At 36.3% G+C, this 72,089-nt stretch overlaps 1 protein-coding gene across 1 annotated transcript; it reads right to left on the bottom strand.

The window, feature by feature from the left end:
- Positions 1 to 24,439: 24,439 nt before the first annotated feature.
- LOC131155877 (3-dehydroquinate synthase, chloroplastic) lies at positions 24,440 to 46,909 on the bottom strand. The gene is made up of 8 exons (XM_058109329.1): positions 46,369 to 46,909; positions 45,855 to 46,005; positions 45,586 to 45,753; positions 45,224 to 45,450; positions 44,588 to 44,711; positions 25,678 to 25,740; positions 25,381 to 25,524; positions 24,440 to 24,791 (listed from the first exon to the last, which is right to left on the bottom strand). The coding sequence occupies exons 1-8, from the start codon at positions 46,719 to 46,721 to the stop codon at positions 24,660 to 24,662; spliced, it is 1,362 nt and encodes a 453-aa protein (XP_057965312.1). The 5' UTR covers positions 46,722 to 46,909; the 3' UTR covers positions 24,440 to 24,659.
- Positions 46,910 to 72,089: the final 25,180 nt, after the last annotated feature.

The raw sequence follows: 72,089 nt of genomic DNA, 5'->3' as shown, positions 1-72,089 counted from the left end.
GGCGTAGACATTGACAGACCGATATCTAACAACTAAGTTAGAATCCCACAAAATTTAACAAATTCTTGGGCGATAAAAGAATGAGTCGCCCTTGAATCAAACAAGGCAGCAGTTTTATATCACAGAATTGAAATAGTACCTGTCACAACATCTCCTACTCCTCAGCATCTCCCGGTGTTAGCGCATAGACTCATATTGGAGCGGTATTCCTCTGCTGCCTGCCTCGGGGTGCCTGATCTCCTCTATACAGTCTAGGAGCAGGCGCAAAAACTGGTGGTACTTAACAATCTCTCGCCATATGGCCAAGTTTTCGACATTGATAACATACCATCTCTCTTACCTGACACTCTCCCAGGTGTCTCTTGTAGCACATGGAACAAAGAGGGGCATTGTTCTGTCCTATACCGCTCGACCTCCCATCCCCTGTCTCTGACCTCCTTTGCTATTCTGCCTTCTCCACGGCTCTCGACTGGACCCTACCTAAAAATATGGAGGCACGGGCCTCTTCCTCTAGCTCTATGCCGCAGCACCTCTCTATAGACCACTCTCAATCACTGTGACTCTATCAACTATCTCCGAAAATTCTAGGCCCAGAAGCCTACAACCTGCTCATAAAATCCGTTCAGGCCCTCCCCAAACTTCCTAGCCTTCTTTCCTCATTTGGAACTACGTGTGGGGCAAATCGGAATAGCTCGATAAATCTAGTTGTGTACAGTTGTACCGTCATATGCCCCTACGTCAAATGCAAAACTCTGCCACCTTCGCATCTCTAAAAATAACGAGGAGGTATCACTCAAAGAACAACTCCCTGAAGTAACTCCAGGTCACCGCTACAAGCTCAGGTCTATGCTCCTATACCAATCTTGTTGATCTTCACCAACATCTTGCTTCTTTAGTCAACTTGAATGCAGCAAAGGACACTTTCTACTCCTCACTAATGGGTTGGCCCCTACGAAAAATAACGGGGCTTCATACGCGCGAACTGCTCAATCGTGCAGCTTCGTTCCCCTAAACCCCTAGCCATTTCTGTCATCGCCTACTAGGTGATGCTACATAATACCACTAATAAACTTAACGCCCTAGGATCGAAAAATAATCTTCTATGGCCATTCATTTTATCATCCTCAATCCCAATTGAGGATTCAGTCCTACCATTCAGAAACAAAACCCAACGATAGTTTACTATGGTTTTCCTGAAGTCGTCACCCCACGAAAATCACTAAAACAATCACAGAATTTGTAGCCTCCAAGCTGCAAGATAGAACCCTAAATTCCAATCTCATCCTCTTACAACAACTGACTCATATCTCAATCTACCCATCTCCTATTCTCTTCTCAATCTATTCCTATACTCTGGTATTGTATTCTGATGTTTACTAAAGTCTACAGAACCTAACAACCTAGGCTCTAATACCAAACTGTGATGCCCCGATTTTCATACCATTTAAAAAAAAATCATCAATAATAATTAAATCATACACATCAAACATCACATCGGCCACGTCAATAACTCAATTACCACTCTCGCGACCTAACCCGCATTGGGTATCGGGTAATTGACATTTTATTTATATTAACGTAACAGCGGAAGACATAATATACATACCATCCAGAATACAATTACCAAGAGTACTAAATCATCCATATCTACATATATGTTTAACACATTCCCCAAAAACAAAACATCCTAGGGAAACACACACATCCCTGGTTCAAAGCACTCACCCTATATATCAGGGTACCAGCTCCCCACTATCCCGAAGCTCTATCATCTGCTCTATCACAGCTTCTTGAAATATTTAGATATTTGAGTGAGGCACATTTCAGTAAGACAGAATAAATTATTTACAGTGTGTGGCAATATGAGTTTCATTATATCATAATATACTCTATTAAATTATCATATTATCTGGGAAAATAACTAATATACACTCATAATCATATAGATATAAAACACAATCTTTCATAAGTTTTTAATTCCATTTTCAAAATCATTCACACGCAACCCAAGTTTACTAGTGAAGTTTCCAAGGATAGGGAAGATTACCCACCCATACATGTAGTTTCCCTCTGCCTTAATATGTTATGCAGCTCGGTATGGCTACATCTGATACCTATAAGGCACTCGCCTTACTCAGTAAGCCCTCAGGCGGAGAGTTTTATTTCGCTTCAATTATTTATGTTATTAACTCACACATATCCATTTATCAATTTCACTATCCAGCACATCAGTATCCTTGGTATTTAGTACCAACATCGCGTCTATAACTCATGGCTACCCTGAGGATCTCTTTTCCACGCCATGCTTCCCCCCATGGTCAGGGTTGTGCGGCCTGAAGGCTGGATCTAACCGCGATTGGCCTACCCAGTTAGATCAAAATGGAAATCCATCCATGCGTCTGTAGTACGACTTGTCGGCCTATAGGCCTGATCCGGACTCAGGGGGCACAACAACTCTACTAAACTGCTCAGTCGACTGCCCACACCACACTCTCCACAAGACCAAGTGGTTGCACTAACACCTCTAGTAACAGTACCATGCTCAATATCACAACCCATCATTAGGGTTTCCATAACTATCTCTCAGGGTTATCATTACCACATACCCGCAATCATTATGCGGTATTGGCATTTCATCAATCATATTTCAATGATCCCATTGCAGCTTTCGCACTTTGCAATATTCACATTTCCCAGTATTTAATGATCCCATTACAACTTTCGCACTTTGCAATGTTCATATTTCAATTTCCACATTTCAATATTTATATTACTGAATTTACATTGCAATATTCCCATTTTTAATATTCACATTTCAAAATTCATTTCATAATAATACATATATATCTCATTTCAGATTATTCAACATTTCCTAGTAAAACATTTCTATACAACATATTTCATTATTTTTCAGAAAATACTCTTCAATAAAACAAATCTTCATTTCATTCACATACTAGCATATATCATTATTCACGTGTTTCAATATTTCTCAAAATACCCATATCAGTAGTTCACACATTCTCATTTTCATAGAAATCATTTCTTTTCACATATAAATTCCAAATTTCATCATTTTCCATTAACACATCAATAATTCTCATTTCATTATTTTCTTAGAAATTACACATCACTATATTTCACATTTTCAATATACATCATATGCCACACAACTTTTGTCTAATACTCACAATATACTAATTTTTCAGGTAACTCATCATATTCCATGTTCACAAAATAATTCATTAAGTATTCCAAAATAACTAGTATAAGTTATTCCCTTTAACTGGTTTCCTAAATTACACCTGCGGGGATCCTGAAATCATACCCGTGGCGCTCACTCGAAGCCTGTATTCCAAAAAACCCTACTTACTTAGTTCAACCCCAGAATGCCCAATATTTTAACATTTCCAAATCTACATTAATTAAATAACAACTAATTTCTAAATAACCCTCTTATCCTAATTTTGGGGCTATGCCTACGACAACCCCACAAGAAATCCGCTTCACTAGACTTATAGAAAATCATCCCTAAATTCTCGTGGTGGTGTCCGATCGTCAATTTGGCTTATAATTTAAGAAAAATTGGGATAAGAATGAGAATTTACCTTACCCCAAGAGATATGCCTACGTCGCACCTACGACAAATCCGCTCTGGTAGAAATGTCAGTGGCGAAGAATGGAGCCTAGCGGTATTTTTCGATTTTCAATTGACGCTCATTAGGCCGATGAAATCGAAGAGAGAGAGAGAGAGAGAGAGAGAGAGAGAGAGAGAGAGAGAGAGAGAGAGAGAGAGAGCGAGGAGAGACGAGGAGAGAGAGCGTGAAAGGAGAGAGGGGGGCGTTTTGCTTTCTTCTTCCTGAAGGAATAAATTTCCTTCAGGTTTCCCCTTTTAATATATATAAATATATACTTTAACTATTATAATAGCACATACTTATATATATATATATATATATATATATATATATGTGTGTGTGTGTGTGTGTGTGTGTGTGTGTGTGTGTGTGTGTGTGTGTGTGTGTATCATTTTAATTATTTAATAAATTCAATTTAATAATATTTAATTAATTAATCCAGTTTAATAATTTTTAATTAATTAATTAATTAATAATTTATATTATTATCATTATTATTATTATTTTTTTTTTTTTTACATTTCCAAGCGTACAATTTTTGGGGTTAGGGAAGCTTGGTTTTATCTTCTAAACCGAATATACTATGTTTTCTTGGTTGCCTACGAACTATGTTTAAAGTACTGGAAATTGTGTGATAGGTGAATGATATGTAGGTACTATTTTATAACTGAAATTGGGAATGTTTGTGAAATACTAGAACTGTTTATGAAAACACAGGGATTTGATATGACGGCCGCAAGGGCCGAGATTTGATATAGCGGCTATGAGCCGAGTTTTATATGACAGCCACAAGGGTTACGATTATGTTTAAAGCCGCGAGGGCTAGAATTATGTTTAACGGCTGTGAGCTGAGTTTTATATGATGGCCGAGAGGGCCGGAATTATGTTTTAACGAGAGTTATTAAATGACAGGCTTTATATGAAATGAGTTTGAAATACATTTTTTATTACTTAAATTGCATGATATGCTTTAGGAACCCTGAGGACTAGTATGTTATGAGCTCGTCTGTTGCTAGAGTTTCATTTTGTGGCCATGTGCGCCCACACTGTTCTAGATAGTAGTGTAGGGTGGTTTCAGCCGATTAGCCTCGGTAGAGGGTGTACCTTCCCTGGAAGCCCAGACTTTTAGGATGTGGTAGGGCAATCGGAACCCCGCAAGCAAGTTGTGGATGCCTGGATAGTTAGAGTTAGATGCAGATGTATGTTTGACTTTGTCCGGGTTGATAACCTCATGCTTAGTCCAGCCTTCGGGCTGCACAACCCATACCATGGGGAAAGTAAATGGTGTTAGTCATAGGGAATGTCTTTTATGCATATCTGTAGATTTATGTAAATGATGTTACTCATTTACTGAACTGTTTATATTATGGAAACGAGACGAGTATTTTCAACTGTATAAAGTGAGTACAATGTAAAGTAACTATTTTTAGTTAAATGGATAATGGATGTTTTCTGTAAACACCAAATGCATGCTGACCACACACTGATATTAACTTAATCTTCCTTACTGAGGGTGTCTCACCCTAGTATACAAATTATCTTTTTATGACCATCTTGAGGTCAAGTTTAGAGAACTCTAGGGCAAGTTGTTTGCGAGTTAGATTTTTGTGAGTGTCAGTAAGAACTCCGCTGGATATACGTTGGGTTTGAAGCCCTGATTATGTAATATGGTTGTATAGAATAAGATGAGTTTTGTTTTGTATTATGGATTGTAGTATGGATGTTTGGAAACCTTTATGTATAAAGGAAATTTAAAACTCTGGTAATGAATGTTTGGAGATTGTTTCATTATTTCTGCTACATTTATTATGATGATTATGGTATCAGGTACTTAGACGTCACTAAAGTAGCACCGCGGCCCCACGTGGTGGGTCGGGGCATTACAGGTGGTATTAGAGCCCAGGTTTGCTAAGCTTTGCAGACTTTGATAGTAGATAATTACCAGAGTATATGTTGAGACAATTTAGAGATGAGAGTGGGTAGGTTAAGCGAGCCTTAGTCTGGAAGCTTAGAGACGGTAATATTTCGACAATCTTCTGTGTTTTTCTTGGAATGACGATTTTAGGAAAACAACGATAAATCCATCAATAGTTTCATTTATGGATTGAGAGACTGAAACATGGAAGCTTAAGTGGGAATGTTAGGATTGGGTGAGTAGATGTTAGTCCCGGAGTTGTGGTTGGGAACCGATATGTTTATTTGACTAAGTGTATACGAGCAACAGAGGGTAGTATGGTTTACAGGAGGTAAACCGTCGACAGTTTCCTAAGGGAAATATAAAATTGTTGACGGTTTTCTTCAAAGGAGGTTCTCTGTAATTTAGGTTTTCCATCAACAGTTTTGGAACCCTTTACAAAATCGACGATTTTGTGGCAAGAATGTGTGAATGCTTCTTTCTAACTACGAACTCATATGTTATATTATTCGTTGTTCCATACTTGCATCAACTATGATAAATGTGGAATTTCTAAGTCGATTTCTATCCTATCTTCAGGATGGATCCCAGAGGAAAGGAGATTATGGATGGAGGGGATAATCATGTGAATACCTCCAGCGAAGATGATGTTGAGGCCTCGGTAGTGTTGCGTAGTATAGCACGGCAGGCTAGGAAGGAAACTCGGAGGAATTCTTGAGAGTAGGAATAGCTAGCAGCTAATAGAGGCTACACGTTCCAGTAGTTTACTCAGACGAATCCGCCGGCATTTTCTAGAGGACCGAACCCGATTGCGGCTAAAGAGTGGGTTCAAGAGATGGAGGAGTTATTGGGTGTGCTGGAGTGCACAGAGGAACAGAAGGTGCAGTTTGCCACCTTTAAATTGGTGGGGGAGGTGAAGATATTGTGGAGATAAGCTAAGCTGGTGGAGGAATAGTGATTAGGGTATGCATCTATTACCTAGAGCCATTTTAGGGAGGTTTTCTTTGGCAGATACTTCCCTGTTGCCACCCGAGAGGTGAAGGCAGAGGAGTTCCTGCATCTGACACAGGGGTCCACGACTATGCAGCAATATGCGGCTAGGTTTGTGGAGTTGTCTCGTTTCACTTCGCATATGGTCCTGGATGAGCCGAAGAAGGCTTGGATGTTTGAGAGAGGTCTGAGGCAATGTGTACGATTGTAGGTGGTGGGGTTACTAATGTAGAGTTTCACTAAGCTAGTGGGCAGGGCCATGGCAGTCGAGACCATCATTCGAGAGGGGGAAAGAGTAGAAAACCAGAAGAAAAGGCCCTTGTCTCAAGGATTTCAGTCTAGCTCCAGCCAGAGTTCATGAAAGCAGCCTTGTAATGTTACAGGTCAGCAACAGAAGACGGGATCTCAAGCCCCTCAGAAGAATTCTCAGTATACTACCTGTCCTAGATGCCATAAGAAGCATTAGGGTGAGTGTAGGGCTAGATCAGCTGTCTGTTACCAGTGCGGTGGAGCAGGGCATCAGGTGCGGGCCTGTCACACGATAGTGAATTACATACCTCCACAACATCAGTATGGGAGAGGAAACCAGGCACCCCAAGGTGGTCACTAGGGGAGCACCGCCTAGGCACAAGTGTATTCTATGACTCTAGGTGACGTCGAGCACGCAGGAGATGTAGTTATGCGTAACATTTATGTGCTTTCCAATAAAGTTGTTGTGCTCTTTGATTCAAGTGCGACCCACTCGTTTGTATCTCGGGGGTTTCTTAAACTGTGCGAGGTAGAAACACAGCCATTAGATGCTGAGTTAGCAGTAGTTACACCAATTGGGTTGATTAGTATATGCAGTAAGGTGATTAGAGATTACCTAGTGGATATACAGGGGAGAAGGCTTCCAACTAGTCTAATCATCTTCGATATGCATGGATTCGACATTATTATGAGGATGGATTGGCTAGCATCTAGCTACGTGAGTATAGACTGCCACCGGAAGGGGGTAGTATTCAGACTTCCAAGAGAGCAGATTAAATTCGTAGGATCGTGTGTGCATATGCACCATGGATCCTTTCGGTGATTCAAGTAAGGATATTACTTCTGGAGGGTTGTTAGGGGTACCTAGTGCATGTGAAAGAAATACCAAAGGAAGGACTGAAGCTGGAGGATATCCTAGTGATAAAGGAGTTCTCAGATGTGTTTCCAGAGGAATTACCGAGGTTACCTCTTGATCATGAGGCAGAGTTCACCATTGAGTTGACTCCAGGGACGGCTCTAGTTTCCAAGGCTTCTTACCGAATGGCTCCAACTGAACTAAAGGAGCTAAAGGAGCAGCTATAGGAACTTCTTGACAAAGGGTTCATCAGACCGAGCATATCACCTTGAGGAGTGCCGATGTTGTTCGTGAATAAGAAGGATGGGTCAATGAGGATGTGCATCGACTACAGGAGGATTAATAAGGTGACAGTGAAGAATAAATCCTCGTTACCTCGTATTGACGACCTGTTTGACCAGTTGAAGGGCACTCGGGTTTTCTCTAAGAACGATCTGCAATCCGGGTATCATCAGTTGAAGGTGAAATCATAAGATGTATCGAAGACAACTTTCCTAACCTTGTATGCCCATTACGAATTTCTTTTTATGTCGTTCGGTTTGACAAATGTGCCTGCAGCATTCATGGATATGATGAACAGGGTGTTCCACAAGTACTTAGAACAGTTCGTGGTGGTGTTCATCGATGACATCCTGGTTTATTCTAGGAGTCCTGCAGAGCACGAATCTTATTTGAGGCTAGTACTTCAAGTACTCAGAGAGAAGAGATTATTTGCTAAATTCAATAGATGCGAATTCTGGTTGGAACAGGTTGCATTTTTGGGACAAGTAGTGTCCAAGGAAGAAATTTCAGTAGACCCAAGCAAAGTAAAGGCGGTAGTTGATTGGGTGAAACCGAAGAACGTGCATGGGATTAGAAGTTTCTTGCGTCTGGCTGGATACTATCATTGATTCGTCGAGGGCTTTTCTAAATTTTCAAGTCCTATGACTTAGCTTACGAAGAAGAACAATAAGTTTGAGTGGATTGGGGAATGCAAGCAGAGCTTCCAAGAACTGAAGCAATGGTTAGTCATGGCTCCAATGTTGATCATTCCATCACAGGATGGTGGTTACGTGATCTATAGTGACGCATCCCAGAAAAGGGCTCATGTTTGTTTTGATGCAGCAGGGAAAAGTTATTGCGTATGCTTCTCGCCAACTTAAGGATTATGAGAAGAACTACCCTACGTATGACTTAGAGCTGGCGGAAGTAGTGTTTGCACTAAAGATCTGGCGGCACTACCTATACGGTGAAAAGTGTGAGATCTTTATAGATCATAAGAGTCTCAAATACTTCTTCACCCAAAAGGAGTTGAATATGAGGCAACGCAGGTAGCTTGAATTGATAAAGGACTACGATTGTACCATTAGTTACCACCCAGGAAAAGCTAATGTGGTAGCTGATGCTTTGAGTTTGAAGTTAGTGTCTGCATCAGTTTTAGCAATTGGGGTTTAGCACTAGATCAGGATGGACCTAGAGAGATTGGGTGTAGAGTTAGTAGAAGGAAATCACCAGGCATTCATTGCTGGCCTGGTAGTGCAACCGACCTTATGGGAGAGGATTAGATCCGTTCAGATGAAAGATGTAGAGCTGGTAGAGATTGTGAGTGGAATACAGGATGGGTTGAATGCAGATTTCAATGTCTCTGATGATGGGGTGTTGAGATTTCACACCAGAATCTACATACCGAATGATGCTGAGATTAAATAAACCATCCTGGAAGAGGCACATCACTATTTATATACAATGCATCTAGGGAACACAAAAATGTATAGGGATCTACGGGAATCTTTTTGGTGGTCTAACATGAAAAGAGAGATCACTCATTTTGTGGAGTAGTGTTTGATATGTCAGTAGGTAAAAGCAAAACATCAGAGGTCAGAAGGACCACTTTGGCCACTTGACATCCCAAAGTGGAAGTGGGAGCATATCTCGATGAACTTTGTGTCAAGATTTCCATCGGTGATGCATGGGTAGAATGCTATCTAAGTTATTGTGGATCGGCTGATAAAGACTACGCACTTCATTCCGATAATAACTCCATGGAAAGGCTATCAAAGCTTTATGTACAAGAGATAGTACGACTTCATGGTGTCCCAGTTTCTATAGTTTCAAATTAAGATCCATAGTTCACCTCTCGATTATGGAAGAGTTTGCAGGACACCTTGGGATCTCAACTCACCTTCAGTACCGCGTTTCACCCGCAAATGGATGGGCAGTCCGAGAGGACCATTCATATTCTGGAGAATATGTTGCAGGCATGTGTGCTCAATTTTGGTGGTAGTTGGATTACATATCTGCCGTTAGTTGAGTTCACATATAACAATAATTATCAAGCCAGTATTGAGATGGCACCATATGAGGCTTTGTATAGTCGCCGGTGCCGATCTCCGTTGTACTAGGATGAGGTGGGTGAGCGGTAGGTTTTGGGGCTGAAATTAGTTCAGTAGACCTCTACAAAGGTCGAGTGTAAAAACCCCAAAAAGGGATGTAAAAGATTAGTGAATTGATTTCCAAAAAAATAAAAAATAAAAAAATTAATTAATTAGTTAATTAATCGGATTTAAAATAATAATAATAATAATAATTATTAAAAATTTTTTTATTAATAAAATATATTATTATTAATATTAATTAAATATATTATTATTATTATTATTATTATTATTATTATTATTATTATTATTATTATTATTATTATTATTATTATTACATCCTGAAGCTTCCAACTTCAGGATTACTTCTTCTTCTTCTTCTTCTTCTTTACTTTTTCTTTTCTTTATTTTATTCTCTGCAACTCTCTGAACTCTCTCTCTCTCCTCACGTTCTCTCTCCCTTTCTCCTCGATTTCGTGACGGATTTTCACCCGATCAAAAATTCGAAGATACCACTGGACTCCATTCGCCACTGCCGTCATTTCTACCGGAGCGGATCGGTGGTAGGAGCGGCGTAAGCGTATTCCTTGGGGTAAGCCATTTTTCCTTTTTTCTTTAATTTCTTGCAAAATATAAGTCCAATTGACGAACAGACACCACCACGAGAATCTAGGGATGATTCTCTACAAGTCTAGTGGGACGGAATTCTCGTGGGAGTGTCAGGCCGAAACCCCAAATTTGGGGTGCAGGGGTTATTAAGGGACTTATTTTTAATTAATTAGCATTAATTTAGAAATACGAAAAATATTAAACATCTGGGACTGAAGTAGGATATCTAGAATTTGGGACCCGCAAGCAAAATTTGAAAAATTAAGTGGAGATGTTAAATAATAGTTTAAATATTAATTTGAGGTATATGGAGCCTAGGGAAGGCTAGATGAGTATTATTTTGGAGAAATAGATTAATTAATCTAGGGAAAATGTAAATTGCAGGAGTTAAATTTCGGGCGCCAAGGGCGTGAAATTTTGGGTCCTAACGAATTTCTCAGTAACCAGGTAAGGGAATAAACTAAAGTAGTAATTTTCCATACAAATTATTATTGATCATGAGTAAATTTATTTTCAGAAAAGCATATGTTATATTGTGTATTATGAATGAAATGTATGATTGGGAAAATACTGCTATGATGATTGAAATGTATATGTATGTATGAGATGTAAGGAATTCACGATTTTAGAATATGAAGTATGGTTTTTTTTTACAGCACATGTGTGGCATGAATATTGTTTTACGTGGAATGTATTATAATTTGAAAAATTTTACGAACGAAACATGTTTTCAGGTATTATGAAAAGATGAATTATGTTGTAATGGTTTTGACGATTATATGATAAATGATGTATTTTCAGAATATATATACCTGAAATAATTTTGGCGCGAGGCCATATATTTATGTTATCGGCACGAGGCCGTATTTATGTTATTGGCGCGAGGCCATATATTTATGTAATTGGCACGAGGCCGTATTTATGTTATTGGCGCGAGGCCATATATTTATGTTATCGGCACGAGGCCGTATTTATGTTATTGGCGCGAGGCCATGTATTTATGTTTTCGACACGAGGCCGTAATTACTATATTTTCGGCACGAGGCCGTAATGATGTTATATATATGATCATGTATTATATGTTATCACCACCAGGATGTTAGTTTAGTTCAGTTCAGGGGCTCGGTACCGTAGCTATATGTGTAGATCAGATATCTACGTCAGATTAGTGCTAACCATCCCACGAGGGGATGGGAGATGGATAGTCGATGTGGCTTTCAGTAGAGTGTGGACGTCCACCTAACAGTCCGGACCAGGGTGTGGCAGGCTCATCGTACTTACAAACATATTTGATTCGGCAGTGGTCGGCCAGCCATTGTCGGGTCCCACCTTCGAGCTGCACAACCCGTCATGGGGGGTAATACATGACACCAGCTAACTATTCATCCTGGGTTTGTTTTCAGTACTACACTTATAACAGATGATTTTATGTATGTTATGATTGATTAACAGATGTGAAAATATATGTTTACCCAGTACGATATGATGATGTTTATAGAATTATGAAATGTACTGTATACGTATAACTGCATTAAATATTCATGTTGCCACACAACTGTATTTAGTTTATTTTCCCTTACTGAGAAGTGTCTCACCCCCAAACATATTTAATTTTTCAAGAGCCCCTGAGAGACCGACGGGTCAAGGCTGCCGTTGAGTGAGTGGAGCTTCCCTACTAGAAGGGTAAGTGTTGAACTAGGACTAGGAGATTTTTGTTGTATAGTCCTAGTGTTATTTTGACTTTTTGGAGATTGTACGTACAAACAGTATATTGATGTATAGAATGCTCTGGTATTATGCTTTATGGATGGATGTTTGGATTTTATGTTTACTGCAGCGTAGAATTCCGCTGTGTTCAACAGGTGTCCCGCTACCCACGGGTTCGGGTTGACCATTTGATCTATTATGTGACATTTTATGTTAAGAAATTGAGGAACGTTACATCGAGCTTGTTAGGGAGAGGATAAAAGCAGCTCAAAGTTGGCAGAAGAGTTATGCAGATACTCACCGACAAGAACTAGAGTTCGAGATTGGGGATATGGTATTCTTAAGGGTTGCTCTAATGAAGGGAGTGATGAGGTTCGGGAAGAAAGGCAAGCTGAGCTTTTGGTACATTTATAGAGACCCAAAAAACTATTTTAATTTAATAATAGAAGGAGGAAAGAAAATTAAACAAGGTCTCGTCGACGAATAGGGGATTCGTCGATGAGAACACAAGAGGGGCTCGTCGACAGGGACATGTTTCGTCGACGAGAAGATACCGAAAGGATGTTTTGGAAATTATGAATTTCATCGACGAGGGGTGAGAGTTTGTCGACGAATTGCCTTCTTGACCTCGTCAACAAAGTGACGTGGCTCGCCGACGAAGGCCAGTGTATAAATCTAAACCTCATTTTTGGCCGAAAATCATGCGAGAACTCCTCTCTCTCTCTCTCTCTCTCTCCTCACTTCATCCCTCCTCCCTTCTCTCTAATATTCTAGGCCAAATTTATGCTGGTTTGACGATCTAAAGTCACCACGACACTCCTAGGAAGATTCTCTACAAATCTTCTGGAGTGGATCGTCAGTGGGACTACCTTGAAATTCATCCCAGATTCCAGGTAAGGCTTTTTATTTGAAATTTGATCATTTCATAGTTATAGAAAATGTTATTCATAGAGAAATACTGAAGTTTGATTCTAGGAGATGTCGTTTTCAAGGTATTGAACGGGGAACCCTACGGGTGCAGGACTAGTATATTATAAGGGCTTTTGGTTATCAGATAAGGGAATAAACTAAAATAGTAATTTTTTCATGAAAATTAGTGTGAAATTATTAGTAGATTTATGTTCAGAAAACATGTATTATATGTGAGTATTACTGAGAAAATATATATTTGGGAAAATACTACTGTTACACTAGAATGCATATTTTTAGTATAAAATGCCAGAAGAGATGATTTTAGAATAGAAAGTATGATTTTATTCAGCATTGTGTGGCATGAATATTATTTTTACACAAACTATATGATGTCAAGGTAATTTTCTAATAAAGTATGTTTCAAGTATGTTTCAGTAATTTTTAGAGATTATGAAATAATGTAGTACATTATGATTTTGAAATACATGATAAATAAATTATTATTCAGATTAATATGTATGAAATGTTCGGTGCAAGGCCGTGATTGATAGCCGGCGCAAGGCCGTGTATGTGGTATGATTTCGGCGCAGGGCCATATATATGTATGATTTCAACACAAGGCCGCAAATATGAAAGTAAACGGCACAAGGTTGTATGTATTTATGATATTATAGAAAATGCTATCAATCCATTTATGTTAAACATTATATTATCATGTATTATATGTTACCAGAACCCGGATGATAGTTCAGTTCAGTTTCAGGAGCACGGTACCGTAGCTATATAGATCATATTATTACAGTTCAGACTTGTGCTAACTGCCCCTACTAGTAGAGGGGGGTGGGAGATGGATAGTCAATGTGGCTTTCAGTGTAGATTTGTAGGCGTCCACCTGGCATTCTGGACCAGCGTGCGGCGGGCCCATTGTACTTATAGACATTTTTGACTCAGCAGTAGTAGGTCAGCCATTGTTGGGTCCCACCTTTGGGTTGCACAACCCGTCATGGGGGGTAATACATGACATTAGCTAACTATACATCCTAGGTAAATTTCAATAATATTAGTTATATCAGACAATTCATGAACAGTATAATTTATTAGAATTATGAAATTATATGTTTACACAATCATGTGATGTTCAGTATTTCCTAGCATATGAAATGTACTGTATATCTATTATAGCACTAAATATTCATGTTACCACATAGCTGTATTTAGTTTATTTTCCCTTATTGAGAGGTGTCTCACCCCTAGTTTAAATAATTTTTTAGGAAATCCAGATAGATCGGCGGACCGAAATCACCGCTGAAGCAGTAGTCGTTACCCTGCTAGGAGGGTAAGCTTTAAACTAGGATCCGGGGATTTTTGTTATGAGATCCTAGGTGTATTTTGATGTTTGGGAGTTGTATATAAACACAGTATTATGGTAGTTGTGGATAACTCTGGTATTATGCATTTGATGTTTTGGTGAATGTAATTTATTTTTACTGCAGCTTAGGTTTCCGATGTGCATGACAGGTGTGTCACCATTACCCATGGGTTCAGGTTGACTATATAATATAAGTGTTTAATTATTTGGTAAGTTAAGTAGGTCATTACAACATTGGGTCGTTTGAGATCTTGGAAAGGATTGGTCCAATTGCCTATCAAGTGGCGTTACCCCCAGCATTGTCTAGAGTTCATAACGTCTTCCACGTATTTGTGCTAAGGAAGTATGTGTCAGATCCTTCACACATGATCAGCTATGAACCCTTAGAGATTGGGGATGTTTTGGCTACAAGGAGGTACCTGTTCAGATTCTGGATCAGAAAATACAAGAACTGCGTACTAAGGAAATACCGTTAGTGAAGGTGATGTGGCGTAATCATGTGGTCGAGGAAGCTTCTTGGAAGCTAGAAACATAAATACATCAGAAATACCCATATCTTTTTGAAGAGGATCAGTATAAGACATACCAGTACAGTTGCACAGGTAGGTGTTAGTTTTATTTGCAGGTCCGGTAAGGTAAGTATATTGAGATTGTTAGTTGCTTATAAGTTGGTGTATGAATGGTCTTTAGGAGAGTTTTGTATGGATAATGTAATCTCCCGACACAAATATGTAACCACGGTATTCCTCCGCCATAAGTGAGGGTATCTAATAAACTTGGGACGGGGCCACTATGTGGGTGGCTACCGACTCTTCTGTAAAGAGGGGTCACGAGTTAAAATGTATTCAGTATCAGTTAGAAAATTTCGAGGACGGAATTCTTATAAAGAGGGGAGATTGTAGAAACCCGAACCAAAAAAATAAAATAAAATAAATATAAAAGAGAGAAACAAAGGAAAATAAAATAAAAAGGAAAGAAGTTAGTTGGCAGGGCCAAAATCGTCGACGGTTTCAGAGAGCATGAGAAAAACGGTCGTCAGTTTTGGGTCAATAGGGTGAGTCAACCACAAAACCGTCAACAGTTTTGTGGATACAGGGAAAACCATCGACGGTTTTCTCTTGGGCTGCCCACCTATAAATAGAAGTGAGTTCATTTTTTTAAAAAAAAAATCAAAAAAACCCTCTTTTGGAGCTCTGCTAGGGTTTCAAGATTTCTTCGTCAAAAGACTCCTACAGGTTCCCTCATGCTCTTGGATCACTCTCTCTCTCCACCCGACTTATAGGATCTCGTGTTTCTACAGGTTCAAAAAGCTAGGGTTTCGAGTTTTTGGTTTGTTTCAGTTTCTTTTTCAAAATCAGGTAAGGGGATTAAGTTAAGTCAGCTTTTTAACAAATTCGAAATGTTTGAAATGTTTTTGGTGTAAGTATGTTTATGTTTTCAGTTGTTGCTTTGAAAACCGACCGTTCAAAAGAACCTTTTTCAAACCTAGGATATATGTTATGCTATTTTGAGTAAAAATGAACAGTGGGAAGCTTGGTTTTATCTTCTAAACCGAATATACTATGTTTTCTTGGTTGCCTACGGGCTATGTTTAAAGTACTGGAAATTGTGTGGCAGGTGAATGATATGTAGGTACTATTTTATAACTGAAATTGGGAATGTTTGTGAAATACTAGAACTGTTTAGGAAAACACAGGGATTTGATATGACGACCGCAAGGGCCGGAATTTGATATAGCAGTTGTGAGCTGAGTTTTAAATGACGGCCACGAGGGTTAGGATTATGTTTAAGGCCGCAAGGGCCATAATTATGTTTAACGCCTGTGGGACAACTTTTATATGACGACCGCGAAGGCCGGGATTATGTTTTAACGAGAGTTATTAAATGACAGGATTTGTATGAAATGAGTTTGAAATATTATTTTTATTACTTAAATTGCATGATATGCTCTAAGAACCCTGAGGACCAGTATTTTATGAGCACGGTATCGTTGCTAGAGTTTCAGTATGTGGCTATGTGCGCCCACACTGTTCTAGATAGCAGTGTAGGGTGGTTTCAGTTGATTAGCCTCGGTAGAGGGTGTACTTTCCTTGGAAGCCCAGACTTTCAGGATGTGGTATGACAATCGGAACCCTGCAAGCAAGTTTCGAATGCCTGTGTAGTCGGAGTTAGATGCAGATGTATGTTTGACTTTGTTTGGGTTGATCATCCCAGGCTTAGTCCAGCCTTCGGGCCGCACAACTCGTACCATGGGGGAAGTAAATGGTGTTAGTCATAGGGAATATCTTTTATGCATATTTGTAAATTTATGTAAATGATGTTACTTACTTACTGAATTGTTTATACTATGGAAACGAGACGAGTATTTTCAACTATATAAAGTGAGTACAATGTAAAGTAACTATTTTCAGTTAAATGAAGAATGGATGTTTTATGTAAACACCAAATACATGTTGACCACACACTGATATTAACTTAATCTTCCTTACTGAGAAATGTCTCACCCCAATATACAAATTATCTTTTTGGGACCATCTTGAGGTCAAGTTTAGAGAACTCCAGGGCAAGTCGATTACCAGTTAGATTTTTGTGAGTGTCAGTAAGAACTCTGCTGGATATACATTGGGTTTGAAGCCTTGATTATGTAATATGGCTGTATAGACTAAGATGGGTTTCGTTTTGTATTATGGATTTCCCGAGTGTAGGGATTTGTTCCTGAGTTGTAATGCTTCTCCTCTGATAAAGGAGTTCCTTAGTGGATTGTGGAATCCTTGAGTTGGTCTCAAGGCGTGGACGTAGTCTTGGTGCCAAACCACATTAAAATACTGGTGTTAAGATTTCTCTCCCTTCTCTTTATTATTTATGTCTTGTGCATGATTTACATTTTATTTATTTTTATTTAATTACTTGAATCTTGCCAAGGATTTTATTTTGTAGAGAAAGTTGAAAATACGCGACAAAAGTCCATTCCCCCCCCCCCCTTCTGACTCTATACTCCCGAGTCAACAATGAAGATGTTGAGGTTAAGGCAAACTCACATTTTGGCAAACCATTGTTGTAACTGTGTAAGAATATTAGTCCTTTTGTATGTCCCTTGAAATTTGGAAAAATTGGCAGGTTTTTATTTTGATTTCAAGAGGGCATATCATCTTAACATTAAAATCTTTGGTCAGTTTTATCACTTCTTTATGCTTGATAGTGTCATTGAGAACCCTAATGTTCCAAAAACTAATATTAAACATCATGGTTGGATTAGGTCTTTTTTTTTTTTGTCACTGTTGGGTAGTATCTTTGGGGGGCTGCCATTTTTCCTAATTTTCTTGCAAGTTGCTTAGGCCCTTGGTTCGTCTGAGGCTTGGGAGCTAGAGGCTTTGTCTGGGTTTGGGATGAGAGCTTTTGAGGGAGAAAAACATCTAGGAGTGATTGTACATTAGGTGAGGTTGGGTCTTTTTCCTTATTACCAACATCTACTTGTTTTAATGCCATCACGTGTTAAGTGGAATCCTCAAGGATAATCAAATTAAGAGCATTGAATGAGTCAGTAAGCTTAATTTGGTTTTCAACTTCTAACTTCGATTTGGGGATTCTAAGGGGGCAAGGTTAATAGTTTCGGCAGGTTGAGTAAAACAAAAGATTCTTTTTTGTTGTTTCCACCTAGTGCTTCTTTGAGTTGAAGTTCTTTTCCTTATGGTTGAATATAGAATAGCTGGTTATTACAGAAATAGCTATACTTTCCATTTTTCAATTATTGTATAATTATTTTAGAGCAGATATTTAGGAGTATTTTTGGATCTTGTTCCTTGACTCATGTATATATATATACACCCTTGTAATGTTGAATAATATAGAAAAATGCCTTTCTCCAAATTTAACATGGTATCAGAGCCCTAAGTATTCTTAACCTATTTTTTTCTCACCTTCTTTGCCGCCGCCGCCGCCATCATTCGCTCAAGCCTTCTGTCTCTCTATTTTCGGCAACAGCAGATAGCAGCGGACGACGTGCTTCTCTCGCAATCCATCTCTCTCTGCCGCTGACCCAACCCTGCTTCACGACGGCCGTCACCACCCTGAACTCCATCGCCATTGGTTCTCATCACCCAACCCTGACGACATCTTCAACGCCATTCTCCCCTGAACTCCATTGCCAATAGCAAATCTGCAAGTTTTCATCTGACGATCACCACCACACTAGCATCTCCGACGCGATCTTTTTCCGATGTCCTCAACTCATTTTTTTTTTTCAAGCTCTTGCCTTTGGGTCGTCTTCTCCAACGAAGAGCAGCACTAGTTATTTCGTTCCTCTCTCTCTTCTAGCACCTCTCCAATATCTTTGGCTCGTCTCATCGTCTATGATCATCTTTTGTTTCAGTCATCATCGTCTTTGGCGCTAGCAGCAGTCTCAAGTTGCCTTCTCCTACGGCATCTCTGCTTGTTGCTCCAACTCCGGCATCATTCTTGTCTTCAAATAGTTTTTCCGGTAGCAGATCCTCAAGCTCACAGCCTCTTTGTTCCTCTGGTCATCCCTCAGCATCTATATTTATCAGTATCCAATAGCTCTCAAATCTCTTTTTGTTTATCTCTCTCTATCTCATATCTCTGCTCTCAACATCTTCACCTGGAAAAGGCTCCCACGCGGCACTCCGATGGCACCTTCGGCTTCTATGATTAAACAATCGCTAAATTTGACTTTCAATTCTTATGCCGAGATTATCAAATCGAAGATTTATATTTTTTTTTTGCTGTTGCAAAGATCGGATCTGACTCGATTCGGCAGTTTGATTCATCTGAACTGCTTTGACATTATAACCAACATCACATCTGGTTCTTCAATGGCTACAAATACTGTCACAGGTTCTTCAACTTCTTCTAAGATTGCTATCCCTGGTCTCACCAGAGAACAACACTGTCCACTCTTGGATTTTTTTATCGCCCTTGAACACCAACTCTGCCAATTTTGCTGGTAACCTTGCCTCTTGTCATTCTACTTCTTTTTCTAATACTGAATGAATTGTTGATTCAGGTGCCTCCGATCATATGACTTCCAATTTGTCTTCTCTTGATAATATTAAACTTCTTAATCAGTCATGCCCCATTAAACTTCCAAATGGTGACATTATTCCTGTAACTCATATCGACACTATGCGTTTTTCTCCTAATTTCTCTCTTTCTAATGTTCATTATGTGCCTTCATTTAAATTTAATTTATCGTCCATCAGCAAACTTACCACTAATCTCAATTGTATTGCTATATTTTTTTCCTACCTTTTGTGTTTTTCAGGACCTATCAACGAGGAGGCTGATTGGAGCGTGTAAAGTACGGGATGGACTTTATCACTATAAACCTTCCTCCGCCTTAGTTTTCCACTCTCAGCGTGTTTCTGGCACTACTCTTTGGCATTAACGTCTTGGTCACCCTTCTATTTCATGTATTCCGAAAACTTTAAATATTTTTTGTTCTCATTTGCCTTGTGATGTTTGTGTTAGAGTAAAGCACACTCGTTTACCTTTTTCTTTGGATACAAATAAGAGCACATTTTGTTTTAACTGGATTTATTATGATATATGGGGTGGTTATCCTACAACTTCACTCTCTGGTGCACATTATTTTTTAACAATCGTGGATGACTACTCGCATGCCACATGGATCTATCTTATGCGCATGAAATCTAATACTTTCACTTGCCTTAAAAAAATTTTGCATCATGATAAAAAATCAATTCAATTGCACTATTAAGCACGTGCGCACTGATAATGGTAGAGAATTTATATTCACTCCACTTCAAACTTTTTTTTTTCCATGATCAAGGTATTTTTTATGAGCGCACATGTGTGGATACACCTCAACAGAATGGTGTTGCCGAGCATAAACTTCACCATCTTCTTAATGTGGCTTGGTGTTTACGTTTGCAAGCTAATCTTCCCATCTCTTTTTTGGGTGAATTCATTCTCACAATCATTTATTTAATTAACTGCACTCCTTCACCCAGCCTCAATCATAAGTCCCCTTTTGAACTTCTTTTTCAGAAACCACCATCATATACACACTTGCGAGTGTTTGGGTGCTTGTGCTATGCCCAAACCGCTCGCCAACATCGCGATAAATTCTCTTCTCGTGCTCTTTGATGTGTTTTCTTAGGTTATCCAACTCATCATACGGCTTATCATGTATACGATCTTGAAAACAAAAAAATTTACATCTCCTGTGATGTCACTTTTGAAGAAATTGTTTTTCCCTATCATCTCATACCTCCATCTCCTACATCTTCTCCAATCCTTCCCTTTCCTATTCCTGATATACACCCTTCCTACACTTTACCTACCCAACCAACCACACCTACCCCTAGCCCCTCATCTCTCCCTCCTTCTTCCTTGGTATCCTCACCGACACCCTCAACCTCACCCCCTTCCCCACCACCCCCTCCACCCATCTCTTCATGGCCCAAACGACCTATCACACATCCGTCTTACTTGGATGATTATATCTGCCCTATTTTACCAAAGTCCTCCACGACTTCACAAGTTTCAAGATCTTCCTCAGGTACGGTTCATCATCTCTCCTCTTTTTTATCTTATCATTTTTTTTCTAATCAACATTTGGCTTTTCTTTCTGTTACGTCCCAACATCCCAAACCCACCTCATATTCTCAAGTTGTGCTACACCCACATTGGCATGATGCCATGGCTTTTGAAATCTAAGCCTTAAAAGCCAGTCATACATGGATTTTTCAACATCTCCCACCTGAAAAAAAGAAAAAAAAAAAAACCAATTGACTATTAATGGGTGTTCAAAACAAAAATTCAGGCTGATGGATCCACAGAGCGACACAAAGCTCACTTGGTGACCAAGGGCTACACTCAGGTAGAAGGTTTGGATTATCATAACACTTTTGCTCCTGTTGCTAAACTAGTTACTGTTAGGTGTGTTCTTGCAGTGGCTGCAACTCAGAATTGACATCTCCTTCAATTGGACGTCAACAATGCTTTTCTCCATGGTGACCTCGATGAGGAGGTTTATATGACCCCTCCACCAGTTATTGCAAACAGGGGGAGACTCATGTTTGTCGTCTTTAGAAATCACTTTATGGCCTTAAGCAAGCCTCTCGCAATTGGTTCTCTAAATTATCTTCCATTTTACTTGTTGAGGGTTTCACCCAATCTCGGGCCGAACACTCTCTATTCACCCGCTCTCTGGGTCAGTCTTTTACTCTCATTCTTGTTTATGTTGATGACATTCTCATGGGAGGCAATGATCTCTCTGATATTAGTACTTTCAAAGTCATGTTTGCTCAAAAATTCAAACTAAAGGATCTTGGCAAACTGAAATATTTCCTTGGCCTCGAAGTTGCTCGCTCTCCCACTGCCACATTTCTTAATCAATGAAAGCAGTCATCTTGGTGCTCGTTCTGCCAACTTTTCCATGGAACAAAATCTCAAGCTCAATAATACTAATTGTGATCTTCTCTCCGATCCAAGCTCGTTTCGGCAACTCATTGAATGTTTGATATATCTCGCCATCACTCGTCTTGACATTGTATTTCCAGTCAACATTCTCAGTTAATTTATGCACCAGCCCAGACAACCACATTATGATGTTGTTGTACGTGTTCTTTGATGCATTAAGGCATCTCCAGGTCAAGGCTTATTTTTTCCTACTACCAACACTCTTCAAGTCTCAGCCTATTTTGATTCGGATTGGGCTAGTTGTCCCCTCACTCGCCGCTCCACCACTAGTTTTTTCATTCAGCTGGGCACTAGTCCAATTTCCTGACGCACTAAGAAACAAAGTACAGTCTCTCGCTCCTCCGCCGAAGCTGAGTATCGGGCACTTGCTTCCACTACCTGTGAACTTACATGACTCAAAACTCTTTTAAATGATCTCGGTATACCGCATTCCCAGCCCATGCTCTTATATTGTGACAGCCAAGCGGCTCTTCACATTGTCCAGAATCCTATTTTCTACGAACGTACAAAACATATAGAAATCGATTGTCATATTGTTCGTGAAAAGTTACGAGTTGGTCTCTTCTTCACTAAACATATTCCTACCCACAGTCAGCTTGCCGATATCTTCACCAAAACTTTGGGTCGTGAACATTTCCAAAACTTATCACGCAAGTTGGGCATTATGGATCTCCATGCTCTAACTTGAGGGAGAGTGTTAGAGAAATATCTACACTTTCCATTTTTCAATTATTGTATAATTATTATAGAGCAGATAGTTAGGAGTAATTTGTGATCTTGTTCCTTGACTCATGTATCTATATACACCCTTGTAATGTTGAACAATATAGAAAAGTGCTTTTCTCCAAATTTAACATTGGTGCATTTGATTCGTCTCCATCAATATTCAATATGATTAGTGCAAATGTCTCCTTAGAAGTCTTAGATCAACAAAATGGGGCATCAACTTCTCTATAGATTTTTGCATATAAAAATTTTTCATTTGTTTTGTGTATGAATCCAAGCAAAGCGGTTTCCCCACTAAGATGTTTATGTAACTTAGTCCTTTATTAGTTCGATTGGGGGGGTTTCAGATAATTTCACCTAAATTTTGGAATCTTGTGTAGCTTAGTCAGAGGATACATCCTATTTTGAGAGGAATAGAGGGGTGTTCCCGATAAACCATGGGTTATTTTTCATAATCCAATCTCTTCCTTTAAAATTTGCAAATTCAAGAGCAAAGAAGCCTTAGGCTAGGGTAAAGATGTCCAATTCACTTGCTATCTCCACATTTTTTCAAGAGACACATGTTGGAGAATATATTTTATACTGTTGGGTTTTCTTGCTTAATTCTAGAGTTGAAGTAATTAACTTGCCATGAGTGAAATTTTTCTGTATTTTGTTTGTGTTGGTATGAAAAACCTTTTGTTTGTGTTGGTATGAAAAACAGTAGCAGGATTCAACGTCTTGGAGACTTCCAAAGTCGATAGTTTCAGCAAAACACGGTGACAATGGAGGATGTATCCTCCTAATGAATTAATTATATTTCCTAATAAATATTTTAAATTAATACTATTAATATATTAATTGGCAGTTTAGTTAATTTTATGCTAATTGACATTTTTAATTACGTATTTTAATATTTTCCATTGAATAAATTATTAAGATATTTTAATTAACATTATTAACAATTTTTTTCATTATAATTTAGGTTTAAAAAATAAATAATAGAACAAAAAAAAAAGGGACATTCTTGGGCATTATATAGCAAAATTTTAATGCATAAAATATCAATACCAAGGATGAATACACGTATATATAAAACATAACAATATATTGAACTCAACTAGGTCAATATTTATTTTGTCATAAATATATAGGCGTCTGGCGCTTTGTTATAATGCTACCTGCATCGAATTCAATTTGAATTATAAATTAGGAAATATATTAACATGCAATTGTTCTAAAGCAAATTAAAATGAAATTTGTAATTTACATTAAAGGTTTGATTTATTTACTCAAAGTGATCGGAATTATTTTTTTTTTTTTTTTGAAAAAAAATTATAAAAATTAACTAAATTTTTTTATTTTTATAATATTTATATGAAATAAATGAATAATAATAAATAGTTTCAACACCAAAGGAAACAGCCTCATTTCACATTTCTAATTTTTTTGGCTACCTCTAGGACTTGTAGACTAGCAGGCTGTGGCAACTACTACCATTGAAGAAGATGCCGTGATTTGACGGAAGCAAGGTTCTGTTCAAAACTAAGCATAACGAGTGAAAAGCTTTGGGGCGCAGGTACAGGAGAGGAGTAACCTGCACGAGAGGATTTGATGTTGCCTGCCCTCTCCCCGTTGCCATTCCAATTTCAATTATCTCATGACAAAGACATATTTTTATGGCAAATGCCTATTTAATGTCTGAATTACATTAGCTTATGACAATATTTTGTATATAATAAAAATAATACTCCCCATCATTTGATTCAGGAAAACAAAAAATTAAATGCACAAAAATTAATGTCCCATGACAGCATCTTGTACAAAAATTACACAGCAACGAGGAAAATGAAGGAAGAGGGGGAGGAGAGAGGGTCATCGTTATACTTATAAATCAAGACTTACAGAATGCACGTAATGTCTCGTCTACGGCTTTTCTATCATAATCACCAGTAAAAACACAGTTGCCTAGAGGGCCTTTTAAAAGGATCAGCCTTAGTAACCCATCAGCTACCTTCTTGTCAACCTGCCATTCCCAAAACATCATAAGCACAATAAGGATGAGAGAAATGTAGTTTGAATTTCAGCGCATTAAATGCACTTAGTTTAGGGTCACCAAATTTTTATCTTGGTCACTGCAGGTTTTTCTTTTTCTTTTTTCATAACGCGATCACAACGCATGCTTTGGCATATTCATCCGTTTCATTGTGGAAAACACTTCACATTTTACATTTTAAATTTCCCAAAGAAAATAGAACTGTCAAGTTCTTTTTCAGTTCTCTAATATTTTTGTAAAAAACTTGGAAAGTATCTTGTTATTGTTTTTCAAGATTTTCATATAAATGTTGAACATTTTAAAAAATAATTAAATAAATAAAGACGTCACATTTCATAATTATTTAGAAATGACAAATAAGGATTGCTTCCTACAACTAAACAACAAAACAGGCTCAATAATTGCAGCAAGTTTGTGAGTGAAATTCAGTTATTTATAATGTTGTCACTACATGAGGGAAGAATTTTACAGTGACCAAGATCAAAAAAATTCTAAAAAGTTTTGAGGATGAAAAGTGCATTTAACTAAAGCTTCAAAAGATAAAATTTCAAGCACTTACCGCCATGACAGATTTGAACATGTCCACAGTCATGGTTCCAGGGGGGGCTGTGGGTAGCTTTGCTCGTTGTAAGATGTTGTCGACTCGCTTCACAATAGAATCATCAATCCAACCAAGTCGGTATGACATGTCTACTGCCATTACCTGTGCAACAGCACAAAAAACTCCTTCCATATGATTATGGCAGATGGTACAAATAGAAATACACCCATCAAAGTGTGTGCATGCACATGCATCTGCATGTCGAATGGGTAAAAAGGGTTAGAAATTCACAGGAGAGAACAGTGAATACAATACCATGCCAGCTGCAACAGCTTCGCCGTGGAGCCACTGTCCATAGCCAAAACCAGTCTCTATAGCCTGAATTAAGAGAAGGGCATGCCAGACCAATGAATAAGAATGAGACAACTTGAGACCTTTTGTAATATAAAGATCATGACAAGAAGAAAAGACCCTTTGTAAGATGGAAATACTAACAAATGCAAGTTGCAAGTTACAGACTCAGATAACAGAAAATCTAGAAAAGAAAATAGTTCATGTGCAGATGGGTTATAAAAAAAAGTTACTAGTTACAGACAATATTGTAAAAAGTAATCACTGGAACAATCATCCAAAGAATGTCTTGCCAAAAGTGCAATCCTTGCAAGTGACAGCCATTTAATTACTCAAAAGTAAAAATCCACCACCACTATTTTCATATTTGTGTATACCATGTCATTTTTTCAGAAAAAATATATATATATATGAAGAGAATGTATTAGCTCAAACAGGAAAAAAAAAAGGGGGGCATCAAAAAGAGAACTAGAACAGAATTACAGTGAAGCCAAAAACAGAACAGAGGAAAAGACGCAGAACTAAAGCAGGTTTCTGAAGGAACCATCTTGTCCCCTTGAGATTTAAAACAAAGTTGAGGTCATCTCTTATTTTGGAAAGAATATTAGACATTCTCCTAGGCCAGAACCATTGTCCATCCTTTATGATACAGCTTGCTCAAGGCATTTATAGGGAGGCAAAAAATCCATATTAATTGAAGGACCATAGGTTAGATCAAGAGGACCCACAGCGTGCCACTTATCAAAAAACAGGAAGGTCTTAGCTCCAGTACTGATGAAAAGTTTGAAAGTCTGCTGAAGATCTATCCAGCATACGTTTCCAGACTCTGGTTCCAGGAGGGGGCTTTATAGCCCAAATGCTACAATCTTTAAACATATAGACCTGAAGCCACTTGACCCACAAAAGACAGGAATCAGAACAAACAGTCCATATTAGCTTTAAAGCAAAAGCATTCCTCATATCCTGTAACATTTTAATATGAACCCCCCCTCAGTAATGGGCCTACAATCAATATTCCAGCTAACATTACAGTGCTTAGCAGAAGAAACCAAAGCCCCTCCCAGATGAAACTCTCTTAAGTTTTTGCTCCAGGAGAAATCATGAGGGCGGCGGCATAATAACTGATACCTGGTGGCAGTAAATATTTGTCAAAACAGATATATGAACAGTAGCCTTCATGCATAACAGAGATGTTCATTTGCTGAACCACCAATTCTGCCATCATTTTTATCAACTAACAGCAAACAGCTTCACTGATCCTCTTTGAAACAAGAGGTAAACCAAGATATTTAACAAGAAGAGATCCTTCAGGTGTACTGAACCCAAGCAATTAAAGAATGTCAGCTTTAGATTCCATGGCAACGCCTGAGAATAAAATAGAAGACTTCACAGGGTTCTTTTGAAGGCCAGATAAGGTGTTAAAAACATCAAGAAAAAACTTGATACTACTTGCAGAGCCAACATCGCCATGAGGGAATATGACAAGATCATCAGCAAAACAGAGATTCAACAAGTTGATCCATTTGCAGACCCATGGAACTTTAGAACACCATGAGAACAGCCTTAGATAACAGTCTTGTGAGGACTTGCATGATTATGAAAAATTTGTAGGGAGAAAATGGATCTCCTTGCTTAATACCCTGTTTTCCTTTGAAATATCCCTAAAATAGACCCATTAATAGAAAGGGAAAAGGAAGCAGAATAAATACATTCTCTTATCCAAAAACAGAAAACGGTAGGGTGATTATAGCCTCAAGAACTTTAAGAAGAAAATCCTGACTAACATAGTCAAAATCTTTTCTAAGATAAACTTTCATAGATAAACTAGGAGCCCCTAGATTCAGTGACAATTGAAAAGAGTATACTAGGCGAGAAGGAGATTTCTTGAATAGTGGAAACTGGAAAGACTAACATTCACTTGTTTTTTTATTTCCCTAAAATATTTGGAATAGAAAGTGTTGGCATCTTCAGGAAGCATTAGGTCTGTGCTCCTTTAGAGAGTTTTGTCATCATTTATAGGGCATTGGAAAAGCCAAAGAGAGGAATACTCTGGAGAATTATGTGACTTTTACGCACACAGTATTCAGTTAAAGTGCAATGCTAGAGTTCTTAAGAATTTAGCAAGTTCTTCTGATCTTTTTTTTTGGTACAAGATGATGTAGGACAAGAAAGTGTTGGCATCTTCAGGAAGCATCAGGTCTGTGCTCCTTTAGAGAGCTTTTTCATCATCTCTAGGGCATTGGTAAAGCCAAAGAGAGAAAGACTCTGGAGAATTATGTGACTTTTATGCACACTGCAATATATATATATATATATATATGAAACAAAACAAAAAGCAGTTTCTGAACAAATTCTAAAATTCCAGTCACGCCCTCAAATTTTGAACACCTCTTTCCAGCAACCATCCATCCACACCCTCAAAGACACAACATCCCAGTGTCCCATCCCCCATCTCCTACTATTTCATCGCCATCCGATCACCCGATTAGCCCCACACTCCAGCAGAAGGTTGACTAGCCGACAGCTCTTCAAAACCCTAAGCTGCTCTGCTTTTTTTATCACATCACCAACACCATTGAACGCCTCATCCCCTTATTTCCCCTTGACCAAAGTTTCATTGCCAGCAACCAGTGAGTGGGACTGTCTTCTCCTAGTTCCGGTTTCACGAGAATTTGCCCCAACCACAATATTTTGGGTTTTCTCCGCAATATTTTGACCTGCAAGTAGATATTTTGCCTGTGGACACAACATATTGCAAGCAAGGGCGATAATTTGGCACGAAACCCTAAATATTGTCACTATCAGCATCAAGAATCAGGTTTTATTGCTGCAATTTGAGAGCTTTGCAAGTGAATGTGTTTCATTTCATCATGAAGATCAAGATCCAAGGCGAATTGAATTGCTGATGTTTCTTGAAAACTGGGAGTCAAGTTTATGGTTATGCATGACTAAATTGAGTGTTGTGGGCAACTATGTCAAGAACTTTTGTTGATACATAGTCACAATATATATATGTATAAATCCAACAATATGATGACATATTGTTGGACAAAGGAATGTCATTTGTCAAACATTGGGCACAAATTCAAGTTTTTCAACACCTTTCTCAAATGTGGAGAAAACATTTGCAAAATCATCATTGATGGAAGATGCCAATGAATGTGACTTTCATAAAAGGGGTCACTTGTATTCAACTTCATCCAAAACCTGACCCAGAGCCTTATATTATGTCTTGGATTGATAACACTAACTTACATGTTTGTGAAAGATGCTTGGGTTCCTATCCAAAAGGGTGACTATTGATAATAATTGTATGATATCATACATATGAAGATTAGCCATCTACTCCTTGGTTTTACTCGGTTGGGTGATTTGGGTGCGAATCAAGGACATAAGAACACATATGCCTTCCACTATAATGGTAAGAAGATCATCTTGAAGCCCACTCTACCAATCAACCAAGACAAAGAATCAGTCACAGTTACTCATCTTGAAGACTCTACGAGCAAGGAAATGCAAGTTTTTGAAGGCATCCAAAATCTTTCAAACATTCTTGTTATTGAGTTTGTCATTCCTGATGTATTTATTGATGTCAACTCTCAATTCAAGTCTAGTATTGCCAATGGAATGTGGTTTCTCGTATCTCTCGAGTGCTGACTTCCAAAGAATCCAAGTTTGCTTCTCATTTTTTATCCTCCAACATTTCAAAATTTGAGGCCGAATTTTTTATAAGTGAGAATTGATGTAGGACAAGAACCAAGACGTTGGGAAGATCCTTGTTGGAAATACTTAAGAAGAATTAGACTGAATATTGTTGGGTTTAGTTAGTAGCTTATTATGTTTTTAGTATTAATTAGTATAGGATTATGTGTGTTTGGTTGCTTGTAATATTTGTGCACTGATGGGGTCTATTTGTAATTCATGTTGTTTTAGGGACATATGTGTAATTTAATGTGTAGAGATTTTCTTATAACTAGTGTGTGAAAACCATGTTATAGACAGTTATTGTTGAATTTGAATATGAATTGAACGTGATTTTTCCCTTTTATATCTCCTCTCTTCCCCTTCCCCTTCCCCTTCCCCTTCCTCCCTTTAATCTCTTCCAACTTCTCCTATGGCTGCAGATTCTTGATGCTGCCCCTGCATCACAGGGTGTTGTGCTAGCTTCATAATAGCTTCCTTAGAAAACTGTCTTTGACTGGCAAACCGAGAGATTGGAGAGTTCTACTTTATTAGTAAAATAATGGAAAAAAGGATTAAACGTAATGATCCAGATTTAATAAATTAATAACACTAGATTTGATCTGTTATGCAAGCTAAGGGGAAAATGAAGTTGGCAAAAATGGAGAGGTGCTTTGGGCGTGTTGTGTGATTGTAGAGTACCCTTAAAATTAAAAGGGAAGCTCTATAGAATGGCCATAAAACCAGGTTTACTATATGGATCATAATGCTAGTAAGAAACAACATATCCAAAAAGTAAAAGTTGCTAAAAGAGAATGCTAAGGTGGATGAGTTGTACAACTCTAAATAAAAAATTAAGGAATAAACACATTCGAGGTAAGTTAGGCATAGAATCTGTACAAGATAAGATAAGGGAAGGGTCATTAGGTGGATGGGGCACTTTCAACATAGGCAAAATAATGCATTTGAGGAGAAATGAACTAGTTAATGTTAGTAATGAGCAGGAGGGAGGGGTAGACCTAGAGTAACTTGGATTGAGATGGTAAAGATTTGATACCCCAGCATTTGTCAAAGGACATTACCTTAGATCATGCAGGACAGCAGATGAGGATTCATGCAGCTGACCCACCCTAGTGGGACTTCAAGGCTTGGTTGTTGTTGTTGATGGTGGTGGTGGTTTTGTTTTTAAGAGCAGTTGGTTGCTGTTCCTCTTTTGTTTAAAGGAGGATGTTTTATCCTTGCATTTATATATTTATTTCTATCTTCTTAGTACATTACTTAATAATTGACCTGATGAAAGTAGGCAACATGGTGCGAATTCAGTAAATAGCACAAACAATAACCTCCTAACTTCATATAATACCCCCAAACAATTCATTCAACAATATGAGTATGATCGTGTTAACCATAATACATGATGCTTTAGTGGAAGTGTAAAACTTAAACAGAACCAATGTCATCAATGAAAACTGATCTCTAATATGTCACCATCTTTACCCCCTTTAGTTAGAGCAAGCCAGCACAATTGAAACATCTTTAGTTAAGAGCAGGCCAGCACAATTGAAACAGAGTTCAATTTCAGTTATGGACATTGTAACAAGTGCATGGTAACTATACTTTTTCAATGAAAAGAAAGAAAACGTTGGGAAAGAAGAGAAGCCTCTTGTATGATATGCAACTATTTAATCCAAGCCAAAACCAGACAGAACCAACCTTCCTGACCATAAGGCTATATATATTGGGTTTTTTGCCTTTACTAAAGACACACAGAGCACAATACTTCACGTGAACTAGTGCAACCCAACCAACAATAAATATGTATTGTACATTCCAATATTGCACTTCAGTAAATCTTTTTAGCCTTTACTAAAGACACACACAGAACACAATACTTAGGTGAACTAGTCCAACCCAACCAGAAGAAGAAGAAGAAGACAATGCTTCAGGTGAACTAGTCCAACCCAACCAACAACAAATATGTGGTAATTATGTTTGAATATCCATCTCACGAGGGGGATACCAATGTAATGGGATAACAATGTGTTTGAATATCCAAAGAAATTCATTGTGTTTGAATATCCATCTCACAAGGGGGAGAAGAAGGTCATTGTGTTTGAATATCCATCTCACAAGGGAGATAACAATGTAATGGGATAACAATGTGTTTGAATATAAATCTCACCAAAAAAGTCATTGTGTTTGAATATCCATCTCACAAGGAGGATAACAATGTAATGGGAAAAGGTCATTGTGTTTGAATATCCATCCCACGGGGGATAACAATGTAATTGTGTTTGAATATCCATCTCACAAGCTCAGAAGGGAAAAGAAGAAGAAGAAGAAGAAGAAGAAGAAGAAGGAGAAGAAGAAGAAATGGGATAACAATGTAATTGTGTTTGAATATCCATCTCACAAGGGGATCATTGTGTTTGAATATCCATCTCACGAGGAGATCATGTTGTGGTACACTTCGTGAATAAATGGATACCTCCCATAATGATTGACTCTTGCCTATTTGAACTACGATTGTTTTTAATATAACTCCAAGTATTACCACGTTTGTGAGAGACTTACGTAATTCTTGTGTTTGCAGACCTGAATGTGTGAACTTTGGTTGACTCGATTGGGGAAGGTTTCTCAACGAGAGCCACGAGGCCCTCATTGGCATTGACAATTGCAGGTCCGTGATAGTTGGTATCAGAGCACAATAGAACATAAGGGGTAATCTGAGAACTTCTAAGTTTGCAAAGACAAAGTGCATTGAAACGCTTAAGGCCAGAGTTTCCGAATTGGAAACCCTGGACACAAGGTTCTTTGAACTCCAGCAATTGTGATTTAATCGTTGAAAGAAAAGGACGTGCCAACAGAGCTTGAGGCCGCCCATGAAACCACTTAAGGGATCCTCTATTGTCAATCTGAATTTGAGGAAAGAATCATGGAATTAGAGAATCTTATTCCATGGGTGAAATCCCTAGAGAATAGGCCAACAGAGCTTGAGGCCTTCGAGAGGAATATTGAGTAGTTGGAAGCCTTTAGCCTTCAAAAGAATGCTGAAACAGATAAGACGGTATGCTGCCATTGTTGTCATGTTAAGGAATCCATTAGCTACTTAAAAAGAGAGCTGAAGGAAATGGGCAAGTTTCATAGCACGATGGATCAATTCCAAAACCAAATGTAAGAATTTGGCAACAAGTTAAATGTTGTGGCCCAAATGTCCAGAAGACCCATGGTAGATGTTAGTGAAGAGACCCAGGTAAAATTACTGGTCCCAAAATCTTATCGTAGGGCTCGTGATGCCAAGGAATTAGACACCTTATTCAATTTGGAACATTATTTCAAGTGCTCGCGGATTGAATTGGAAGAGGACAAAGTGGCACTTGCCATGGTATTCCTTGTGCATGATGCAAAGTTGTGGTGGAGAACGAAATGCAAAGACATTTAGAACAATCGCAACACTATCAATACCTAGGATGAATTAAAGCAGGCTTTTAAGACACAGTTCTACCCAAAAAATGTTGAGTACATTGCTTGTTGCAAAGTGTATGATCTACAACAAACAGGCTCGATCAGGGAATAAATATAAGAATTTCAAGCCTTGATGTTTGATATAAAAGATATGACTGAGTTTTATAGATTGTTCCACTTTTTACAAGGACTCCAGATGTGGCCTAAAAGTGAACTATGAAGGCAAGGAGTATGTTATCTGCCCTCTACTCTTGCCACCGCAGAACGATTAGATGACTACTCGGAAAGCCATCTGAAGAGGAAAAACCCCACTTCCTCCAACAAGAAGCAGAGGCCAAATAAGATAAGCAAGCCTACAAGCGGAGGTGGGGATAGAAGCCCCACGAACTTTGTAAGAGGTAGGAGACCCTTCTCATCTAGAAACTCAAGGGCGGACTTACAGCACCTGGGGAGAATCAACCACCCATCTCTTGTTTTCTTTGTAAAGGACCCTATCGGCTAGCTGAATGTCTAGAACATAAGGCCCTAAATGTTCTAAAGGCCTTGCGTGATGGAACAAAAAACCATGACAGAGGACATAGGGGAGAAACAAGATATAGTGGGGGCCTTAAGATTTCTAGGGGCCCTAGAATGTCAGGAAAATATTAGCAAATCACAAGACAAAGGTCTCATGTATGGTGATTTGGTATCATATGGAAAGAATACTCGGGCAATGATTGACACAAGTGCTACTCACAACTTGATTGCCGATATTGAAGCTCGGTGGATGAAATTGCAATATTGCAAATTGACAAGGATTCAAGAAAACTGAATGTGGTGAATTCTAAAGCTTTGTCCACAGTAGGAGTTGCTTCAGAGGTAGCTTGTCAAATGGGTTCTTGGTCATGAAAGATTTCACAGTGGCATCCCTTTATAATTTCAATGTGGTATTGGCAATGGACTTCCTCAAGATTACTTGAGTTGTGCCCGCTGCAAACTGCCTCTTGATGATGGGGGAGGGGGATACTCCTTGTACAGTGACAATAGCCCACAACGCAATAAATGAAACGAAATTACTTTTGGCACTTCATTTCAAGAAAGGGTTGGAGAGAAGAGAACCCTCATTTTTGGTGTTCCCAATAGACCCAAGTGACGAAGAACAAATTTTCTGCCCAATGAGAATCAAAGAAATTCTTGAAGAATTCAAAGATGTGATACCCAATCAGTTGCCCAAGGTGTTGCCACACTGGCGATAAGTTGACCCTGATATTGAACTTCTACGTAGGGTAAAACTACTTACCCGATCTCTCTACTGCATGGCACCACCCAAATTTGCAAAAATTTGAAGGCAATTAAATAAGTTTTTGGAAGCTAGATTTATTCATCCATCAAAGGCGCCCTTTGGGGCCCCTATTCTGTTCCAAAAGACACAGAATGGGAGCTTACGCTTGTGTGTGGACTATCAAGCCTTGAATAAGGTGGTAGTTTTGAATAAGTGCCCATCCCCCTAATTGCAAACCTCTTCGACTAGTTGAGCACCACCAAATATTTCACAAATCTATATCTAAGATTGGAGTGCCACCAAGTGTGCATTGCTAAAGGAGATGAACTAAAAACCACTTGTGTTAATCGGTATGGAGCATTTGAATTTCTTGTTATGCCTTTCAAACTAATGGATGCACTTGGCACTTTTTGAACTTTAACGAACCAAGATTTCAAGACTATCTAGAAAAATTCGTACCAATCTACCTCAAGAACATCGTGGTGTTTGGCTCAACACTAGCTGATCTTAAGAAACAACTGCGTCTAGTCTTCTAGGAGCTCAAGAAAAACCAATTGTACCTAAAAGGGGAGAAATGTGCCTTTTCTCTTAAACGTATAAAGTTCTTGGGCATATTATTAAAGAGGGACAGATACGAATGGATCCAACGAAGGTTCAAACCATCAACGAGTGGAGACCACCAAAATCCGTCAGTGAGTTATGTTCATTCCATGGGTTGGTCAATTACTATAGAAAGTCAATGAAAGGATACTCTAGAAGAATCATATCATTGACACACTTGTAGGAAAAGGGAGTAAAATGGTGGTGGTTAGAAGATTGTCAATCCACATTCGAAGAGCTCAAGAAGAAGATTACAGGAGACCCAGTACTAAATGCCCCAAATGTAAAGAAGTCATTTGAAGTCCAACTAGATGCATTTGATTTTGCACTAGGAGGGGTACTTCTACAAGAAGGTTGTCTAATTGCATTCGACAATTGAAAATTAATTAGTGCAGAATGGAGCTATACGGCCCAAGAGAAGGAACTCCTAGTCATGGTCTTGGGGTGATGATTTGTGATGAAAACGAACACCATAGCAGTCACACACTTTTTATCCCAACCCAGGTTAACTTTAAAGCAAGCCCATTGACAAGAGCAATTAAAAGAATTTGATTTCCACTTCAAAGATAAGGTAGGGAGAATGAATCAAGTGGCAAATGTTTTGAGTAGGAAAACAAAACTAACAATGCTAAAATTGGTAAGCCATTTGTAAGCCAACAGGGCTACTCTATCCATGAAAGATCTTATCAAAAAACACTTAGGAGCAGATTTGCAAGCCAGAGCATTGATGAAATTAGTAGAAGAATGGGAAACCTAACAATTTTGGATGGAAGACGGCCTTTTGATGACAAAATGGCAACGATAGTTTGTCCCTAAATCCGAGAACTTACAGAAGACAATAGCAAAAGAGTGTCATAACACTTTATGGGCAAGACACCCAAGATGAAGACGAACTTATGCCTCGATCAAACAGGGGTACTTTTGGCCACAAATGGAAGATGATGTGATGGGGTATATGATAACTTGTTTGATTTGTCAACAAGACAAAGTTGAGGAAGAAGAACCAAGACTATTAGAGTCGTTGTCAATACCAACAATGTTGTGCCTAGGTTTCATTATTTCCTTGCCAAAAGTGGAAGACCAAGATACAATCCTAGTGGTGATCAATTTATTCTCAAAGTATGCGACCTTTGTGCCCATTTCAAAACCGTGTTCTACAGAAAAGACAGCTCAGTTATTCTTTAAGCATGTAGTGAAATATTGGGGAGTTCACAAGAGCCTTATCAGCAATCGAGATATGAGATTCACTAGCAGATTCTAAGCTGAACTCTTTCACTTAATGGGGCCAAACCTCAATCTTTCCACAACCTGCCACCCGCAGACAAACAATCAAACAAAGTGTTTTAATTGGTTGTTAGAAGGATACTTGCGACACTTAGTAAATGCTAACTACAAAAAAAATGGGTTTCACTATTGGATATAGCACAATTCTGCTTTAATTCTATGAAATTTGTAACAACTAAAAAAAGTCATTTTGAAATTGTGGCAGGTCAATAGCCAGCCCTCCCGCACATCCTCAATGACCTAATAACAACAACAACAACAAACCAAGCCTTAAGTCCCACTAGGTGGGGTTGACTATATGTATCCTTCTCTGCCAATTTATGTGATCATGGACTATTTCTTTGGACAGATTCAGGGATATTAAATCATTACTCACTATCTCCTTTCAAGTTATTTTAGGTCTATCTCTACCCCTTCTACTGACCCTCACAGTAACTAAATTCACTCTTCCTCACTGGCGCACTATGTGGCCTACGTTGCAAGTGTCCATACCATCTGAGTCGTCCCTCCCTTATCTTATCTTTTATAGGAGCTACACCTAACTTATCGCATATATGTTCATTACTTAATTTATCTTTCAATGTTATACCACTCATCCATCTAAGTATTCTCATCTCGACAACTTTTACTTTTTGGATATTATGTTTCTTTGTTGCTCAACATTCTGATTCATATAACATAGCTGGTCTTATAGCTGTCCTATAAAACTTCCCTTTTAATTTTAAGGATATTCTACGATCACAGAGCACACTTGAAGCACTTCTCCATTTTACCCAACTTGCTTTAATTCTATGCATTACATCATCTTCAATTTCTCCTTCAGCTTGCATAATAGATCCAAGGTATCGAAATCTACAAGTGTTATTTATTTCTTCATCATCAAGTTTAACTTTGTCTCCAATATTCCTCCAATCATTACTAAAATTACATTTCATACATTCTGTCTTATTTCTACTTATCCTAAGGCCTCTAAATTCCAAAGCTTCTCTCCATAATTATAACTCACCCTCTACTCCGTCCCTAGTTTCATCAATTAATACAATATCATTTGCAAACAACATACACCATGGAACCTCCTTTTGAATACTCTTAGTCATTTGGTCCATCACCAAAGCAAAAAGATAAGGACTTAGCAAATCCTTGATGTGCACCTATGGTGATTGGAAATTCTCTAATTTCTCCATCTATAATCTTTGTACTAGTCATTATTCCATCTGACATATCCTAAATGACATCAATATGCCTACTACATACACCTTTTTTCCCTAAAACCCACCATAGAACTTCCCTAGGTATCCTATCATATGCTTTCTCTAGGTCAATAAATATCATATGCAAGTCCCTCTTCTTTTCCCTAAACTATTCCATTAATCTTCTTAAAAGATATATAGCTTTTGTGGTAGATCTCTCAGGCATAAAACCAAATTGATTTTCTGAAACCTTCGTTTCTAACCCCAATCTTTGTTCAACTACCCTTTTCCATAGTTTCATCATATGACTCATAAGTTTAATTCTCCGATAGTTATTACCCAAAAGCATACCAATTTACAAAGAATTAGATGTAGAATATTAAGGTAACTTGAGCTCAGCTGGAAAAAGCTTCAAAGCATATGAAGAAATGGGCAAACATGGGAGACGTCCACAACAATTTGAAACCGGGGACCTTGTGCTAGTGAAAGTGCCACCAGAAACATTTTGGCTCCTTTGTGGAAAAGACAAAAGACACTTACGAAGATATGAAGGCCCAATCAAGGTAATAGAAAAAATGGGACATGCATCTTACTGAGTTGCACAACAAGAGACCAGAGTGGATGAAAAGCCATAGATGACCGATCCAACCGGTATTCCATATCAGCAACTTAAAGTCATTCCATGTAGATGAAGAAGATTCTAGCCAACAAAAGTCAAGGAGACCAAAAATTTCAAGAAAGAAGACTACACCCAAAGATGTTGAAAAGATCCTTGCAGACAGAGTCATCAACAAAAAAGGATGTCAATAACAATAGTACCTAGTCAAATGGACAAGGTTGGGAGAAGAGAATAGTTGGGAGAAAAGACCACAGACCTTAGCATGCCACACTAAAGATTCAAGACTTTTGGAACTCCAAGTCAACAGCAATGCAATTAGAAGAGAAAAGACAGCACATAACAAATCGTTGAGGACGTCGATAAAATGAGTGAGGGGGATGTTAGTGGGTGACAATGTAATGAGATAACAAAGGAAAGATAATGACTCTGTGTAACTCTCCAGAGATTTGTTTTAAGAAATAATTTGGTTCTATAAATGTTTGTACTATTGTCTTCTTGATTGAATAAAACAAGTAAACAATATTATCGTTGTGTTTCACTATGTCATGTTGTGGTGCACTTTGCGAATAAATGGATGCCTTTTGTATGATTGACTCTTGCCATATGAACTATAGTTGTTTTTAATATAACTCCAAGTGTTACCACTCTTGTTGAGAGACTTATATAATTAATGTGCTTGCAGGCCTAAATGTGTGAACTTTGGCTAACTCGGTTGGGGAAGGATTCTCAACAAGTGTCATGTGGCCCTCATCGATGTTGACAATTGCAGGTCCGTGACACAGAGCATGAAAGTGTCATCCTATAGTAAGGCATCAAAAGTCAAAAGAAGAAGATGAAGAAGACCATGAAGTGTCATCCTATGGTAAGGCATCAAAGGTCAAAAGAAGAAGAAGAAGAAGAGCATGAAAGTGTCATCCTATGGATCAAAAGTCAAAGAAAAAGAAGAAGAAAAAGGAAGAGGAGGAGGAGGAGGATGAGGAAGAGGAAGAGCATGCAAATGTCATCCTATGGATCAAAAGTTGAAGGAGGAGGAGGAGAATATTTTGATAGTGGATCGGATATTTTGCAAGCAAACATGACAATTTGATACGAAAAGAAAAAAATTGTCACTGCCAGCATCGAAAATCAGGTTGTATTACTGTATTTTGTGAATTTTCAATGTGACTTTTTTCATTTCAGCACAACACTCAAGGCCAAAGGTGAATCAAAGATAGCTCTTGAAAATTTGTAGTTGTTTGTGGATTACATAAAGAGATTAAGCTTTGTAAGCAAATTGTTTAAGGGTCCTTGGTGATATATAATTGCAACACTGGACAAAAAGGAAATACAAGGATTTTTAATGTCAATTCAAATCAACCATGCTTTCTTTGGGATAGGTGGTTTTCCTTGCGTCTTTTTGGCCTCATTATTTTTGGTTCTTTTCCATGGTTTACCTTTGTCACATCTTCAGAGGAACTAGAGGGGAGCAATATTATGATCATCTTCATTTATTTCTTAGGTGGATCCCTTATTCTCCATTTGTTGTAAATTATTTTCTTTCTTGTTAATGAATTTATTTTTCTATCGAAAAAAAGATGTACATAATTGTAACATGCTGACAAATTATGGGAAAAAGGAATACCACTTGTCATTCTTTAGGCAAAATTTTAAGCTTTTTCACACCTTCCTCGGTGCAGAGGAAATGTCTGCAAAATCATTGATGGAAAATGTCCTATAAAATGTGGCTTCTATAAATGGGGTCAGTCGTATGCAACCTCATTCTAAACCTCACCTAAAGCCTTATGAGATATCTTAGATTGATAACACTACCTTACATGCTTTTGAAAGATGTTAGGTTCTTATCCAAATGGGTGAATATTTTGATAATGTTTGGTGTGATATATACCCATGAATATTGCCCATTTACTCCTTGGTTGGATGATTTGGGTGCAATTCAAGGACATTGGAACACATGTCTTTCACCATAACAATAAGAAGATCATTTTGAAGCCTGCTTTACCAATCAACCAAGACAAAGAACTAGTCGTTTTTACTTAGTTTCTAGAGTACAAGCAAGGAAATGCATGTGTTTGAAGGCATCCAAAGTCTCCCAAACATTCCTATTGATGATTTTGTCGTCTCTGATATGTTCATTGACACTAATTCTCAATTCAAGTCTACAGTGCTGCCAATGTTATGTGCTTTCTTGCATCACTCGAGCACCAGATTTCTAAGAGTCCAAGCTTGCTTGCTGCTTTTAATCATCCAACATTTCAAAATTTGAGGTCGATTTTTTTCTAACTGGGGAAGATTTGATGTAAGAAAAGAAGCAAGACCATGGGTAGATCCATAGTAGACAAAGGCACGAGGCGAGCCAAGGCGCAAAGGGTTATTTGAAGTCAAGGCACAAGGCACGAGGCAAAGGCGCACGTCTCACAAAGGTGATGCACACAACTATTAAAATGATGTAAAATGCCTATTTGGGGTAATTGATATAAGAACATATGAATATCTAGTAATATTAGAATTTAAAATGCCAAAACATTCAATAGCAAAATAGGAAATTTAATGAAATTGCCAAGGCCAAAAGCATCAACAATTCAACATAGTTCAACATCAAAATAAAGGAGTACAATAAAAGATTTCAAAGTCTAAAATCTAAAAATCCTCCTCAATCATCAGCCATCACTCATCATCAACTAAATCTGCCAAGATATCATCATCTTCCTCTTCATCATCAGAATTGTTTTCCCCAACAGCTTTTTCCTCTTCTGTATCCTACGCACTATCCACTTGGATTTCATCCTCATCTACAAGTTCCAACATTGTGGTATGGCCCCTAGCACTGGCTGCCCTACTAGATGAAGCTCTTCCTATAGACGATGATGACATATTTGCACTTATTCTTGATCTAGTGTGATGCGGGGGGTTGTTTAGTCCAGCAGCTCTAGCAACAGAATCCTAAGTCAAAATATCATCTTCAAACACAAGTTCATCATCCTCATCGGAATCGCCATCCATCCTAACAATCAACTACTCATTACCATCATCAATGTCCTTTAGGAGGATGGGATCAATTTTGTCATGCTTGTCGTATAGACTTCTCAGAGTTCGATCATATTTCACAAATACCAAATCATTCAAGCGTGCTGGGATAGCCTATTTCTCCTTTTGCTATGAAGCTGCAAAAAGTTTAAAGTAATATGGCAAATTAATGATTCTAAAAAGCAGTATACTATAAGTTCTTGTTCTTTAATAATTAATCCACGATATACTAATGACTTATATGTTGGAATAAGCTCCAATTTATTTCGCAGCCGGTAGCACTACACGTGAGGCTAAGAATTTTCACAACAAACTTTTGCAAGTTTACAGTTGATGATCCAAATGACATCTACCATTGCGCTGTTATAAAATAAATTTTAAATGAATACTTACTAGGTAAATAGCAAAAATAACTTTAAAAAGAAAGAGGTAGTGAAAATGCCACTTTACCCGGTTTGTATCTTCCTTCGTCTCACTGCCAAAGGAATTCCAAAGACGCCACTAGCGCTATTGTATTTTGCCAACTCCTGTACAACTTTATCTTGCATTTCACGAATTGGCAGAAACCTTGCAATACATTTTTACAAACCCACCATAATTTCTTCATCTTGCAAAATGTTGGGGTTTGAATAGAAAAATTCCAAGTTCAAGTAGCGTGCAGCTGCATGCAATGGTTGATGGAATTGGCATCCCCACCTCGTTTCAATAATTTCAAATGCCTCCTTGAATTTATCCTCTCTCTCACCGAAAGCCTTAGCTATGACTTTTTTAGCCCTATCCATTGCTTCATAAATGTATCCCATTGCAAGTTTCTTTTCCCCATCAACCAAACGGAGTACACGAACAAGTGGGCCTGTCAACTTAAGAGCATGGACGATGGTACTCCAAAAGGTAGGCATCAAAACAATTCTAGCTACTCTTTTGCTTGTTGCCTCTTTTGCCTATTTAGGAGTATTCCAATCTTCAAAAGTAAACATCTTTCTCAAGTTGTTCTTTTGAAGGTGGATTGAACGAAAGGTGATGAAGGCAATTGCAAATCTTATAACTGCAGGCCTTAGTAACTCCTTTCCTCTAGTGAATTGTCTCATCAAGTTCACCACACCAACACAATTATAAATATAATCATTCAAAAACATTGTCATTTTCAAAGTTGCATGAATTGAAGGCATCTTCCCAATATCCTCCAATATTAAATCGAGGCAACGGGCAACACACGATGTCCAATATAAATGTGGCCTCTTTGCTTCCAACAATCTCCCCGTTCAAAAATCAAGGAGTGAAGCCCTTAAAATATTAAAATAAACAATATATACACTATCGAATGTAGTTCTAGAAATAAGTTCTTACCTGCTGCAACATAATTTGAAGCATTATCAATTACTATTTGAATCACATTTGATTCTCCAATTTCTTCTACCATCTCACCAAGTAATTTGTACATTCTATCTGCATTCCTGACAAGATCAGAAGCATCAATAGACTTGATGAACACTGATTCCCTTGGAGAGTCACTAAGAAGTTGATTATGTCCTTATAAGTAACTGAATCTCTCCAACCATCAAACATAATCGAGCAGTCATATTTTTCCCATTCCTCCTTATGGACCTTCAACAACTTTTTCATTCGACTAACTTCCCGCTTTAGGAAAGAAACTCTCATTTCATGATAGCTAAGTGGCTTTATTCCAGGATCATACTGTCTAATCGATTCAAGTGTCACTGCAAAGCTGCTCAAACGAACAGCATTAAATGGTATTCTAGCATCATACATCCACCTAACAAAATCTCCCATTGCCTTTGTTCTTAATTCTTTCTTGCACGCCTCATTTATTGATGTTTGCTTCATCTTCCCTTCTTTCCTAGCTTGAACCGCTTTCTTTAGATCAAGAGTAAAAAACAAGTCTATAGGCCCCTTCTTTTTTGGTTTCTTCAAGTTGGATTGGTATGAACTTTAACTTCGAATTCTACTTCCATCAGTAAGCACTCTCTTGCCACAAGTGTCAATTTCTTAAACTTCATCTTCTTCATATTCACCATAATGATCTATATCATCAAAGTAAGGCAATAACTTATTTTCCTCCTTTTCTATATCTTTCTTCAACATATACTCCTTAATCTCCTCACAAACATGAGCAGGGCACTTGGAACATTCTTTTACATTTCAAAATCCTTCGACAATATGTTGTTTTTCCTATAATATTCCTCCCCTTTTGAATTTGCCACAAGAATTGCAAGTCAAATTATTTCTATTTTTCTAATCATCCAAATATGCATACCTCCATGCAGGATCTTTCTTCGCAAAGGCCGAGTTTCCACTTCCAGAATCCATTTAAGATTTTAGACTTGGTATCCTAACTGCAAAAACAATGTATCATATATTTCAGGTAATAACTCATTTTGTATTAGTAGCTAATAGCCTAATACATGCAATAACCCATTTAAGATTTAAGACTTGTATAATGCATTTCCAAACAAATTAAAAAAACAGTAGCTAAATTCAGTAAAAAGAATATTATGTATTAGCTATAAACTTACATTAAACTACATATTTAATTAGTAATTACATATAATATTATAAGAAGCAGGCAATGGAAAAAAGAAGAAGAAGAAGAAGGTTCGAAGGCTCAAAGACGAGCTTGCTGCTGGTTCGAAATGTCGAAGATGAAGTGACGAATTCACGCTGCTGGTTCGAAGGCTCGCAGACAAACTTGCGAAGGCTCCTACTGGTTCGAAATGTGGAAGACGAAGTCGCGAAGGGTCATGCTGGTTCGAAATGTCGAAGACGAACTCACGGTGCTGGTTCGAAGGCTCTAAGACGAGTTCGCGAAGGCTCCTGCTGGTTCTAAGGCTCGCAAACAAACTCACTTTGCTGGTTCGAAGGCTTGTGAAGGCTCCTGCTGGTTCGAAATGTGCAAAATGACTCGCGAAGGGTCGTGGGGCTTCGAAGGGTCGAAGAGGGCTAGGGGTCTTGTTTTTTCGAGTCGAATGAGGGTTAGGGCTCTAGCCTCTGGCTATTTCTTTCATTTAACAGACTCAAAATTCTCAAGGCACGCCTCACGGCGCCTAGCGCCTCTTGTAGGTCGCCTCGCCTTGCATGGTATGAGGCACTAGCCTCCTCGCCTCTCTGCGCCTCGCGCCTCAAGCGCACTTTTAACTACTATGGGTAGATCCTTGTTGGATAACAATTCAAAAGAATTGGGACAAGGATTTTTGGGTTTAGCAAATAGTTAATTGTGCGTTAGTTTAATTAGTATGGGATTCTGTATTAGGGGGCTTCTGTGAAATATTTGTGCATTTTAGGGTTTGTTCATAATTTCATGAAGTGGCTCTCTTATAAAAAGTGTGTGAAAGCCATGTAGGAGTAGTTTTATTGATGAATTTGAATTGACGGGTTAACGTGTGATTCCCCCTTGTATCTCTTCTCCACTCTTCCCTCTTCCTCCTTCTTCTTCATTTATTCTCTCCTACATTATCTCATGGCTGCAAATCCTTGATGCTGTCCCGCATCATAGAACTTACTACACCTCAATCAATTAAAAGCTAACATCAACACATAAATATTTCATGACCAAATTATATTTTTTTGTTCATCATATTTTTAGTTACATAAATCATGTCTCACAATAAGAATTTAGTTTTTTATTAATCATGAATTTACAAAAGCAATCACCAATGCATGAGACACCAAGTATGAGCAAAAAGCAAATACTAGAAGGGGGGGAAAAAGGAATAGCATGAACACAAAACTCACATGGCCAAATGTATGCCCCAAGTTCAATGTTGCCCTAAGTCCACTTTCCTTCTCGTCTAAGGATACAACTTCAGCCTTATTTTCACATGAACGCTTGATAGCATAAGCCAATGCACTAGGGTCTCTGCAATAGACGAAACCATAGAACTCATGCATAAGCAACATAATAATTACAACAATGAATGAGACGAAGTCATAATACAAAAATAACAAGGTATATTTAGGCAATACCCCAACTTATGTTTCAATGACTCACTGTTTTTTAAAAAAATAAAAAAAAATAGTTAATATATATGTAATTTAATAGCATGAAGTAACAATTAAAATTTTGATATTTTCACTTTTTATCGAGAATGTGTCATCATTGATTACCTTCCCCCACAAGATGCTTTATCTTATTCCAAATCAGCCATGAGAGAAATGCTACATGTCCTTCACAGGATTTGAAGTTTTTAAGATGCCTTTTTTATGGGTGTATTTTGGGTTTCCTATTATGCCAAATGCCTACATGTTACATAGAAGGCATTATAAGCAAAGCCAACAAACCAATAATAACTCTAGTTCCTCTCAAAAGGTCACAGGAAAAACTTTCATTAAGATGCTGATGAAGTTGAACTGTTGAAGATATTCCCATACCTTGCCATTAATGCCTGCATATTCTTCTCTTGCCACTCAAAAAATTCAGCATCTCTAATAAGCCCATACTTTATAACCTCAGCAAGCCCTGATGCTAGTTCTCTATCTGGTAACGTGTTTAATGTATTGGTGTCTATAAGTACGCACTGAGGTTGGTAAAAAGCACCAATCAAATTTTTCCCAAGACGGTGGTTTATGCCAGTTTTGCCTCCAACAGAAGAATCCACCTGGAAGGATTATATATTTAAAAAAATAATTTAAAAAAAAAAATACAGCATGTGACCATGTGAGATATGCTATAGATTAGGTGTATGGGTGAAGAGTATGAGAGGATCATAAAAAGAGTTGTAAATGTGATGAACCTGTGCCATAACAGTTGTTGGAATCTGAATAAAATTGACACCACGGAGGAAAGAAGCAGCAGCAAATCCGCACATGTCGCCAATCACACCACCACCAAGGGCAACAAAAGTACAACGTCGATCCAATCGTGACTCAATGGCCTTGTCAAAAACTTTCATAAGAGTGTCCTGTTATCATGTAAATACAGCCATTCATTGCAATATGCAAGTTCTAATCACCACCATAGCTTATCTAAAAAAAATGCTCATGGAAACTTCAAGTTACCTACCATGTCCTTGTGCTGCTCACCATCAGGTAAAATCACACTCTCGACTGAAACATTTGGATTTCTTCTAGTTAAAGCATCAACAACCTTATCCAGGTATATTGGTGCAACCGTGGTGTTAGTTACCACAAGAACTCTCTTCCCGTGAACATGCCTACAGAGTAACAAGCAATTAACATGACCCAGGATAAGTCTAGCAACGCATTAAACCCCTGTGTACTTTATTTGATCACCATAAGGAGAAATGAAAGTTGAAAATTGAAAATTGCATCACGAGTTGTTCTTGTTTTCCAATGAAAGTACGAGGTTAAGGATTCTAATTTCTCTGCTTGTCTTATATTTTATTTATAAAAAAATATATTCAAGAAAAAAAATACAAGAGAATTATTTGCAAAGACAATGCCCAAAAAAAATTTCCGCGTGGTAAAGAAAATCAATATTTTCTCGATAATGAGAACGTTACTTGTGCTAAATAGCAACTTTTAGATGCATCCCCATAACAAGCAAAAACGCATACCTTTGGAGAAGATCGGGTTGATCAAGAAGTCCAGATCCAATGTAAATTGGATAGCTCCGGTTCCCCAAATCGACCTCGACGACAGTGGGAGCCGCGGAGCTCGTTTTGCTGGGTGACTGATCCATCACCGGAGTCGAACTCGCAGAAACCCACGATTTCACCGGAACTACATTCGACCCAGAAGATCCTACCCGAATCAGCTCAACTGGTTTAGCGGATATGAAGGGAGATCGGACAGAGACCGTTTTGGAGCTCGCGAATCGGAGAGAGGAACCGCAGGGGTCGCGTCTGGAGAGAGAGGAGTTGGTTGATGATGAGAGTGAAAGGGAGGGAGAGTAGGCGGAGGAAGCCATTAAGGTAGAGAAAGAATGAAGGGTGGGGCTCTGGTCGCAGCCTTAACATCATGTTCTGTTTTGTTGTTGAAGAAGAAGAAGGGGAAGGGCGGAGTTAGGTGAGGAGAGATCAGTGATCTGACGATGGATGAGCGGGCTACCGGTAAGACCGTCCGGTGGAAGAAACGTAGTAAGCACATGTCACAGGCATGCCCTCTACGTGCTGACAAATAATTATTGATGTGTGACAAAAATAAATTTTACTATTTTGAAAAAAAATTATAAAATAATTTGAAACCGTCCTATACAAAATATTTCTCTTCTTTTCATCTCTTTTTTTCCTTCATTTTTTTATATGTCTACTTATTTCAAACATGTAATATATGTGTCAAAATGCAAGGCAAAGAGTATCTTTTTATAGGGTAATAAGAATAGTAAAGAATTTATGATGATAGAAAATGAAGGGGTGACAGTCATTAATCTTTTATGATTTTCATAACACTCCCTTTTGGATGTCACTCATATATTAACTCGTTTTGTTAAGATCTTTAAGATGTCTCATTCTAATAAAATGAATCAATTTCTTAAATGTTATAGTAGGTAAAGTTTTGATAAACAAATTTATTAGATTATCACTAGATCAGATCTACTAAACATTTATATCACCATTATTTTTAAGTTCATGTGTATAGAAAAATTTTGGAGAGATATATTTCGTTCGATCACCTTTTATGTATCCTCCTCTTATTTGAACTATATATGCAATATTGTCTTCATATAAAACTGTTGGCATACCTCTGATTGATTGAAGATCACAATTTGCTTGAAAATGAAAAATCATTGATCTGAGTCACACGCATTCTCTACTAGCTTTATAGATAGCTAATATTTCAAAATAATTAAAGGATGTTGTTGTAACCGTCTACTTTATTGATTTCCAAGATATAGCAATTTTTCCATAAAGAAATGCATATTTTGTTTGAGATTTAGCATTGTGAGGATCAGATAAATATCCAACATCTCTCAAATAGCATAGAATGTGCTTAATTTCATTATAGCGTCACCGAGGAGGAGAGTTATATCTTATTAGTAGATTTACATCAAATGCAATGTCAGGTATTATATAATTTTCCAGATACATCAAATAGTTGATATCACTTAAATATGGTACTTTAGGATAGAGTAATTCCTCCCCCTCATCATGAGGTCGAAATGAATCATTCTTAACATCAACTAATCGCACCGTCATTGAAGATCCCAAAGGATAAACTTTGTCCATATAGAATTACTTTAATATATTCTTGGTATATTTAGATTGATGAACAAGAATTTCGCCATTTACATGTTTAATCTGTAGGCCAAGACAATATTTGTCTTTCCTAAATCTTTCATCTCAAAATCCACCATTAAATAATTAGCAACTTTAATAAGCTCTTCAGAAATCTCAACTAAATTCAAATCATCAACATAAACAATAATTATAGCAAATATGGATTCTAATTTTAATAAAAATGCATGGACAAATTAAATGATTTATGAATTTCTTTCACAAGGTAGCCACTTAATTGATTATACCACATGCGTCCAGAATACTTTAATCTATATAAAGAATGTCGGAGTTTAATTGAATATAAATTTTTGGGTTTTGCTTTAGGCAATTTAAATCCTTCAGGGATTTTTATATAAATTTTACTATCCAATGATCCATCTAGGTATGTTGTTACTATGTTAAAACACATGTTCAGTCGTTCAACAACTACTAGCCCAAGTAAGAATCCGAAAGTGATTTCATCCATTACGGAAGAATATGTCTCCTCATAATCAATTATGGGTTTCTACGAGAAACTTTGTGCTACAAACCTTACTTTATATCGAGTAATTTCATTATTTTCATTTCGTTTGCGTACAAATACTCATTTGTCTCCAACGGGTTGGACATCTTCTAGTGTCTTGACTATAGGTCCAAAAACTTATATTTTCATTAGAGAGTTTAATTATAATGTGATAGCCTCTTTCCATTTTTGTCAATCACTTTTATATCAACATTTATTAATAGATTTAGGTTCAGGATCCTCATTACTTCTGATAATGTCAGTACCTACTATATATGCAAATATGTTGTTGACAATAATTTTATTTCTATCTCACATTTATTTTGTGTGATGAATTGAATTCTCATTATTATTTCCAAGTACTTTTCACTTTTCAAGGGATGTCTCTTCAGAAATTTTCTCTTCAGGAGATTTCTCTTCAGGAGGTTCTATAATAGGGATTTCATTTTCAAGAGAAACGGGTTTGTGAATGTCGAATGAATTATCCACCTCTGTAACCTCTTCTAGAGTGTTTATAGATTTAATTTTTTTCCTTTTAGGAGTTTTATCTTTCGCACCAACAGACCTTCCACGCTTAACTTGTAGTTTAGGTTTATTACCCAGCTGTTGTCCTTCAAGGACATCAATACGTGCTGGAATATTTGCAGTAAGTATATGAGATTTTAGTTTGACCTTGGTATCTACAAAAGAATCTGGTAACTAATTTACAATCCCTTGCAAATGTATAATATTCTGAACTTCAAGCTCACTTTGATTCGTGCAATAATCTAAATGAGATAAACTCGTAACATTCCATGTGATTTCATGTTGTGCTTTAAGCACTGCTTTTTCTCCCCCTAATGGAGGGAATATTGATTCATAAAAATGACAATCTTGAAACCTTACTTTAAACAAATTGTCTGTTAAATGTTCAAGATATCTAATAATATACAAGGAATCAACCAACATAGATACTAAGCTTACATTGAGGATTCATTTTAGTTATTTGAGGAGGGGTAATATGAACATATACTGCACAACCAAAAGTTCTTAAATAAGAAATATCAGGATGTTACCCAAAAACTGATTGCATGGGTGAAAGTTTATTGTAAGCAGTTGACCTTATACAAACTAAACATGCAGCATGAAAAATAGCATGTCCCAAAATAGATAAATGCAATTTGGTTCTCATAATCATAGGTCTAGCAAAGAGTTGAAGTCTCTTAATAAAAGATTCGGCTAAACCATTTCGTGTATGGGTATAAGCAACGAGATGTTCAACATCTATTCCAAGTGACATGCAATAGTTATCAAAAGTGTGGGATGTAAATTCACCAGCATTATCCAAACTTTGATTTAATTGGATAATCGGGAAACTAAGCTCGTAATCTAATCAATTGAGAAAGAAGTCTAGAAAATGCAATATTACAAGTAGAAAGTAGAGAAATATGTGACTATCTAGTAGATACATCAATTAAGACCATGAAATATCTAAATGGTCTAGATGGTGGTTACCATGAATTCTTTGTAAGAAACTAGAAGATTCCAAACTTACCTTTGAAATATATGGTTTAACAATTAATTTCCCTTTAGAGCAAGTAGTACACATGAAATTACTTGATAAAAGAATCTTCTGGTTCTTTAGTGGATGACCATGTGAATTCTTAATGATTCTTTGCATCATTACATCTCCAGGATGTTCAAGACGATCATGCCAAAGTGTAAATAACATTGGGTCATTGCACTTCTAGTACAATACATTATACGATTCAACTACTTTAATCTTTGTATAATAAAATCTAGAAGATAAAGTTGGTAGTTTAAAAAAAAAAAAAAATGTTTCTTTCCAGAAATAATAGAAATAATATAAAGAAATTCTTTACTGCCTTTATTTGTAGTTTCAATGTAATATCCATTGAGTCTTAAATCTTTAAAGTTTAATAAATTTCTTCTAGATATACTAGAATATAAAGTTTCATCAATTTGTAATGAAATACCATTAGGTAACTTTATATTAGCTCTTCCGGAGTCTTCAATCAAATTTGTAGAACCATATATTATATTAACATTTGCTAAAGATACATTCAAGTAATGAAAATATTTCTTATCTCGAAGATTTGTGTGTGTTGTAGTATTATCAGCTAAACAAACTTCTTTCATAAACATTTTATAATCGATCAAAGATTTAGGATAATCCACACTATAATGCATATTTAAAAAAAAAACCCGTCATTATATTAATCATAAAAACAATAAATACGATAATTTATTTATTGAAATTCAAATACAATATTGCTTACTTTATATCTTAAAATATTACATCATTATTTTCATCTTAATTATAAGGAAATCAGCAATATCAAGATAAACAGAGTTGAATGGTTCAACATCAAGGTCTATTGGAACAACATTATCAACAAAATTTGTTTTAACTTTTTTACTCTTTTTCTTTTCTTCTATAGAGGTTTGGTATAGATCTATCAAGTGTCTAGGCATACCACAAGTACGCGACCAATGGTATTTTTCTCCACATCTATAGCATTTATTTTCATGATGCCTAGGTCGTTGATCCTGATTATTATCCCGCTTCTGGGGGCCATCCCTTTTCTGGGGGATTGCAGCATCATGTCAATGCTAGTGATTATTTAGACCATGACCACGACCATGCCCACGACCATGCATGCAACCTCGTCCTCGACCACAAAATATATTCATATTCACTTGAGGGAATGGGGTTGAACCAGTTAGACGAGTTTGGTGATTTTTCATCAAAAGCTCGTTATTTTGCTTAACAACAAGAAGACATTATATGAGTTCAAAAAATTTGATAAATTTTCTCTCTCTATATTGTTGCTACAGGAGCATATTAATGAGTGGAAAGTAGTAAATGTTTTTTCAAGCATGTCTTCATCAGTAATATTTTTCTGCACATAATTTTAGCTTCGAGTTAATCTTATGCAAAGCTGAATTATATTCACTAACTGTTTTAAAATCTTGCAACTTCAGGTGCAATCATTCACGTCAAGCATTTGGTAAAATCAGAGTCTTTTAATGATCAAATTTATCCTTTAAATTTGTCCATAAGATAAGTGGGTCTTTGATGGTGAGGTATTCAGTCTTTAATTCTTCATCTAAACGATGATGGAGGAAGATCATAATTTTTGTGCAATCCTGCATGGATGCGGTATTTTCATCTAAAATAGTATTTTTCAAGTTCATTGCATTTAAATGAATATCAACATCAAGAATCCATGATAAATAATTATTGCCTTTGATATCAAGGAACACAAATTCAACTTTATTTAGGTTCGACATATGAATAAATTAACAATAATAAGGCAATTTAGAAAAACAAAATGTAAAAACTAAAATAAAACTAAGATAATAATAGATATAATATTACTTTCATCCTTCCAGGGGTACTTAAATATGTTTCTTCAAGAACATTATTTTTCCTCAATTTGTACTCTTTAGGAGTATGATTTCAATTACAATATGGAAATGGGTAATAATTTACCACTTCTTCGGAGGTTAAATGTACAACCTCATTTGGAGGATAAACATCTCACCTTTTCAAGAGGTCGATTTTAACATCTCTTCGGGAAGTCAAAAATATACACTCTTCAGGAGGTAAATATTTACCATTTCTTCTAGAGACTAGATACATAGCCTTTTCAAGAGGTCTATTTTTTCAGGAGATTAAATATATATCTTCTTTGCGAGGTCTATCTTTCCATCTGTTTTGAAAATTGGTACTCTTTAAACTTTAAAAGATGCATTCTCTTCTGAAGAATATTATGCTCTTATGGAGTAAAACTTACAATAAATAAATTAAATAAGATTCAAAGAAATATCCCAGATAGTTAGAGTCTCGTACTGATAACGTATTATAAAATATGCAAAAAAATAAATAGAGATGAGATAGAAATTTATGTGGTTTAGCTATGCATACTCCACGAGCGAATGTGATAAAAAACTTTATTATCTCGGGAGAAATTACAAAATGATTTGGAACCGTCCTTGTACAAAATATCTTTCTTCTCTCTTTCACTCCTCTTTTCTCATCATTTCTATATGTCTACTTACTTCAAGCATGCAATGTGTTCGTCAAAATGAGAGGGAGAGAGTGCCTTCTTATAGGGCAATAAGGATAGCAAAGAATTTATAGTGGTGGAAAACAAAAAGGTGACAACCATAAATCTTTTATGATTTTCATAACAATAACAATATAATATAGAGATTTGATTTTTTGTTTGTCTCCGCATTACTCTAATTTTTATATATGTTAGTTGATGAAGCATTCTAAGTACCACATTAGTTTATTCTAATTTCCAATTGGTAAATTTTGATTTTGGTTTCATAATTTTTTTTCATACGCTAATGTTTGCTAAATTATCTTAATATGTTTTTTTTATTTATATTTTCTATAGTATTCATTATGTCAAGGCTATAATTAAATCATTTGTGCTGCAAAAATGGAATTCCTTTTGGTATTTCATATACAATGGTGATTGTTAAAATATCTCAAAGCAAATTTTATGTTTTCTTTAGCATTTGGATCAAGGATTTTGTTTAAAGAAAAAAAATAGGAAATGAAAGAAAAATAAGGAGGAAACTCATTTTCCTTATATTTTCCTTCTCTATTACATACTAACAAAAATCAATGTTTATTTTAATATGACTAACAATTAGAAAAAATTCAATATTAATGATGTGTAAAATCAAATTTTTGTTCATAAATTTGCTATATTATTTTATTTTCTTTCGTAGTTTCCTTGATTAAATATGAATTCCTTTATATAGTGGTATTGTGTTTTAGTGGATTGTTCAAACTACAAAATCAAGGTGTATAGGTCAAAGGAAAGGGGAAAATCAAAATAAAAGAAAGGAAAAAAGTACATAAACCCCCTCTTGTGGTGTGACCAAAAATATTAAACCACCTTGTGATTTTATTGTGAATAAACCTCTATGTGATTTTCAAAATTATGAAAAGTTATGAAGCTGTTTTTTTTTTTTTTTAATGGGAATCATTATATTACATGAAAATGCCTATTTTAATGGACAAAAGTGCCCTTATATGATAATATTCCTTTCTTTTAGACCTTTAAGTAACAATAAATACTATAAAAAATAAGGTTAGTAGTGACGGTTTTGAATATATCTGTCGTTACTAATACTTATTAGTGACGAATTTTCAAACCGTCACTAATAATAGAGTATTAGTGACGGATTAAAACCGTCACTAAAAACCTAAACCCATCACTATAGATTCTATACTGGCTCGATAAAAAATTGTCACTAAAGTCATAGTATTAGTGACAGTTTTAAAACAATCACTAAAGTCATAGTACTAGTGACAATTGGAAAACCTTCACTAAAACTTTTTTAAAAGGCAATTATTAGTGACAGTTTTAAAATTGTCACTAATATTGAAGCTTTAGTGACGAATAAAAGCGTCACTACCATACTATTAGTGACGGTTTTGAAACCTTCACTAATACTTAAATTAGACAATTAGTAGTGACAGTTTTAAAATCCTCACTAATAATGTTAAATTAAATTTTTTTCCCAATTATTAATTCCTGTAAAAATTTGTAATTACATTTTCGTATACTAATATTAAAACATAATTGCTAAAAAATTCATAAATTATTCAAAATTCTAATTCAAATTTAAATACAAATACAAATATATTATACAAATTCAAATTCAAATTCAAATATAAATATATTATACAAATTCAAATTCAAATGCAAATATATTATACAAATTCAAATTTAAATACAAATACATTATACAAATTCAAATTCAAATACAAAAATTTCATCTGTTTAGATAACAAAAAAAAGTCAAAAGCTGCATCTGTAGTGCATGACATCGTGCAGACGTTGTAACAGTTGCAAACTCTACAAATTAAGAAAGTTAAAAAAATTAGTATACGCTTTTTGGAAAATTTTGGCAGCATTTCTCCTATAAATATAACATTTTCCATAGAAATATGCTTCAAACCTAGGTGTTTACAATAAACAGTTCACAATAATCCAACCAGTAATGAATTTTACGAGTGCACAAGAGCTTCATATAATAAGCATTAAATAATGTAACGTGTTCATGCATCCCATAAACAATATATATCAAAATATAGTTCTATGAAAAAATAGAATGTGATGTTTATGGTTTGCATGACTTTCGTAGGACTCTAAAACAACTATAATAATCAAATAATGTAAATGAGTCAATGATTGATAGAATTTTCACTTAGCATATGTAAAAGTAAATTTAGAGATGAAGTTCAAAGTTCATTTGAAGTTCACTCATTCTGTCAAAAATGTTTCAACATTCAACACACTATAACCATATAAGCATATGGTATATGACTATGATTATTTTGAGAAAAAGTCAACAAATTTTCGGCAGCATGCCGTCTATAAATAGAATATTTCCCAAACATGCAAGTCACAAAAGCATGCAATTCACAATATTTGTGCATCATACAAATGCCATTTAGATTAAGACATGCAACAACCTAAAAGTATCTGCCAGTAGACAATACACATCACTACATCAGCCATGCAGGTGGCATTTCAATCAAGCATGTTGTAGTGACCTGACGAATAATAATATTTAAATAATAAAGAGGGAGAGAAATGGAATTAGTAATAGAAGGAAGCAGTAGAATTCGTCGACGAAGGTCTTTAGGATCTCGTCGACGAGAAAATACCGAGCAACAAATTTGGGCTACTCTGAATTTCGTCGACGAAGGGTGAGGTTCGTCGACGAATTTTATGAAGAACTCGTCGACGAGGTGACGTGTCTCGTCGACAAATCTGACAATATAAGTAGTGAAAAATCATATTTTTATCACATTTTCAGGCTTCTCTCTCTCTCTTCTCTCTCTCCTACAGTCTCTCTCACTTCTCTCTTTGATTTCAGCCCCGCTAGTCGCCGAATTAATGATCCGAAGCCACCATGACACTCCTGGCAAAGTTCTCTGCAAGTCTACTGGAGCGGATCGTTGGTAAAACGAAGTTGGATTTCATCCCAAATTCAGGGTAAGGCCTTTTAGTCTATTTTTGGCCTTATGATAGTTATAGGAAATGATGTAGGCAAAAAAAATACTGATATTCTATTTTGGCAAATGTTGTTTTCATGGTGTTATGTAAGAGGCCCTGCGGGTGTTAGGCTAGTAAACCATTGGGGCTTTTCAGTAGTCAGGTAAGGGAAATATGCTATGCTAGGAAATTTTGAAGTATTATACAGTTTATTAAATTATGAAAATTATGTATTAAAGTATGGTGTGGCTTGAGAATATGAATGTAGTACGGAGATATGTTTTATGAATTTTAGTATTATGATTTTATAAATTTCAGTACCATGATTATACGAATTCTAGTACCATGATTATACGAATCTCAGTACCATGATTATACGAATTTCAGTACTATGATTATGCAGTTATCAGTGTTATGATTATACAGTTCTCAGTACTATGACGTATGAATTACAGTTACAGTTTATGCAGCATCATGGTTATTACAGTTATTTCAGAATCATGGTAAATCAGATAATGGTATATATAGAGATATATTATATAATATCAGACCCTGTTAGACTATGCAGTTACAGAGCACGGTACCGTTGCTACAGATATTATGTTATGTTATGAGTGTAACCACCTATTTAGATAATACGTGGTAGTAAATCGATCACCTAGGCCCTTAATGTGGACAGGCTTCCCATCAGATATGGGTTGAGGCGGGCAGATCAAACCGATGGAGTATAGTGATTTACCCTGGTCGGCCAGCCAGTGTAGATCCCGCCTACGGGCTGCACAACCCTGTCATGAGGGGTTAAATCATGACACACAGTTATCCATAGAGAAAGTTTTCAGTTACTATTACGTATATACAGATTTACAGAACAGGGAACATACGTATGTACACTAGAAGTATTTTGGATAGTAACATACGCTACTGTTATGTTAAGCAACGTGGAAAGGGTGGTGGATTTTATTACTTAAACTGTATTTACATATTCAGTTATACATGATTATATGAAAACAAATTTTCATAATATTACAGTTCATTTGCCACACACTAGTGATAGCATATTTCGTCTTACTGAGCGTTAGCTCATCCCAGTGTTGAATCATTTTTCAGGTGATCCCGGTAGGCGAGCGGACCAGGCTCGCAGATAGAGGGGCTTCAGTAGTGACCTGTCAGTAGAGAGTAAGTATATTTTTGGGAATGTTTTTGTATAGCCCTCACCAGTTGAGGATATTTTGGGAATAGTGAGATATGTAAATTATGGGAAACTTGTTAGCACTCTGGTATTGTATATAATTATATATCGATATGTTTATTTGATTTATGCATCTCACTGCTTAGGTTAATGATTGGGTTTTCCCTAGTATGGTATTAGAGCATGTAGAGTGTCAGTGAAAAAAAAAAAAAAACCCCCCAGTTAATTAAGCAGGTCGTTACACATGTAGTCCTAATGTCCACTACCAGCATGCAGTTCACAAGATATATCAATCCAAATATGCAGTCCAAAAGCTAAATCATCTATTAAACTGAAGTTCAAACTTTATGACGTAATATATAATTTGCCTATACAAGACAAGCTCGATCAAATATTACAGGCAGCTGATGAGGATGTGAGTATCGGTTCATCTAATTACATAAAAGATTAAACTACATGCATTGCTATTTTTGTTCGAAGATTTCATGTTTTGGATTTAAATTTTTCTGAATTTAGATAAAAATTAATATAATTTTATATTATATTTTGTCCTAATTCAATTTAGCATTGCTAGATTTGTTAAGCATGAGTACCAGAAACAAGTCTACAACAACAATAAAACTTAAGTCCCACTAGGTAGGAAAAACATAAATCATTTTATGCCTACACTTGGACACACACAGATATATGTGTATATATTTGATGAAGCAACAAAAAGTTTTTCCTTCATTGACAAGCTCTTTACATTGGGATGTTCTTTACATACATTATTTTTTACACAGCCTAGACTAAATATATGTTTGCCAACAAAATACATGCTTAATATCTATAATATCTTCTTGCCAGCCTGTAATACTCTCTTTATTCTAAGTCATGTGCATGAACACACCCTTATCCAAACAAGATTAGAATACTAGCTAAAAGAATCTTCAAGTAAATATAATGGTTAGTCCACAACTACCCTTTATCACATTCATATACATATATCTTAGGCCCATATCAAAATTCCTTCTAAAACATGCACCTCCTCTCTCATTTACTATACCCAATCATATCTCTACATCCCATTATAGAATACCAAAACAATTTACTTGCTCAAATTTGTGTTAAAAAATCTCAACAGAACTTGAGTTAAGACTACAAAAATCAAACCATTAGAGTATAGTTAAGAATTCAAAGAGAATTCAATGGAATTTTACTGTGTAAACATTTACCCGTTCAAGTATGTTTACGCTCAATTTCTTGGAGTACAACTGTTGAAAGAAGATTCCCAATTCAATCAGTACCAAGCGAACATCTTCGGTCTAGTGTCCACGAAGGAAAACGGGCAGAACCCTTTGCAAAAGGACGTGACAGTCATGACTTTTCATTCCTAATATCTCCCCTTCCTTCGTGCTTATGCATCGAGTTATGTTCGATGCATATCCATTAGGAAATCATCAAAAAGAGAATCAGGGGACCAGCCAACTCATGCATACGCCAAAACCCCTAACCTAAGGTCCTAATTAAGCATGCACATGCACTACATATCCTCAAAATCAATTATTTAATTTAATCCCATAGAAAGAGATGAACATAACAATGAATAAATAAGAATTTAAAAGGAGAATAAAAATTAAAGTACGATTTAAAAATGTTTAATAAGACCTTAAGATCTATAACTCTTATCAAAGCTAATAATATCTGAAATACTTCTTTACTTTTTATAAAAATTAATGGGACACCTAGATAAAAATTGAAAAAAATTACTAAATTTTGAACAAAAGAATCTATTTTTTTTTACTTTAAAATCAGGAATGTGCATTTTTTTTATTTTCCTTTTTACCATTAGATATTTTAAAAGATTAAAATAAAATTTTAGATTTGAATCTCACAATAAGAATCTAATTTTTTGCTTTTTAAAAATATTATAAAAATTCTTATTTTAAAGTAAAAAAGATATGAAATTTTTTGTAGAAATATGAAATATGACAGGTAAATGTTTTGTGGAAAATTGCAAGGCATGATTCTTAAAAACAAACAGAAATAAAAATTAAATTAGATATAATTTTGAAAATCTTTATAGATATTTCATATCATAAAATTTGGAGATCTGTACATAAAATTTTAGAAAGTTAAATCCTTGTTTTTGCATGCTTAATTGATCTGTCTTAAAACATTAGCGGTTTAGATGCTCTAGTGAAAATACCAATAGATGTGCCATTCAAAGCAAAGGCATCAAATTCCAAAGTCGAAACTTTGTAGAAAATGTAAATAATGAAACCTTGCATATAAATTTAAAATTAAAATTTCTTGAAGCACAACTGTCGAAAGAAGATCCCCAATTCAATTAGCATCGAGCGAACATCTTTGGTCAAGTATCCACGAAAGAAAACGGGCAGAACTCGTTACAAAAGGACGTGACAGTCATGACTTTTCATTCCTAACATCTTCCCTTCCTTCGTGCTTATGCATCGAGTTATTTTCGATGCATATCCATCAGGAAACTTCACTGATTTCAAACATTCGAAGAAATTATTCTTATCATCTTTCAAAAATGTGTAACAGGTTGATAGCATGAGAAGTTTGTCCCCATCACGAATCAGATGCAACTCAGGTCGTATTCCCATATCTTCCACATCCCGATGATTATTTGCATTGTCCTTTGTCTTCCCATTTATATCCAGCAATGTACAAATGACATTCTCACAACTGTTCTTCTTGATGTGCATGACATCCAAGTTGTGGCGTAGTGGGAGATCTTTCCAGTATGACAACTTGAAGAAGATGCTTCTCTTTGTCCAATTTAACTCCCACTCGGCACATTTCCTTTTTCTACTGCTAGGTGATTTCCCAAATTTCATATCTCTAATCAACCTGAACTGGTTTAATATCTTTTCCCCGCTTAGTCAGTTTGGTTGCAACCTTCGTTCAGGTTTTCCATTAAAGTTTCTGACACCACGAGTCCTCCAAGGATGTCCAAGTCGTAAAAAACGATGATGACACGTAAAACATAACTTGCGTCCATGCTTTAAGGATAAGGACCCAGCATCCTTATTACACACTGGGCATGCTAAGTAACCTTTTGTGCCTCAGCGCGACAGATTTCCGTAGGCAGGGAAATCATTAATTGTCCACAATAGTATGGCATGCATCCGAAATGTTTTCCCGGTTTCCACATCAAATGTCTCCACTTATTTTTCCCATAGTTCTTTCAACTTATCAATTAATGGCCTCAAGTAAACATCAATATCATTACCAGGTGCCCTCGGTCCGAGAATAAGAAGAGACATATAAATGAAGGGTTCTTTCATACATCGCCATGATGGCATATTGTATGACATCATCATAACTGGCCACATGCTATACGGGTTGTTCATGTTACTAAAAGGATTGAACCCATCTAAAGCAAGGCCAAGTCTGATGTTGCGAGGATCACTAGCAAACCACGGATGCATTTTATAAAACTCTGCCCAAGCTTCCGAGTCCGTTGGATGGCAAAGGGTGTTTTCCTCTTGAAGATGTTTCTCTTTATGCCATCTTATATCTACAGCAGTCTTTCTACACATGTACAATCGTTGCAATCGTGGTATTAATGGACAATATCACAAAAATTTTTGGGGGATATTTTTACCCTTCTTCTGATTAGTTGTATACCTCGATTCACCATGTTTTGGACACTCATTCGCATTTTCATGTTCACCATAAAAGAGTGCACAATCATACCCACACGCATGTATTGTAGTGTAACCGAGACGCAATTCATGCATGTATGTCTTTGCTTCATAAAAGGACTTTGGAAGTGTTTCACCATCAGGAAATGCTGCCTTAATGAGGCTTAAATGCATGTTACCATGCGCTCTGAGATAACCCATGCATTGTCCTTGCATGAAGCAACTTTATCAGGAACTCTAATTTTGAAAACTTTGTATAGTTTGGATATAGGGGCACCCGTGCATCCCTCACGAGATTAGCAAATGGTTTACCAAGTTGATTTAATGTACTAGGATTGCAAGGTATAGTACCTACTTAAGTAGATTCATCACCAGTACGTGACACACTGACGTCTTTCGTATCCACTACAATCCCCTTTTTTAAGTCACCTAACATTTCGATTAACCCTTCCGAATGTGTATCACCACCTACTACATTTGCTCCCTCATCTTCATCGTCATCATCATCGCTCTGAACTGAGTAATCTTCACCGTGGGACACCCATGTTGTGTACCTTCTCTCCATTCCAAAGTCTAATAAATGTGTATGAACCAAATCAATGTGTTTGAATTTTATGTTTTGGCATTTCTTGCAAGGAAACCTTATTCTTCTAGCACCGTCAGCACGAGGACGCGCGAACTCTATGAAATCATGTACCCCTTTCACGTATTCAGGCAAAAACCTACCCCGAGCGTTTATCCAACTCTTATATATGTTCATTAATTCCCTATAACATGTTCAAGTAAATGGTGTTGATTACATTGTCAGAATGTTTATGGCGCATGCATCGTGAATCCTATAATCAACCACCTTCCGTCTAAAGGGTACGGATCCTAACCCATTCAGGAATGTTGCAATTACATTGCGATCAATCGCTCAAATTCCTTTGTCGTAGTCATTATAAATTTCAGCAGCATCTCCCCATGGCTCTCCAAGTACACGAGATAGGGGAAGTGCACATCACCTACTTGTTTTCCATCACTAACAAATTGTCACCACACCCCACTATGCACCCAAAGAACACAAGTAGAAACGCTCTCGAAATATATAATGATAATGAACAAAGCGTGAACGATGACAACAATGTAAATACAACTTCCTAAACTATCCACATTGGACAATTCAAGAATAGTTGAAATACAAACATCACTAATTGTAAATGAAACAAATAATCAACATGTTCAATTGATTACTAGTCTACATAACATGACTAATAATCAATTGAATTTTAATAATTGATTTGTACCACATGTACGACAAGGCATGAATGTATAGTAACCATTCTTGAACGAGTCTAAACTTCAATGCACACATGAAATGACAATAATTAATTTTGCATGAGAAGCCTGTGATAAGTAGGATTTCCTTTTATTGTGCATGGTTTCAATTGAAAAATTCAACATTGATTTACTCGTAAGGTTAAGTTTTGTGACTGCAGAATTGGAAGTCAGTAAGTTTATTGCTCATATCACATTCTTTAATGTCATGGACGCTCTCTTCAATCTTTCCTAAAGATCCTATTTATTATGTCAAACACTTGAAGCTATAAAGGGGATACAAGCAGCATCTCCATTAGTTTTGGACAACAAAAACACTGTGTTTTTAGGGTTTTTCCTTAAATTGGTGCGCTACACATCACTTACTGCAACATTCTTTCTATTTCTTTCATATTCTGTGCAGCTACTATTCATGCCAAAGAACGAAATTCAAGTGCATGAACAGTTTTACAAAGGAGCCATGTCCACAAGGACCATAACAAACGTGTGCTTTACACTACCATTTCTCCATTGTAAACAGAATTTCTTACACATTCCAGTCACTTCCATATGATTTCATATTATGCAACACCACACAAGGCTCCCACATAGCATCAAGCTTATGGGTGGATGATGTGTGCAGTCTTATCCTCACATTGAGAGGGGTTGTGAAATTAGGAATAGTTTCCCAAGAGGGGGGTGAATTGGCTTTTAAAAAATCCCTAACTTATTTTAATATTTAACCAATTCTTTAACTAGTTTATCTATTTTGCCAATCAAACAAGAACTTGGTTTCTTTTAAACAAGCAACAACACAACACTATTGCTTAGCCAAACAAGTAATCAATCATCCAAGTAGCCAAGCCAATCAATCATAAATTAAAAGTAAACAACCAAACCAAAATTAACACATACACCGCTTTGGCAATGTAAGCACTTAAAATAGTTTGTTTGTTTATATAAGCCCTGTATATATGAAATTTGTTCTTGTTGATATAAAACCCTGTATTGATGGTTTTGCTTTTTCAATATGATGTGCAATATAACACCCAATCAACACAATATCTACACTCTTCTCAGTATTCAGAACTCAACTAAACTCTCAGTTAATTTATCCTTGGGCTGTTAACCAAGTAACGTACTCTCATATGGTTTTCGCAAGATATGGTATAACCAACGTACTCCCTTTCAGTTTCCGCAACCCAAATCAAAAATCAAACTTAAAGTTTACTTGATTTCCAAATCTATGTAGTTTATATGATTTTCAAATTTAAACCATCCACGCAATTTAAATATGCACTGAAAATAAAGAATAGGGAAAGAGAGAGTGAGACGTAGATTTTTACGAGGTTCGGCTTCAACACAGCCTGCGTCATCGCCTTTGGCAAAACCACTAAAGGATTCACTAAACCTATTCCATTGACGGGTGGAACAAACCTTTACAACACTCCTTTGTTAAGGCTAGAGCCTGCCTTCTCCAAACAATATTCCCTCGTTCGGTTACTCCTTAATTAGGCTAGAGTCTGCCTCTCTAAACAATATCCCCTTGTTTAGCCAATGATCCAAACAATCCTTGGAATCGTCAATCTACAAGAAAAATAAAAAGAATAACTGTGTACAAGAAACACTCTCTAAAAAGAGCAAGTTAGTACAAGTTCAGCACTATATACTTCAATGTAAAATATCAATATGAAATAAAATGAAGCTCAAGTGTAGAATTCACTAATATCCTTCTTAGATGAGGATTAAGTAGTAGGAATTCAAAGGAGGAAGGATTAGCACTTCAGAATATCTTAGCAAAAGAGTTTTGCAATGAGTGAGCAAGAGAACTTGTAAGAACAAGAGTGCTTTCAGCTTCTCAAAATAGATTTTTCAATTCTTGGATAAGTTTTGATTTGCAAAATCATGTATTTATTGACTTTCAAACAAGTTTTCTTGTTGTAAAAGTTTCCTTAGAGAGTTTCCTAAGTTATTAGAAATTTTGGAGCTCAAAACGGCTATTTTATAAAATATTTGATTTTAAAAATTTACCCGTTGAACAGTGTTCAGATGTCTGAAGAGTCGAGTTCAGTCATCTGAAGTTCCTGAGATCCTTTAAAAAATGAACTGGACACAGGGTCAGATGTCTGAAGAGAGGGTTTAGACGTCTGAAGTGTCGAATTCAGATGTCTGAAGTGTCGAGTTCAGTCATCTGAATAGCTACTACCTGTTTTATTTATATCCCAGAAAATCTTCAGACGTTTGAAGTGTCAAGTTCAGATGTCTGAAGTGGTTCTGTGTGCTGTTCAGACAGCTGAAGTTCCTCCCATGAACAGTATTCAGATGGCTGACAACTATGACCCCACTTCAATTTTTTGGCCATAACTTTTTCTGTATAACTTCAAATAAAGTGTTCTTGGTATAAAAAGAAAGCTAAGAGAAAATACTACAATTTTAATGTTGAACACATTTTAAATAAGGAGTTTTTGATAGAGAAAAATTCACCTCAATTCGGATATATAAAAACTGACAGCATTTGGAAAAACTCTTTTTGGTGCTTTTCATTACAAAAATGATTCTAACCTTTTTAAAATTATTTTTGACCTTATAAAAATATTTTCCAAGTATTTTAAAAGGTATCTAGGTCCAAGAAGTTAACCTAAGAGCTTCATAATATTTCAAACGATATTTTAAACATTAAAGCACTTACATGAGACTTCTAAGACATTAACATTCTAGGTTCTTGAGTCTTCATGCTTTGTCCTTGGATTAAGTCCATCCTTTCTTCAAGCTTCCATATCCTTTGAGCTTTCTCACTTTGCCTTTCTTTGGCTCTTTTGAATTTAATATTCTTTGACTTTTAACAACTCATTCATGTCCTCATAATCTTCAAGGTTTAATATATCATCTTTAAATTCATGCTTTGACTCATTTAAGCTTCATTTGATCCTTGTAAGCACTTAGACTTTGCTTTCTCCTATATGAGCCCTGAAATATCATTACTCACATAAATACATTAAATTTCACTTATTTGTTAGTATCAAAATAAGATAATAAGATTTTAAACCTTGTAAGGCCAACAGGTTGTTTCTGTGACTTAAGCCTATGGATTTCAAGATTTTATATGCATTTCTTAATTCTGAAATTTAAAGCACTTAGTAGAGATAAGTTGGCCATGTAGTGGACACTTTTAGGGTCTGAATTTTCATTTATTTTAAACCACTGTACCAATGTAAAGAAATGAAAAACAATGACTTAGAAGCAAATCATAAAATATAAGAAAACATTGTGACCATTTTTTTGAAAATAAAAATAGAATAATGTGATTTGAGATATATTGACAGTTTTCAAACTTCAAAATCCAATTAGAATAAGCTGGGTTGTATTCAAGAAATTTTGATTTTAATTAGGTAGGTTTGAGGTTGCATTACTTAGCTCAAACTAGTCAACACTTCACTTGGTAAGATGTTAGTCAGTTGGTTCCTTCAAAATTTATAATGATGATGATAGAATAAATGAGGGAAAAAAAGATATGAAGGAACAAATTTATCCCTACATGATAAAAAAAAATTAAAAAATAGGAAAAAACAACACAAACTTACACATGCTTACAATATCAAAGCTGACATTATAAAAGTGTTTTCCATCTATTAAGAAATATATGAATAATGCTTCCCCACCAACGTGGAGGACTAGATTTTCCATTTATTAAATTATATTATTATATAATTATAAACTATGCTCTCTGAGTCTCAAATTTTCTAAAGATATTGCAACTTCTAAGTAATGAGTCTTCATTTTTCTCAAGTTGGAGCTTTACAAGGAAAGAGATAGAAAAAGGAATGCAGATCAAGGATGCATTGAAAGACAAGCTAATCTTTGATTTGATTAAGAATATATACCAAAACACGGCATATGTTAGAAGAAATTGTCTCCGACTCCAGATGGTTGTATTGTTTGTTAACTTGAGTATTTAATTAATGACAAGTGTTTATCGATAAGTATTTATTGGCATAAAATATTGGAATATAGCACAATGTAAGAGGAAATGAAGATAAACAGTGCGTGTAAGAACTAGGAAGGTTGGACTGGTTACAAATCATTTTAGTGACACTTTTTTGCAGTAGCTAGCTGAAGAAGTGAAGAACCATGCCTTTCACTCTGCACCATCATGCCACCCCATTCATGTTTGATTTCTGAACATGTTAATGGCCATGGCAGAAATCAACCCATAGAGAAGTTGAAGGCGTTGGCTTTGATTAACTTAAAATGCCAACTTGGGGATCATATTGAGGTTCGTTGTTAAAATAATTAAGCAAAGGAAAAATTAGTTTGTGAGGATATTTTTGTGTTGGGGGAGGGGGGGGGGTTGAAGATTTTTGTGACACGTCCAATTTTAAAACTTGAAAAAATATTAGCAAAAGGAAAAGATAATATGAAAGAATTCACTTTTTCATGTTTGTTATCAAAGAAAGCAATATATATTAAATCAAATAAAATTTGACTTTACACAGTAAAAACCTTTGTTTCTTCTTAGTTTTCTCCATTTTAAAACAAATTCTCACTTTTTTAATTTACACACAAAGAACTAAATGCAAAATGATTTTTCTCATATTTTATTTTATTTCCATTTTCAAATGGAGCTTTAACTTCCATTCTGGTCTTCATTAGCTGTGTGCAACTAATTGTAGGTTATGAAGTTAGCTTTAACTACTTGTATTTACAGGCCACCTAGAACAAGAAGAAGAAGAAGAAGAAGTAGTAGCAGCTTACCGTGGAAGAAAAGAGAGGAGAGGCGGCTGTGCATAGATGTTGTGGGCGGCAGAGGCGGGCGGAGACGCTCTCCGCTGTGGGCGACGACTTGAGGAGCGAGGAGGGAGGGGCAGGAGTAAGGAGCGAGGAGGAGGGAGGGGCAAGAAGGAGGAGGGAGACGGTAGGACGGTGAAGGGAAATTTAGGGATTTTGGAATTTGAGGAGGGACGGGCGGGCAGAGATGCTAATAAGGAAGGGGTTTTAGATTTTGAGCAGCAATGACGGTTTTTAAAATTGTCACTATTACTTTTTGAATAATTTTTTTTATTTTCTTAAATAAAAGGACAATTAGTGACGGTTTGTAACTGTCACTAATAAAGGGCTATTAGTAACGAAAATAATAAATCGTCACCACTACTCTGAATTTTTTTTTTTGTTTATATTTTTAAATATAATAGACTATTGGTGACGATTTTCAGAACCGTCACTAATAAAGACCCATTAATGACGAAAATACAAAACTGTCACTAATACTCTGAAATTATTTTTTTTTCTTTAAATAAAAGTTATATTAGTGACGATTTTTGGAACCGTCACTATTACTCTGAAATGATTTCTTCTTACATTTTCCTTAATATAAAAGACTATTAGTGACGATTTTGAAAACCGTCACTAATAAGGAACCAGTAGTGACGAAAATAAAAAACTGTCACTACTACTCTGAAAATAATACATTTTTTTATTTTTTTAATAAGACGACCAGTAGTGACGGTGGCAAAACCGTCACTAATACCCCATTAGTAGTGACGAATTTTCCAAACCGTCACTAATAATAGACTAGTAGTGACAGTTGCTTAATCGTCACTGATAATCGACAGTTATTGACGATTTGAATCCATCACTAATACCCCAAGAAACATCGCTAAAATTTTTCTGGATAATTCCTGCGCGAAAAGTGGTTTCCCGCGATAGTTCAAGCAGGAAAACTGGGTTTTGGTGATGAATTTATTAGCGACGATTTTAAAACCGTCACTAATACGACACTATTAGTGACGGTTGATAAAACTGTCACTAATACCCACTTTTAGTGACTAAATTAAAACCGTCACTAATAAATTCGTCACTAAAAACCAGTCTCTTTGTTGTGAAAATTGTTTGCTATAACCCCCATTATTATTAAATAGAGTTTAGGTATTTTCCTCGAGGAGTATGAGAATACTATATACATTAATCACTGGATACATTAGATGTAAAATTAAAATAAAAATTTGAGATATTTATTTAAGTTTCTAATCTTAATAATTATCTAATAAACCTAAATATGGTTGGAGAATAATAACACAATACTAATAAAAATTAATTATAATATATTAATTATGAATACAAAATTAAAGATTAGGGGGATAGATGATGCCTTCGGCCACTAGATATTGCTTTGTTTAATTTCAAATTGCAAGTTTAATAGTATTTTCATTCCTGCTTTGTTTAAATTCTGAATTTCAATAAAATTTATGCCTTCAATTTCATTCTTCATTACCTTGTATTTATGTTTAATTTCATGCACAATGAGTAGTTAATTTCTTTAGTTCTCTGGTTGTGATGAAACCCAAGGCTAGAACAACATAGCTAGGATTCAGTCAATTGTGCATAATAGAGTACTATTGCTATAAAGGAATCTGTGTTCGCTAGATAGGGTATACCTTGTTCTCCCGATCGTGCTCCGAACGATCAATGCGAACCCAAATACCCTATGCTACTTGAGAGACTTACTTATCTTTAAAACCCTAGTATGGATAATTGACCGAACCTAGTTATCGCGCATTAAAGGCCTAGGGTGGATTCATAACCAGGGAATTGTTTTTTTATAAGAAGTTTAATTCAAATTTAATTGCTTTTGTAGTTTAAATAGGAAACCAAAATTCAACTATTTCTTCTTGTTTTAGCGTAGTAAACTAGGTTAACTTGGTAAACTGTTGCATTGAATCCCTGAGATCGACACCCAACTTACTCATTATTCTATTGAACTTGGGATTAGTTAGTTTTATAAATTTTATCTTTGGTAGTTAAAAACCCAAGCCTTGGCGAGCCTATGGAATTTTTGCACCATTGCTAGGGACTTAGTGATGGTAGTGAGCCAAATCTTAGTGTAGTTTACTACATGTCTTTTTTTTCTTTTCTTTTCTATTTGAAAGGCCTGATTTTCTGTGCTGAAAAGTTGTATGTAGAGTTTCAAATTAGTGCCTATAGATGCTAAAATTGAGAGATCTCGTAGGTTAGTTAGGAAATCCAATTCTAGTCTAGAGTTAGATGAGTCCTCCGAATCTAAAGTCATGGTTAAACGCCAACGGGTTCCTACTTTCCATAATCAAAACCAAAACCTAGAAACTCTTGCTCCCCATCGACCTGCGGCGGAGGAGCAACCTCTCTGACCTTTGATGGACTATTTCACTCCTAATGCATACACCTTGTCGTCTTATATTCGGTTCCCAGATGTCGAGGCGTCGCAGTTTAAACCATGCACCCCCATTTCCTCCAATCTGGTGAGTAATCCCGTGATGCCCACCTCCTCTGATGATGGAGCAGTACCCCATTATGTCCCTATAGGGCTGCAGCTCGTCACTCAAACTTCAAGTCTAAGAAGGAATCAAATGTAGAGTCCACGATAGACACGTTTAGGCAAGTTAAAGTCAATCTTCCTCTCTTAGATGTAATTAAGAAAGTGTTTGCATATGCCAAATTCCTCAAGGATCTTTGCACCCAAAAGCGCATATCTCGGTTGCACGTGAACAAAAGAGTCAGGTTGATCGAGAATGGGAGCTCCATTCGATTAGGTCCTATTCCCCCAAACTTAAGGACCTCGATGCTTTAGGGCAGCCATATACACAGAAAGAGAATAAAAAGATGTTTTTAGGAATTAGAGAAAGGGCAACTGTGTAGCAGGGAATTGAAGAGGGGTGTGCAGTGTGAAATTGTTTGTGCACGCATGCACGATCGCCCTCGTAGACAAGTTTATCTATGTTTTTAATTCTAAATTGTTTTTTTATATTATGTTAAGATACCCACTAGGCTTTTTCAAACACATCAATCCCAAACTACAAACATCACAAGCACCAACAACACCAAAGGCAGTGAATACGAACTGCATGCATTCAGATGTCTCCCACAATTTTGTTTTGGAAAAGTCGCCTATTCAGTTTAGTTCCCTGTGCTTCTCTAGCCATTCAAGCTTTAGTTTTCAATTGCAAAGAAGAAAGAGAGAGAGGAGTCTGACCTGTAAGAAGATAGAGAGAGACAAGTCTACCATGGCCACTGCAGACGAGAGAGATAGAGAGCAGAAGAGGAGCTTGCTAGGAATGGATAGTAGTGTTGGGGAAATATTTTACATTGGCAGTACAAATTATAATCATGTATAAAATGAAGTTCTAAATAAAATCCAAAAATCATAATAATATATTGAATGTAGTAATTTGTTGTCTTAAAATTAAATGTATTGCTTCAATGTAATAAGCATTTAGCTCTTGGTGTCCAAAGTTTATTTAAAAAACTAAACCTAATCTTAGAGCAAGAAAATTATTTAAGAAACGTAACTAATCTCTTTGTGTCTCTTTATCTAGATGTCGTAAAAGTAATAGTTATTATTGTATTTAATTTAAAATATTAAAAAAAAGAATACTAATTAAACAGTAAAAAATAAGTATAATTAATAATAAGAACTATTTATAAAGTAAAATACATAACTAACAAAAAATTATTTTATTATATTTATTATAATCACGTAATTAAATTTTTAGTTACAAAATCATAGATCAATTTACATTAAAATAAATGTCTTTCAACCAATTCAAAATTTTGAGTAATGTTCTTTACATTGGTACCAATAATGTGACGCCCCGATTTTTCATACAATTTTTTTTCTCAATATCAATAATAAATAAATAATCACGTCATAAATCCACAAATCGGCCACGTCAACACTCCTACTATCATTCATATGACCCGACCCACACTAGGTATCGGGTAAAAAGTTATTTTATTATACAACCTAACAGCAGAAGACAATATACACATATCAATCAGAATACAATACCCAGAGTATCCATATACACATATACACAATACTATCTCATATCCAAAAATAATACAACCCTAGGGAATCACACGTCCCTAATCCAAACTCACTCTGTATATCAGGGTCACAACTCCCTATGATAACGGAGCTCTACCACCTGGCCTATCTCTGTCCCCTAAAAAATTTAGATAATTTGGGTGAGACACATCTCAGTAAGAAGGAATAAATTATTTATAGTGTATGGCGATATGAGTTCAATTATAATACACTTTACTTTTCAAATCATCGTTTTATCTGAGAAAATACACTGATATACACATTCTCATAATCATATAGATATACAACACAAGCTTTTATAAGCTTTAAAATCATTTCTCAAATTCAATAATTTCCAACACATATTTACCGCGAAGTTCCTGAGAATAGGGAAGATTACGCGCCCATAGAGGCAGCTTCCCTCTGCCCTAATACGTTATGCAACCACGTATGGCCACATTTGATACCTATCAGGGCACTCACCGTACTCAGTAAGCCCTCAGGCGAAGAGTTTCACTTTGCCTCAATTATATATGTCATTAACTCACACAGTTCATTTCTCATATTTCGCATTCTTTATTTCTCAATTTTATCATTCTTTCACTTTTCGTTTCCATTTTACTTTCCGGCTCATGAGTATTCTCGGTATCAAATATCAACATCGCGTCTGTAACTCATGCCCACCCTAAGGATCTTTCTATACACGCCATGCTTCCCCCCATGGTCAAGGTTGTGCGGCCCGAAGGCCGGATCTAACCGCGGTTGGCCGATCCGGTTAGATCAAATATCATATCACATAACGCATCTGTAGTACGACTGGTCGGCCTAAAACCCTGATTCGGACTCAGGGGGCCCAACAACCCTACACAATAGCATAGTCGATTGTCACACCACACGCTCCAAGAGTCTGTGTGGTTGCACTAACACCACTCGCAACAATATCATGCTCAATATCATAACCATCCAATAGGGTTTACCACCACATACCCGCAATCATTATGCGGTATTAGCATTTTATCATTCATATTTCACATATTTCCACATTTCTTATTTTCATATTGTAGAATTAACATTGCAATATTTTCATTTCACATATTCACATTTCAATATCAGCATTTTCAACACATTTCATCATTTAAATGATTTTTTCTCAGTTCATAATTCATCTCATCTCATACTATCATATACATATCTTATTTCACAATAATATTTCTCAAAACACATTTCCATATTTCACCTTTCTTCATTTTCTCAGAGAATACATTTCTTGCATATTTTAATTTCATCATTTTCTCACATTTAAACTCTCATATTAAACAGATTTCAGTATCACATATTTCATAGGATAAATCATCTAACTCAGTTTAAACATTTCTCATTATAAATCATATGCCACACAAATTTCATTTGATATTTATATCATAATAAATTTCAGGTAAAATAACATATGTCATTTTCACATATTTCTCAACTCATAATTTTCATAAAAAGATTGTTATAATTTATTCCCCTTACCTAACTTATTGAGAGTCTCGCTAGATTCCCAAATCCT

This window comes from Malania oleifera, chromosome 1 (genome assembly GCF_029873635.1).
Source record: "Malania oleifera isolate guangnan ecotype guangnan chromosome 1, ASM2987363v1, whole genome shotgun sequence".
In the NCBI taxonomy this organism is placed as follows: domain Eukaryota; kingdom Viridiplantae; phylum Streptophyta; class Magnoliopsida; order Santalales; family Ximeniaceae; genus Malania; species Malania oleifera.
This window is presented reverse-complemented; position numbering and strand designations above follow the sequence as displayed.

What these genes read in the sequence shown, in the direction of transcription:
- LOC131155877 (XM_058109329.1), bottom strand. Translation starts at nt 46,721, where the DNA reads ATGGCTTCCTCCGCCTACTCTCCCTCCCTTTCACTCTCATCATCAACC. An exon ending in GTGAGCAGCACAAGGACATG is followed by an intron (nt 45,754 to 45,854) that starts GTAGGTAACTTG and finishes ACATGATAACAG; the next exon opens with GACACTCTTATGAAAGTTTT. An exon ending in ATGCAGGCATTAATGGCAAG is followed by an intron (nt 44,712 to 45,223) that starts GTATGGGAATAT and finishes CGTCTATTGCAG; the next exon opens with AGACCCTAGTGCATTGGCTT.